Here is a 72089-nt window from a genome sequence, read left to right as displayed (position 1 = left end):
CTACGTGAGGGGTCTCCCCTGGCTCTACGCCACTTCTGGGTGGGTGGTTGGCTTATCTCTTCTCTGTTCTCTGTGGGTTGCATTGATTCCTCAATTAATCCCAGTGCGTCCACCTGGATGATCCAGTTGAAGAGCTAGTGTTTAACCACCACACTTTATTCTCTTCATAAAAGTGGTGCATGCTACCTGCTTCTAGTCATTCAAGATTTTATACTTGGATGGGAAAGCCTGTAGTCTAAGCTAATAGCTGCATTGTAACCAAGTCTACACTCATACCACTTGCTGCATGACAGCCAATAAGTCAAGAGACAAGGTGTTGGAACAAGGAAAGCAACTTTATTCAGAAAGCCAGTAAACTGAGAATATGGCAGTCTACTGTCCTTAAGAACCATCTTAAGTTAGTATAAACTTGGACTCTCTTTTATGTTAAGGGAAGGGGAAGAGGAGGGGATTAAAGTAAAGAAGTGACGATCAACTGCAGAAATGTGAGCACCAGCGAAGTTCTGAGGAAGTTGTGAAACATTTTTTGTTCTTGGTCAGCTGACTTCAGATGACATAGATCAGGTCACAATATTTCTATAAATAAGCTTTAAAAAAGACAGGTGGATCCAAATTATTTCCACAAAGTTGGGTCTTGTTCACATGGCTAAACTTTGTTTTCCCTGATAAGTAAACCAATGAAGGCTGTGTACCAAAGTTTTGAGTAACACATTTTCCATGTCAGTTTCATTTTAAAAAACCTCTTTTTCATCTTTTCTCCTTCAGTTTCAAATGTTTCCAATCTTTACATTTTAGATAGAACAGGCTGAAATGTATAAGAAAAACAAAATCTCAAAGTAGCCTTAAATTAGTTGTACTATAAACAGTGTGTTTTGTCTCAACACCAGTAGCTTAATAGCAGCAGATTCAAAGCAGGCAAAAAAGGAAAGAGAAATAGAGAGCTTTGCTTAACTCTGTAGTTGCAGGTTGACCATTTGGGCTCTGAATTTTCCTTGCTATAATTTACCTATCAGTTTTAAAATGTGCACAAGGACGGACCATAATATGCAACCAGATGGAGTCCTAGAAAACCTGGCAAGCTTTTGAACTTTCCCATGTTTTTACACATGAATGCCACAAAAGTTTCTTTCCTAAGTGGGTCAGTTACCCATTGCAGTGACCTGACGAAGACGTGTCTTGCTGTGTCCTTAATGTGGGTGTTCCCAAGAGTCAGTCATTCTAAGCCTCCTTCCACTGATCCATCATAATTATACATTTTAAGATCATTCTTTAGAGGGATATTTGACCAGAGCCATCTGAAATTGACTTTTTAAAAAATAATTAACTTGATAAATAACAAGATCTCATAAAATAAAAAAGATTAATTTAGATGATGCAGAGGAAAATTGAAGAAGGAAAGGAGGAACAACAATAACAAAAATGGGTGAGTTATAATAGTTTCTACATCCTATACTAAAGTGAGAGAAAATAAAATATTCCTAGACATGAAAAACTAAATTTTTTGTATTTGTCCCAAACTCGATGAAAACGCTGATGTTTTATTGTCAGAAAACAAGCAAAAAATGTTTCTCCCTGCTGGGTGCTGTGACTCACGCCTGTAATCCCAGCACTTTGGGAGGCTGAGGTGGGTGGATCATCTGAGGTCAGGAGTTCAAGACTAGCCTGGCCAAGATGGTGAAACCCCATCTCTACTAAAAATACAAAAATTAGCTGGGCATGGTGGCGTGTGCCTGTAATCCCAGATACTCAGGAGGCTGAGGCAGGAGAATTGCTTGAACCCGGGAGGCAGAGGTTGTAGTGAGCCTAGATCACACCACTACACTCTAGCCTGGGTGACAGAGCGAGACTCTGTCTCCAAAAAAAAAAAAATTTTTTTCTCCCCGCAAAATTTAAAATCCATGTATATACACATGTATCTAAATATATATGTATATATAGCATAGACATAAATATTAAAATATAGCATATATATGCATATACAATTTTATATTCAATGGAATTCTGATTTGTAATAGAGATAATTTAATTTTTAACATTTGCCAAAGTATACACATATCTCTCTTTTTATAGTATGAGCAGACACATCTGTCATCTAATAAAAAGTTCATTTTTATCTCAGAGAACATTGCATCTCAGAGAATATTTTGTAGTGCTGATTGTTAATGCATTCTTGAGTGTTACCTATAAAATTTAAAAAGATAATTGTTTAGGCGTATATGTTTTAATTACCATTAAGAATAAGCTAGAAACTTAGTAACTTTATGCAAGTTTTTCCCCCATGCATGACTAAGTCACGCACCCTGCTCAAGCTTATCTTTAGTTAGTGAGGATATGCATCTTTTGAGAATTTATAAACATAATGAAGGGTAGGCAAGATTTTAGACTGTTATTTTCTTTTTGAAAAACAAACATTTTATTATGGAAATTTCAAATGTATCAGTATAAATGTAATAGTATAACCTAAAAAAAGGTCTCACTCAAATGCCTGATACTTTGGCAAGGATGGCTGGACACCTAGATGACAGAGATTAGGTGAGCAACTTTTTCTACCAATATCGTTGCAGGCTCTCTTCATGTGGCTTCCTTAGCAGGTACGTACTTGGATTACTCATGTGGCAGCTAATGGTTCTAAGAGCTAAATATCTGAGAGAAAAGAAGTGGAATCTATCTGTCTCTGAAAGGTCCAGGGTATTGGTCAAAGCAGTTACAGGTCTCATCAGATCCAAAAGAGATTTGGTCATAGACGCTATCTCTCAATGGCAGGATTGTTAAAGACATTTTGGTCATCTGAATCCACCACAGTCAGTATCTTAGTTATTCTCTGAAGGTCAAGAGCTGTCTTCCCAGTGCCAAATAGTTCATATTACACAATTATGTCTAGAGGTAAGAAGAAACTCATGTCTTCTATTTTTTTTTTTCAGAGATAGAGGAATGTTTTCTAAGAAGTCTTCTCTACTAAGTTGTATGACATTCTCAGATCAACAGTAATCATATAATATTTGGCTCAACAAGGTTGTATTTACATATCATATGTGAATATTATTTAATTCTTATAAAAACAGAATTAGATAGTACTATTTTTCCAATTATTATTTTTTTCCCTTTTTGAGTACACTTATTCCTAAAAGTCCATGATAATCACTAAATTAATCAACTTTTGGCAGTTTTACAGATGTCAATGTCCGAAGTTATACACACACACTATCAGCTCTCATATAACTTACATCTTTGAGTAGGTTATAAATAATTATTATGTAAGTAAATAAGTAAATTATTGAATGTGAGACACCATGGAAAAAACAGGGAGCAGAAGTACACATTAAGGAATAGCTCAAATGTGTTGTTTATGCTTTCCAGAGTCAAAAACAAAACATTTATGAAAAAATGAATTATTTTAAACAATTTCAACTTTTATTATAGATTAAAGTGGTACAAGTTCAGGTTTGTTACCGGGTATATTGTGTGGTGCTGAGGTTTCAGTACAAATAATCTCATTACCCTGGTAGTGAACCTAGAACCCAGTAACCCAATAGGTGGTTTTTCAGCCCATGTTCTCTCTCCCCTCTCCCCCTTCTAGTAATGCTCAGTGCCTATTGTTCCTATCTTTATGTTGATGTGTATTCAATATTTAGCTCCCACTTATAAGTGAGAACATGCATTTTTTTGGCTTTATATTCCTGTGTTAATTCTCTTAGGATAATGGCCTCCAGCTGCATACATATTGTTGCAAAGAACATGATTTCATTCTTTTTCATGATTGTGTAGTATTCCATGGTTCACATGTATCACATTTTTCTATGCCATCCACTGTTGAAGGGTACCTATGTTGATTCCATATCTTTGCTATTGTGAGCAGTGGTGCAATGAACACATCAGTTCATGTGTCTTTTTGATAGAAGGTTATTTTCCTTTTGGTATATACCCAGTAGTGGGATTGCTGGGTTAAATGGAGGTTCTATTACAATTACTTTGAGAAATCTCCAAAGTGTTTTCCACAGTGACTGAATTAGTTTTCATTCCCCTCATCTGTGTATAAGTGCTCTTTATTCTCTGCAACCTCCATAGCATCTGTTATTCTTTGACTTTTAAATAATTGTCATTCTCACTGATGTGAGATGATATCTCATTGTGGTTTTGATGAGCATTTCTCTGATAGTGATGTTAAGTATTTTTTATATGTTTGTTGGCTGCCTTTATGTTTTCTTTTGAGAATTATCTGTTCATGTCCTTTGCCCATTTTCAACTGGATTATTTGTTTTTTGCATGTTGATTTTTTAAAGTTCCTTATACATTCTGGATATGAGACCTTTGTCAGGTGCATGATATGTGAATATATTCTTCCATTCTGGGGACTTATTTGATTGCTCTATTGGTAATTCCTTTTCTATGTGGAAACTCTGTATAGTTTAATGAGATTCCACTTGTCAATTTTTGTTTTTGTTGCAGTTGCTTTTCAGGATTTAGCCATAAATTCTTTGCCAAAGCTAGAATGTTAAGAAGAGTATTTCCTAGGTTTTCTTCTAGGATTATATAGCTTGACATCTTACATTTAAATGTTTAATCCATCTTGAGTTAATTTTTATGTATAAATAGAGGTAGGGGTCCAGTTTTATTCTCCTGCATGTGGCTAGCCAGTTATCCCGGAACCCAGAACCATTTATTGAATGAGATGTTCCTTCCTCATTGCTTATTTTTGTCTGTTTTTTTAAAGATTAGATTGTTGTGTGTATGCAAGTTTATTTCTGGGTTCTCTGTTCTGTTCCATTGTTCCGTATGTCTGTATTTGCAACAGTACCATCCTGTCCTGGTTACCATAGCCTTGCAGTATAGTCTGAGTCTGGGTAATATGATGCCTCTGGCTTTGTGTTCTTTATGTAGGATTGCTTTGGCTATTCACATTCCTTTTTTGGTTCCATATGAATTCTAGAATAGATTTTTTTCTAAGTCTGCGAAAAATGATGTTGGTGGTTTGATAGGAATGGCATTGAATCTGTAAATAGCTTTGGGCAATATGGCCGTATTAACAGTATTGATTCTTACAATCCATGAGCATGGAATAATTTTTAATTTACTTGTGTTGTCTCTGATTTCTTTCAGCAATATTTTTAGTTTTCTTTTAGATATATTTCACTTCTGTGGTTAGATGAATTCCTAAGTATTTCTTTTTTTTTTTTTTTTTGTGGCTATTGTGAATAGAGTTGTGTTCTTAATTTGGTTTTTAGCTAGAACATTGTTGGTGTATAGAAATGCTACTTATTTTTGTACATTAATTTTTGTATCCTGAAACTTTACTGAAACCACTTTTTAGGTCTAGGAGATTTATGGCAGAGTCTTTAGGGTTTTCTGAGTATAAAACGTATACAGTCATCAAAGAGAGATAATTTTACTTCTTCATTTCCTATTTGGATGCCTTTTATTTCTTTCTCTTGCTTGATTGTTCTGGCTAGAACTTCCAGTACCATATTGAATAGAAGGAGTGAGAATAGGCATTCTTGTCTTGCTCTGATTCTCAAGGTGAATGTTTCCAACTTTTGCTCATTCAGTATGATGCTGGCTGTGAGTTTGTTATAGATGCCTCTTATTGTTTTGAGAAATATTCCTTCAATGCTTTATCTCTCAAACGTTTTTGTCATGAAAGGATGTTAGATTTTAATGAAGGTTTTTTCTGCATCTATTGAGATGACCATATGATTTTGTTTTTTGATTCTGTTTATGTGGTGAATCATATTTATTAATTTGTGTATATTGAACCAGACCTTCATCCAGAAATAAAGCCTACTTGATTTTGGTGAACTAATTTTCTGATGTGTTGCTGGATTCAGTTTGCCAGTGTTTTGTTGAGGATTTTTGCATCTGTGTTGATCAAGAATATTGGCCTGAAGTTTTCATTTTCTGTGGTGTCTGTCTGCTAGATTTTCATATCAGGATGATACTGGCTTAATAGAATGAGTTAGGGAGTATTCCCTCCTCCTTAAATTTTTGAAATAGTTTCAGTAGGATTGGTATCAGTTATTCTTTGTATATCTGGTAGAATTTGGATGTGCATTCATCTAGTCCAGTGCTCTGTTTTGTTGGTAGTTTTTTTTATTACCAATTTAATTTTGAAACTTGTTATTGGTCCATTTAGATTTTTGCTTTCTTTCTGGTTCAATCTTGGGAAATTGTGTGTTTTTAGGAATGTATTCATTTTAATCTATATTTTCTAATATGCGTGTATGGAGATGTTCATAAGTTTTGAGGGATCTTTTGTATTTCTCTGACATCTTTATAATTTCTGATTGTGCTTGTTTGAACCTTCTCTTTTTCTGATTTATTAACCTGCTAGTGGTCTATAAATTTTGTTTATTCTTTTGAAAAATCAACTCAGTTTTATTGATCCTCTGTCTGGACCTCTGATCTGAATTTTAATTCTTCTCTAGTGTTAGTCATTTCTTTTCTTCTATTAGCTTTGGTGTTGAATTCTTTTTGCTAGTTCCTCTAGGTGCAATGTTAGATCATGAATTTGAGATCTTTCTAACTTTTTAACAAAGGCATTTAATTTCTCCTTTACTTATGAAGCTTAGTTTGGCAGCATATGTGATTTTTGGTTGGAATATATTTTTTAAGAGTGCTGATAACTTCCCCTCACCAATTTCTGTCTTGTAAGGTTTCTGCTGAGAGGTCTGCTGCTAACCTGATGGGGTTCCCTTTGTAGGTAACCTGACCTTTCTAACTGCCTTTAAGACTTTGTTGTTGTTGTTGTTGTTGTTTTGTTTTGTTTTCATTTACTTTAGTGAGTCTAATAATTCTGTACCTTGGGATGGTCATCTTGTACAGTATCTAGCAGGGGTTCTCTATAGTTCTTCAATTTATATGTCTTCCTTTCTAGCAATATTGAGGAAATTTTCATGACTATATCTTCAAATATGTTTTCCAAGTTGCTTACTCTGTCTCCTCTTTCAGGAATGCCAATAGTCATAGATTTCATATATTTACATCATCTCTTATTTCTCAGAAGTTTTGTTCATTTTTTAAATTTTTTCTTACTTTTGTATGACTGATTTGATTTAAAAAAAGCATATTTTGTTCATTTTTAAGTTCTTTTTTCTTTACTTTTGTATGACTGATTTGATATTAAAAAAAAAAAAAAAGTCTTCAAGCTCTGAGATTGTGTTCTCTGCTATATCTATTCTGCTGTTAATACTTCCAGTTATATGATGAAGTTCCTGAAGTGAATTCTTCAGTTCCAGAAGTTTATCGTGTTTCTTTCTTTTCTTTTTCTTTCTCTTTTTATCTTTTCTTTTTTATTTATTTATTTTTTTGAGGCAGAGTCTCACTCTGTTGCCTAGCGTGGAATGCAATGGCGCAATCTCGGCTCCCTGCAACCTCTGATTCCCAGGTTTAAGCGATTCTCTTGCCTCAGCCTCCTGAGTAACTGGGATTACAGGCACCCCTCACCACGTCCAGCTAGTTTTTATGAATTTTTAGTAAACATAGGGTTTCACCATGTTGGCCACAGTGGTCTCGAACTCCTGACCTCAGGTGATCCACCCACCTCGGCCTCCAAAAGTACTAGGATTACAGGTGTGAGCCACCGTGCCCGGCCATCGTGGTTCTTTCTAAAAAAGGCTACTTTATCTTGCAGCTCTTGAATCATTGTACTGGATTCATGAATTGGGTTTTAACTGTCTCCTGGATCAAGATGAGCTTCCTTGTTATCCAGATTCTCAATTCTGTATCTGTCATTTTACTCAACTCAATGTAGTTACAAATCATTTCTGGGAGACAAGTGTGTTTGTCTGAAGGTAAGCGGACACACTGGCTTTTTGGGTTACCAGAAATTTTGCACTGGTTTTTTCTCTTGTATGAGGGCTGGTGTTCCTTTAACTATTATGTAACTTGAGGATAATTAGTTGGCTTCATTTTAGGTGCTGCTCAAGGGCCAAGACTCTATATGTAATCATTATGTGTGGCTGCATTTTTGCCTGAGTTTTCACAGGCACTGTATACTGGCAAAATATTTTGGTGTTGTAATTTGGCCTATGATCCCGCAGGTGGAACTTAAGTCTGGTGGCCCATGGATAGGCTCTTAGCTGCATGGCTTTTTTGTATTTTGGTACATTGGCGATAGTGTATTATGGACAAAAGACAGACGACCCTCTCACTTGGTCTGGTCCTGAGCTTTGGAGGAGCCCTCTGTGATCACTAGCTCCACGCTCACATTTCCTTTGTTAGGTCCTCTGGGCTGTAGGGCTGCCTCAGGTAGGGGCTGTGGTTGGCAGACAGGCTGTACCCTTCCCAGACCAGCCCTGTGGAGGGAGGTATTTCCCACTTCCCCACTGGCTCACAAACCTGGATGTCACCCTCCTCAGCGTTCTGAGAATGAGGGCTCCCCCCCTGCTTATGTGTCACCTATGCTGGTGAGTCCTATCCAGCTAGGAGCAGTGGTGTGGATAGAGTCACTTGGCCTGCTATCCAAGTGCTTCCCAGGGGAACATAGAGCTGCACTCACCTGCAGAATTCGGGCAGATATGGGGAACTATGCTGGAGGCAACAACTGGTGAGTCTTCCCCAGCTAGGAGCAGTGGGAGTGGATAGAGTCAACATTTTGCTGTCTAGGTACTTCTTGGGGAAACACGGAGCTATGCCTGCCTACAGAGTTCAGACAGAAGTGCATCTGTTGTGCTGGAAGCTTGAGCAGACATGTTTTTCCCAGTTATGTAAGAGCGGGGATGGGTGGAGTCACTCAGTCGAATGACCAGGTGCTTCTTGAGGAACATAGCAGTGTCTTCTGGCAGAGTTCAGGCAGAAGTAGGGCTGCTGTGCTGGAAGCTGTTGCTGACCCTTGTCTGTTGAGGGGGAGTAAAAAAATCTTACAGACTCGAACACCATGTCTGGGGCCCCTACTGGGCTGTGGCAGCTGGTGCTGTGTTGCTCTGGAGAACAAGACCTGCGGGGGTCCTCATGGACTTCAAGGTTGCCTTCACAAAAATGAATGGCAGCTCTCTGTATCAGTCTAGAGGCCCAGTGGGGTCAGGGTATTCTCCTGTTTCCAGAATTTCTCAGGTTCCTGTGAGAAATGTGGATTCCACAGAGGCTGTCACTCATTCATCCCTTCCGTGTGTTGGGGAGTTTCTTTTGGCTTGGTGCTGATCTGCAGTGGGCTGCTGCCAGCTTCATGGTTTTCTGTTTGTACCTTTTTGCCCCCTTGATGGGCCCTGACATGGTTTCTTAGATAGCTTTCAGGGTCAGTGTTTACTCGCCACTTTGTTTCCTCTCCATAGGAGCAGCACACACTAGCTGCTTCTGATATAGGAATTAAGAAGAAAAAAATACGTAGGCAGATAGGGTACATACAGGGATCCTCGGCAAGGTTTTCCTTTTAATGAGAAGCAGCCTGCAAGTCATTTTCTTTTCTAACAAGGAGCAGCCTGTAAAACCGAGCTGCAGACATAGACAAGCAAGCTGGAAGTTTTCAGGGGTGATTGCTGGCAGTTGTGCCAACAGGCAAAAGCTACCTGGGATTAGGCATGTTCAAAATGGTGGCTCCATCCTCCCTTCTTTTTGCCAAATCACGTGTACAGTAAGAAGACAATAGGGCCCTGGTCAAGCAAAGACCCCATTTGCCTAATAAGATTAGGATGATATAACCAGCCTTCCCTGGGTGCTGTGTAAACATCATAGCTGGTCCCAACAATCTGCGGTCCCTACATAAATCAGACACAACCTCCTCAAGTGTGCTTATAAAATCTCACGCAGTCCATGGAGTGCTGGCTTTTCCCTTTCAGACGCCCCTCTCTCTCACAAGAGAGAGCTGCTCTCCTTTTTCTTTTGCCTATTAAACCTCTGCTCCTAAACTCACCCCTTGTGTGTGTCCATGTCCTTAATCTTTTCGGCATGAGATGACGAACCCCGGGTATTTACCCCAGAGAATGATGCCACTTCACTTCTAGTCTACCATCTTGCTTATTGCTACAAATGAATGAATTTTAAAATATCAAATTCTTTTCAGGATGCTTAAGTAATGGCAGGGATGGCATAATCAGGTAAAATAAGATATAGTTTAAAATGTGAATATTTAGAATTATTGAATTTATGACTCAGAAATACTTCTTTAAAAAGCTATCAAGATGACAGACTCATGAAACACAGTTTCAAGATAACTATACACCTATTTATAATTAAAGCACTGAATGATTAAGTGCTAGTGTCCACATTTTTAAAATCATACTACAAAAATTGTATTCTGCAGTGCCCAAAATATTCAACAGTGAGAGAATGCTATTTCCAGCATTTAATGCTAAAATTGTAAATTTTTATTTTCTGTTAAATATTGCTAAATATTGAAACCAAAGTGTTTTTTTTACAGGAGTATTTTAGCATTTTAAATTGGAGTGATGAGAAAGCTTTATCATCACTCTTCTCCAGGCATTAGAACTTTCAGCATCAAAATGACATGCCCTACAATCTGCCTTAAAGCCACATGCTGCATTTATGACATGTCACCTGATGGGGGTTTATATAAGGACATAAGGCAGGCATGAAAAACAATTGTTCAAGCTACTTCTCTAGTAGGCTCATGGAAAACAGCTGTCCACTTCAAACAAATTTCCTCATTTTTACTCTTTCCATAATACAAAGTGTTCTCTTTTCCTTTTCTTCATTCTCACCAGCCCCCTCTTTTGATTGGTTGTGATTGCTATATGGATTCTCATAAGGGATAAAACAAACATGTAAGTTTAAAGATGAAATATATATCACATTTTTCCCTCTCAAGTGAATGGTTTTCTTCTTTGCAGTGTGCCTAAAACATTAATCAACATAACTGTTACAACTTAGACTATTATAGATGTGATACCCAAATTACTCTGAAAGCAGACAAAATCAAATGTCCTTTGAAAGTGGTATCTACTCTTTATTATTTTTATCATACCTCAGTGTTAAGGAAAGATTAGCATTTGTAACTGCTAAAGGTTTCACTCAAGGAAAGCACATATAGTGGAAATAAATAACCTTAAAACAAATATAGATTATTACTTTTACTCTTCATGGTATTTAAATGCAAATCTTAACAAAAAAAAACCCATAAATTTGCTTATACTTGAGTATGAATGACATAAATTTTTGCTATCACCCAAGGTAGCAACATTTAATGAGTCTCAAATTCTATCCAAAATTTGTCTGTAGAACATGAAACATTGATAAAGAGGTTGAGCAGATCTATGATGCTGTTTTGTGGATTCCAAGTAGTCTTTTGGAGGCCTTTGAAATCACATTGTGTACTATACATTCAAAACATTGACAATGTATAAAAATGGAACAATTGCTTTCCTAAAGGGATTGGAATACAGAAATATTTTCAATAACAATAGTTTTCTTTTATGTCAGCATATAATATTCTGCAGGTAACCAGGTTACAATTTTGCATCCCATTTTTGCAAAGTGTATCTTTTTATCATACTTTTTCAAACTATGTAATTGTCAAAGCAGAAATGAATCCTTAGGTGTTAACAAAGTTTATGCTTTGTGCAAATATTGGTATTTGTGGAGTTAGCTTTCCAACCAGTCTAAAATAATGATATGCATCGAGAAATATGACAAACAATATTCCTCCATAAATATTGACCATAATTATATGAGATGGATTGGTGTATATTATGGAAATATTTAAAAATGCTTATTTGCTTTCTTGTTCACTTCTTTTAGTTAACACTTTAGGTGATACAAATACTTACTATCACTTGGTGTGTCTTCCCCAGCTGGGAGCAGCAGGAGTGGATAGAGTCACCATTTTCCTATTAGCAAATGAATGCCTATATTATTTGATTTTTTTTTTCTTTTTGCCTTATACGTAGCTTGAAATAAAAATTTGAAGACATTTCAAACCAATTTATTCTTTTGTTAGTGAATTTTAGGGAAAATTTGATTTTTAACTTTCTTAGAGATTAGAACATACAGTTAAGATTTCATCCACAGGCATCAGTCCTTTAAAAAATTTAATTGTAGAGTACAATTGGTACAGCATGACAGCGTTTTGATCACATAAGGTTATAATGGAGTGGAAAATTCCTATCCCTGAATGACATTGTAGTTGTCATAACATCATAACACAACACATTACCTTTTCTATGTTTAAATAGTTAACACACAATACTTACCATTACACTACAATAGCCTACAGTATTTAGTATGATAATGATTGTACAGTTTCGAGGCCTAGAAGTAATAGGCTGTACTAAATAGCCTAGGTGTGTAGTGGGTTTGTGTAAGTATGCCCTGTAATGTTCATGCAACAATAAAATTGCCAAAAGATACATTTTTCCGAATTTATTCCACTTGTTAAGTGATGTGTGGCTGTAATGAGTCATGCCTTTTATCTCTAAGATGTTATAAATTTTTATATCTCAGATATAACTATCAATTCAATATTCTAGCTTCCAAATCCAAATTTGTAAGAATCCTTATTATTTTAAAATAAGGAATTCTGTTACCTCACAAAAGTAGTTAAGCTAGAATGACCACTGTAGCTGCTGGGAGTTTTTTTTTTGTTTTGTTTTGAGAAAAAAAGGCAGAATTATCAAACTTAGTTGTGACATTAAAATTAAAAGAAAAATGGTCAGTGTGGCAGAAACACGAGAGTTAAGAAATTCTGGGGTCTGAGGTTAGTTACATGTCAAAAAGACTTACAATTTCAGTTTAGTGACATGCATCTTCCTTGACCTCTTTGACCAACTATACAGCCTAAGCCCACATGACATAGAAAATAGAGACTACACTTCATTCATCTCTCTCTTAAAATCACATGTATTTTCTCCTCATTTCTTTTCATCTATCCTAAACACAGATGTCTGATCTGCCTTACTCAATGCATATATAGCAAAGAAAAGATGTCAATTAAAATATTAGTAAAAAGTTGGCCGGGCGCGGTGGCTCAAGCCTGTAATCCCAGCACTTTGGGAGGCCGAGACGGGCGGATCACGAGGTCAGGAGATCGAGACCATCCTGGCTAACATGGTGAAACCCCGTCTCTACTAAAAATACAAAAAACTAGCCGGGCGAGGTGGCGGGCGCCTGTAGTCCCAGCTACTTCGGAGGCTGAGGCAGGAGAATGGCGTAAACCCAGGAGGCGGAGCTTGCAGTGAGCTGAGGTCCGGCCACTGCACTCCAGCCCTGGCGACAGAGCAAGACTCCGTCTCAAAAAAAAAAAAAAAAAAATATTAGTAAAAAGTAATGAAGAAATTCTGTCATCTATAGGCTTATCTAAAGTTTGTTTCTTTTTAATCATGTATTTTTTTTCTGGAATAACTAAGCCTAATTCTTGCCCATGATCATGTCTAGAGTTTTTAGAAATCACTGCAGCCAGATTCTTACTGGCCTGGTTTTCTGTTATCCATTTCAGTGATGTAGTACATTTTTGGCAACATTTTAATTTCAGGATTTTTAAATAAGCATTAACGGAAGAGAAAAAGAGAGCGTGTTTGAACAATAAAAATTATGGTAAATAATATTAAATATTAACAAATAACATAATTTCATTGAGTGTTATATTTAAAGTATAATTTTCTCTTTGGTTTTAATTTTCATAGCAATGATATATATAAAGTATAATGATCAGACTGATAGGAACAAATTGTGGCATTTTAATTAGGATCAATAGCGCACTTTTAAAGGTAATTAATTTGGTTACTTTGTCTACTCTAAAACTTAACTTTTGAAAATAATAAATGAAATGAGTGTATTGAATAGTCCATGTAGTTTTCTTGATACATAATATTTGTACATACTTATATAGTACATGTGATATTTTATTTCATGTATAGACTTTATATGATCAAGTCAGACTATTTGGGACATTTATCACTCGAGTAAAATTCTATGTTTTGGGAACATTTCAATCCTCTATTCTAGCTATTTTGAAATATACAATACATTGTTATTAACTATAGTCACCATATTCAGCTATCAAACATTGGAAATTAGTCCTTCTATCTAACTGTATTTTTACACCCATTAACCAACTTCTCTTTATCACTCCCTCTCTCCACACACACATCCTTCCCAACTTCTGTTGTCTATTATTTTACTCTATACTTTCATGAAATCAACTTTGTAACTTCCATATGTGAGTGAGAATATGCAATATTTGTCTTTCTGGGCCTGGCTATTTTTCTTAACATGATGACCTCTAGTTCCATCCATGTTGTGGCAAATGGAATGATTTTATTTTGTTTGTTCATTGTAATTATCTTTTCTTGAGATGGAGTCTCGCTCTGTTGCCCAGGCTGGAGTGCAGTGGTGCGATCTTGGCTCACTGCAACCTCCACCTCCTGGGTTCAAGAGATTCTCCTGCCTCAGCCTCCAGAGAAGCTGGGATTACAAGTAGCCACCACCACGGCTGGCTAATCTTTTGTATTTTTAGTAGAGGCAGGGTTTCGCCATCTTGGCCAGACTGGTCTGGAACTCCTTACCTGAGGTGATCCACCTGTCTAGGCCTCTCAAAGTGCTAGAATTACAGGCATGAACCACCATGCCTGGCCAATTTTATTTATTTATTTTAATGGTGAAATTGTATTCCATTGTGAATATATACCACCATTTTGTTGTTGTTGCTTGGTTGGTTGGTTGGTTGGTGTTTGAGACAGGATCTGGCTTTGTCACCAAAGCTAGAGTGCAGTGGTGCAATCTTGGCTCACTGCAACCTCCACATCCTAGGCTCAAGCCATCCACTCACCTCAGCCTTCCAAGTAGCTGGGACTACAAGTGTACGCCAGTACGTCCATCTAATTTTTTGTGTTTTCTGTAGAGACTGTGTCTCACCATATTGCCCAGGCTGTTGTCAAACTCCTGGGCTCAAGCTATCCTCCCACTTCGGCAACCTAAACTGCTGGAATTAAAGGCATGAGCCACCCTCCCCTGCCTACCATGTTTTCTTTATCCATTTGTCCACTTATGGACACAGGTTGATTCCATATTATGGCTATTTTGAATAGTGCTGCAATGAACATAGGGGTGAAGATATCCCTTTGATATGCTGATTTTTTTTTGCCCCCTTTGGATAAATACCCACTAGGGGAATTGTTGGATTGTATATTAATTCCATTTTTAGGTTTTATGAGAATCTCCACTCTTATTTTCATCATAGCTGTGCTAATTTACATTTTCACTAACAATGTATAAGAGTCCCCTTTTCTGCTTATCCTCACCAGCATCTGATATTTTTGATCATTTTAATAGTAGCCATTCAAACTAGGGTAAGGTGATAATGAAATTTTATTTTGGTTTTGATTTGTATTTCCCTGATAATTGGTGATCAATTTTTATATACATGTTGGCCATTTTCCGTCATCTATTGAGAATTATCTATTAGTGTCTCACTTTTTAATGGGATTATTATTAATTCTTTAACTGTTGAGTTTCTTTAGTCCCTTGTATATTCTGTATATTAGTTCCTTATTGGATTAATCATTGGCAGATATTTTCGTGAATTTAACTGATTGTCTCTTCAGTCTGTTGATAGTATTCTTTGCTGTGACAAACCTTTTTAGTTTAATTAAGTTCTATCTGTCTATTTTTGCTTTAGTTGCCTATGCTTTTGATATGTTAGCAATAAAATTTTAGCCTAGACCAATGTCCTGAGATGTTTCCCATATGTTTCTTCTAGTAGTTTTATAGTTTCTGGTCTTATATTTAAGCCTCTAATCCATCTTGAGTTGATTTTTGAATCAACTGAGAGATAGGGGTCCAGTTTCATTTTTCTGCACATTGATATTCAGTTTTCCCACACTAATTTAGATGTTCTCAGTAGCTTTGTCAAAAATCAATTTGATGTAAATATGTGAATTTATTTTTGAGTTCTCTATTCTGTTCCATTGGTCTGTGTGTCTATTTTGTACTAGTATCATGCTCTTTTGGTTCCTATAGCCTTATAATATATTTTAAAGTCAAGTGGTATGATGCCCTCTGCTTTGTACCACTTGCTCAAGATCGCTTTGGCTATTTGGGCTTTTTGTGTCTTTGTTTTATACAAATTTTAGAATTATTTTTCTATCTCTATGAAAAATGACACTGTTATTTTGATAGGGATTGCCTCAAATCCGTAGATTGCTTTTGGTAGTATGGTCATTAAATGATATTAATTCTTTTGATTTATGACCATGGAATGACTTTCTATTTATTTTTTTCCTCTTAATTTTATTTTTCCTTAATGTCTCATGGTTTTCCTTGTAAAAGTATGTTACCTCCTTGGTTAAAAGTATTTCTAGGTATTTTGTTTATCTATCTATTTATTTATTTATTTATTTATTTATTTATTTACTTATTTATTATAGCTATTGTAAGTAGGACAGCCACCTTCATTTATTTCTCAACTAATTCTTTATTGGTGAATAGATATGATACTGATATTTGTAGGTCAATTTTGTATTCTAAAACTTCACTAAATTTATTTATCAAATGTAAGAGTTTTTTGTGGGATTCCTTAGGATTTCTTAGAAATGAGATCATATCATTTGCAAAGAAGGACAATTTGACTTCCTCTTTTCCAGTTAAGATGGCTTTTATTTTTTTCTCTTGCCTAATTACTCTGGCTATGACTTCCAGCATTATATTAAATTGGAGTGGTTAAAGTAAGCATCTTTGTCTTGTTCCAGTTCTTACAGGAAAGACTTTTAGCATTTCCCATTCTTATGATTGTTATCTGTGGGCATGTCATATACAGACTTTATTATATTGAGGTATCTTCTTTCCATGCCTTGCTTGTTGAGAGTTTTTTTCATAAAGGTATGTTGAATTTTATCAAATGCTTATTCTGCATTTGTTGAGATGATCATATAGTTTTTGTTCTTCCTTCTGTTGAAATGATGTACCACACTTATTGATTTTCATGTATCAAACCATCTTTGCATCCCTGGTATAAGTCCCACTTGATCATAGGGTGTTAACTTTTTGACATGCTGTTGAATTTTATTTGCCAGTATTTAGTTGCAAATTTTGCATCAATGTTGTTCATCTGGACCCATAGTTTGTTTTGTTGTTGTTGTTGTTGTTGTGATCCTGTCTGGTTTGGTCTAAGAGTAATGCTGGCTTTGTGGCATGAGTTTCAGAGAATTTTCTCCGCTTCAATTTTTGTGAATAGTTTGAGGAGAATTGGTCTTAGTTCCTCTTGAAAGTCTGATATGACTTGACAGCAAAGTCATCTGGTCCTGGACCTTTTGTTTTGGGAAATGTTTTATTACTGATTCAATCTAATTACTGTTCATTGGTCTGTTCAGATTTTCTACTGTTTTTCCTGATTCAAAATCAATAGGCTGTATTTAGAAATCTATTCATTTTCTCTGCATGTTCCAATTTATTCGTGTATACATTTGCATAATAGTCTGTTATGATCTATTATATTTCTGTGGTATCAGTTGTAAAGTCTCCTTTTTATTTTTTATTTTTCTATTTGGGTTATCTCTCTTTTTTTTCTTGGGTAAGCTCAGGTAGAAGTTCAATTTTTAAAAATCTTTTAAACAAAACAGATTTTTTATTTTCTGGATCTTTTGTATTCTTCCTTAGTCTCTCTTTTATTTTTGCTCTGATTTTTGTTGTTTCTTTCTAGAAACTTTGTGTTGAATTTGTTCTTGCTTCTCTAGTTCCTTTATATGTATCATTAGATTGCTTGTTTGAAATCTTCCCATAGTTTTGCTAACTCCCACAGGTTTTAGTATTTTGTGTTTTGATTTTCAATTATTTCAAAAAAAAAAATGTGTTTTTTGCCTCACTTTCTTGACCCAATGGTCAGTTATCAGAATGTTGTTTAATTTTTGTGTATTTGTATGTTTTCCAAATCTCTTGCTATTGACTAGTCTCTAATAGTATTTCATTGTTGTCAAAAATATGCTTGCTATAATTTTAATTTCAAAAATTTTTCTGAGACTTGTTTTGTGTGCTAACATGTAGTCATTTTTTGGAGAGTATTTAATATAATGATAAGAATGTGTATGGGTCAATCTATGTATCCATAAATGTCTGCTAGGTCCATTTGTTCTAATGTGCAGTTTAAATCCAGTATTTTTATTTTTTTATTTTTTGTTAACTTTTTCTTGAGATGGTCTCTCTAATGCTGAGAGTGTGCTGATTAAGTCTCAATGATTATTGTATTAAAATCTATCTCTCCTTTTAGATCTAATAATATGTTCTTGATATGTTTCAGTGCTCTTGTCTGGTGCATGTATGTTTAAAATTATCATATCCTCTGTCTAAATTAATTCCTTCATCCTTATGTAATGACATTCTTTTTCTCTTTTTACTCTTTGTGCCTTAAAGTCTGTCACATCTGACATAAGTATAGCTGCTTCTGCTTGCTTTTTGTTTCTGTTTACATGGAGTATCTGTTTTGCATTCTTTTCTTATCAGTTTACATGTGTTTATAGTTGAAGTTTCTGGTAGGCAGCATATAGTTGGATAATTTAAAAAAATTCATTCTACCAATCTGTATCTTTTAGGAGGAAAGTTTAACCATTTACAGTCAAAGATATTATTACAATATGGGATCTTATTCTTGTTATTCCATTCATTGATACATGGTTGTTTTGTATATTTTTGTTCCTTTCTTTCTCTCTTTTTTTTCTGTCATTGCATTTTGGTAGTTTTCTGTAAGGGTAATGCTATAGTTTGGCTGTGTCCCCACCCAAGTCTCATCTTGAATTGTAGTTCCCATAATCCCCACATGTCATGTGAGAGAGCTGGTGGAAGGTAATTTTATCATGGGGGTGTTTTTTTTTTTTCTTTGCTCTTCTCATAATAGTAAATAAGTCAGTCTCATGAGAACTAATGGTTTTACAAAAGAGCAGTTGCCCTGCACACACTCTCTTGCCTGCCACCATAGAAGATGTGCCTTTGCTTCTCCTTCACCTTCCACCATGATCATGAGGCATCCCCAGCCATGTGGAACTGTTCATTAAACCTCTTTTTCTTTATAAATTACCAGTCTTGCATATGTCTTTATTAGCAGCATAACAACAGAGTAATACAGGTAAGACTTTATTCCATTTTGTTCTGATCTGTTTGTTCCACTATCAGTTTTATAAATTCATTTGTTTCCATGACATCGGATATTATTCTTTTGCTTCCAGGTGTAGGATTCCCTTAAGTAGTTCTTATAGGGTTGATCTATTGTTGATGCATTTCCTTAGCTTTTGCTTGTCTAAGAAAGATTTTCTGCTCATTTATGAAAGATAACTATGTTAGATATAGTATCCTGGGCTGTCAGTTTTTTTCTTTTCCTAGTGGTAGTTTGAATATACCACCCTGTTCTTTCCTTGCCTGTAAGTTTTCTACTATAATGTTAGTTAAATAGAGGTCCCTCATGAGTTAGTAGACACTTTTGCTATTTTTATAACTCTCCCTGAATTAAGTTTTCATATTCTGACTCTAATGTTCTGAGAAGATCTTTTTGAAACGTTCTGTTTATAGATCTCTGAGCTTCCAGTGTTGGATGTTTAAATCTATTGCTAGACTTGGGAAATTTTCAGCTATTATTTCATTATTTTAGTTTTCTATTCTTTTTTGTTTTCTCTTTTTCTTATGTGACATCAACAATTTGAATATCTGATTATATTATGGTGTCCCATATGTGACACAGACCTTGTTAATTATTTTTCATTATCTTTTAAATTTTTGTCAGACTGGCTTATTTCTATAGGGCTGTTCTCAATTTCTATAATTTTTCTCTCCTTTTGATCTAGGTTATTGTTGAAGCTTTCAAGTGTATTTTGTATTTTACTTAGTTGATTCTTCAGTTCTATAATTTCTGTTTGATTACTTTTTATGACGTCTATCTGTGGTAAGTTTCTCACTTACATTCTCAGTTGTTTTTCTGATTTACTTATATTGTTTTTTGGTATTGTCTTATATCTCAGGAAACTTCTTTCATGTCACTATATTACATTATTTTTTAGGATTGCATAAATTGATTTTTGATTGAAATCTGTTGATGGAGAATTATTGTGATCCTTTGGAGGTGTTATACTTCCTTGCTTTTTCATGTTTCATGTGTCCTTATATTAACATCTACACATCTGGCATAACAGTTGCTGCTTCTAATGTTTGGAATTTGCTTTTTTAGGAGAAGCCTTTTTTCTGAAGATTTATCTATAGTGTTGGCTGGATATGGCACTTTGGCTAAGATTCTTGGTGCATGTAGTCATTCTTTGTATGATTTCTTCAGCTGTAAACGGCATCAGTTGTGTCTGTGATTTTCACAGTAGCTTGGGATATGACTGATAGTGGAGGTTTTAGTGAAGTTTTACTGGGGGACAAAGTGACAACTGGCCTGTCTTTTGGCCGTAGTGGTGGTAGCAGTGGGCCAAGCAGACCGGTCTTTGGGCCTCATAGTGGTATATGCTGGCACCAGTGTTAGCTGGTTCAGAAAGTCAAATGCTTTGGCCTCCTGGCAACTTGCTCAATTGCCATTTGTGGCAGTGGTGGGCCAGGTGGACTGCTGAATAGCAGGTATGATGTAGGCAATAGCAGTTGCAGTTTCTGGCAAACCCTCTGGTTCCTGGGTGGCCAATGCTGGTGTTAATGGTGCCTACAATGGAATGTGTGAACCAGTCCTACCTACAGGTGGCATGGGTAGGTGGGTGCCAACTGTTCTATCAGGTTGGGGAACTGACTGCAAGGATCTGGAAGGAGTACTTAAGTTCCAGTGGTGGTGAAGTGGGCTGGGTGATACCCAGGTCCCCAGATCATCTGCTCAAGCACTGGCAGGAGGAGAGTGAGGGTGAGGTCACACAAACCTATCCTTAAGCCCGATGGTGGTGCATGCAGGTAGTGGATTTAATAGGTAGGGATGGGGTGATCCCCAGGCCCTTGGTACAATACTCAGGTGGGTGCAGCAGCAGATGCTCTGTAACCTTGTTACTGGGGAGGGTAAAAATTGCTTTCAGTGGCAGCAGTCATATATAGGCAGCTAGGGAGCATGTACTCCACTCATACTTTGGCCCTAGCAGTGGCAATCAGCTACAGCAATGGCTGTGAGTAGGGAATATCAATGAAGCCCTAGAGATTTGGAGGTACAGAAGGTGTTGGGTCCCCCAGGCAGGACTGAAGTCTGATGAAGGCTAGGGCCTCAGTATAGCACCTTGCTGTGGCTGCTTATGACTCTGGTGATATGTGGGACTCAGCTTGAGTGCCATCTCTGGAGCATTGCCATTGTATGGTCCCCAAGCAGTTAGTTTCAGGGCCTGTAAGGGTCTAGGGGCTCCTCATGGCTAGGATTACAGGAGTCCATGGAGGGAATATAGACTGCTGGGGCTTTATACTTACTTTTTCTTGTCATTGAGGAGACTCTCCAAGCTTCTAGCTGATCCCAAACAGACTGACTCCTTTCCCTCTCCTCCCTTGCTTTAGGTGTTTTCTGTCACTTCCTTATTGAATTCCAGTGTTCTCTTTTAGATGATCTATTCTAAGTGTGATTATCTACTCACTCTTTTGATTCTTCTTCATTGAGCAGTCTAGTACCAAGCATCTCGTGTCAGGCATCTTGAAGACCCTTTAATTTAGTTTTTAATGAAAAAAAAAAAAAAACTTATCATTTTGGCATTTTTCCATATTAATTTGTAAAGTACATTGCAAGGGAAAATATTCTGTAGTTAAAGATTGTATAAAATGGATAAAAAAATAGGTGGTGCAGACAATGAGTTTTGATTTAGAAAGCGATATTTTGTCTATTATGTGAACCCTCCATTCAGGAGGATTTTGCTGTCCTTTGGCTGGCTTAAATAGTTCCTACTTGGTAAGGCTCACTTAGTTTAGCATAGTTTACATTTTTTTAGATGCCATAACAGATCTTTTGCTGCTTTATATTTTTCCCCCATACTGATTCAGTTCTCAATTACTCATCAAATGTTTCCAGACCTAGTCAGTAAATTCGTATTTGTTTTTCTTTGGTTCACCACCTTCCTCACTAATTATTTACTCTTTAAAGCATTCTTACTCTTCTTTGATGAGCATGGCATTATTGCATAGTTTTAATATAAGGATTATTCTATGGGATTTCTATGAATATTGTTTAGTAATGCATTCTATTTTCTACTTTCATTCATCAATGAAGAATTAATTCTTTTCTCTTAAAACCTAAAGACAACATTTCCTTGCTTTCGAGCATGCTAATAGTAAAATAATGTTGATTGACATAATAGGTGATGTCTGTTATTCATTTGAATGTAATATTATGAGTACTATAACTGTAAGTGCTCTGTGTTGTAGTTTGACCCTAGCTGATTATATCTGAGAGTTTTGCAAAATTATTTTTAATGTTATAGCAATAAATAAATATAAGTGTGTCAATATTTCATGGTTCTGAAAAAGACAAGCAGCATGTGTTAATGTTTTAAGCTAAGGTAGTTCACTAGAGAGTTGGCAGTGTAATTCATATTATATCGTTTAAACCAGTGGTCTCCATTTTGGCAGAGGGAGCAATTTTATGGGAGACAATTTTTCCATGGAATGGGGTTGAGAGAGGCGTGGGAAGATGGTTTCTGGATGATTCAAGCATATTACATTTATTGTGCACTTTATTTCTATTAATATTGCTTTGTTATATGTATAAGAAAAATAATTATACAGCTCACCATAATGTAGAATCAGTGGGAGCCCCGAGCTTCTTTTCCTGCAACTAGATGATCCCGTCTGGGGGTGATGGGAGACAGTGACACTCAAAGTGTGTTGCTATGTCCAGAAACTCCATAATCTTTTTTTGCTTACTGTCACTATAGAAAACCCTGCCTTGCAAAAATAGGTTGTTGGAAATGGAAGCAGGCTTTTCAGTGTTTTTGTGGCAATCTCAAGATATTTCGCCTAGACTTTAATCCAGAATGCATGGAGATTCAAAGTTGTCTTAAACATACTTTTATGGCCTCCATCATTTGAGATCTCAAGCAGTTGATCCTCTTCTATCACAAACAAAGTCAGTTCACCTGTCTTATTCACAAATGGGTCATGCATCCTTTCCATGTCAGTACGGGGGCCTTTTCTGGTTGAAAAATAGTGCTCAAACTCTTTGAAAGCTGTGATAGGTGATCATGTACCAGCTGGGAGAAAGAAGGCCCTAGCTCAGTCTCTTTTAAAATCTCTGCTAATGTTTGAAACATGTCAAAATCCCAATGTTCACTCATTGCCCCTATATGTCTAGTTTGGCTTTGAATGCAGCACCCATATCAACTGACTTGGACACATACTCTCCTGAAGTGACAGATTGTGTTCACGGAGCAGGTTGAATACGTCACACAAGTAAGCAAATTTTGCCACCCATTCTGCGTCACTGCAATGTGCTGCCAATGATGACTGTTTTTCTAAAACAAATATCTGGAGCCTCTCTCATAACTCAAGAACTCTGACCGGTGATCTATCTTTACAAAGCATCTCACTTCTGTGTAAAAGAGAAGACGTGTGTGCTGTGCATCAATCTCCTCACAGAGCTGCAACAAACAGACATGAGTTAAGGGCATGTACTTTAATATGGTTGATCATTTTAATCACATCCTGCAAAATATTGTTAAGTTTGGGTAACATTATTTTGGCTAGCCAGTGTTTCTCTATGGATAAAGCAGTGCGTAGATTCACATTCACAAGTGACCTCTTTGACAGGAGTAATGAAACCAGAAACTCATCAAGTCATGACAGCTGTTCCATCTATGCATATAATGACACAACATGACCAATTCAGGTTTTCTGATATGTAATCATTCAAAGTCTTGTATAGTTCTGCAGCTGTGTTGTTGGTTGACAACAAAAGTTCATTAACATATCTTCATGTAAATCCTGCTGAAAATTAATATCTCACAAAACCAAGCATTGTTGCTTTGTTGTCAACACTGGTATACTCATAAATCTGGATTGCATACCGTGGTGACTCGTTGATCCTCTCTAACAATTGTGCCTCAATCTCATCTGCTATTCCTTCAATTCATCTAGTTATGGTGCTAGCCAAAAAATGAACATGTGCCACTTTTTTAAAGACCTATTCTAAAAGTTTGTGACAAATGTCCTTGGCAGTAAGCAGGGTCAACTCTTCACCAATAATAAAGGGTTTCTTAGCTTTAGTGATATAAGAATGATGCTTAAAGTACCATATGACCCAGCCATCCCATTACTGGGTATATACCCAAAGGATTATAAATCATGCTGCTATAAAGACACATGCACATGTATGTTTATGGCGGCACTATTCACAATAGCAAAGACTTGGAATCAACCATCAGTGACAGCCTGGATTAAGAAAATGTGGCACATATACACCATGGAGTACTATGCAGCCATAAAAAAGGATGAGTTTGTGTCCTTTGTAGGGACATGGATGCAGCTGGAAACCATCATTCTCAGCAAACTATCGCAAGAACAGAAAACGAAACACCGCATGTTCTCACTCATAGGTGGGAACTGAACAATGAGATCACTTGGACTCGGGAAGGGGAACATCACACACCGGGGCCTATCATGGGGAGGGGGAGGGGAGAGGAATTGCCCTGGGAGTTATACCTGATGTAAATGACGAGTTGATGGGTGCAGCAAACCAACATCACACAAGTATACATATGTAACAAACCTGCACGTTATGCACATGTACCCTAGAACTTAAAGTATAATAATAATTTAAAAAAATTATTCTATTTAAAAAATATGTTATCTTAATATACATAGTAATACTTTGAAAAATTACTTGACTGTATCAGATATATTCCTATGTATATAGTTTTCTAGGAATACCATAACAAAATATCAAAAGCTGGGTGGCTTATAGAGCAGAAATGTATTTTCCCACAGTCCTGGAGGCTGGAGGGCCACGACCAGGGAGCAGCAGGGTGGCTTCTTCTGTGGCCTCTCTCCTTGACCACCCTTGCAGTGTTTTCACGTGGTTTTTCCCTCTGCACCTGTATCCCTGGCATCTCTCTGTGTATCCAGATGTCCTTTTTTTGTAAGTACACCAGTTATATTGGATTTGGGGTCCACCCTAATGGCCCTATTTTATGTTAATCATCTTTTTAAAGACTCTCCAAATACAGTCAGTCTGAGGTACTGGAAGTTAGAGCTTTAACATATGAATTTCCTGACCTCAGGTGATCCACCCGCCTCAGCCTCCCAAAATGCTGGGATTACAGATGTGAGCCACCATGCCTGGTCGGCTTTGATTTTTAAAAGGTATTTCTGTTTAGAAGTAAATTTAAATATATTACATGACATTAAATGCAGAAAAAAGGACTCAATATTCTGGTTATGTAAATTTTGCTGCTCACACATATGCTATAAATGGCATGTTACCAGGATCTTGAACTTCCTTATTGTGAGCCTTATTAAAAATAATTGAAAGTCATTAAATAAACAATTTATTCTGCTGACAGTCACCTATGAAATTTCACTTTTTACTAGACATTTAAAATCAAAATAATATGCAATTCAAGTGTAGCTTGTTATTTAAAAAATAGCACTTTTGTTTTTTGCATTAATAATGTTAATTAAAAGTCTGTAATCTTTTAAAATGTTTAAGATTTACAAAGTTTAATAAAATGAATAAAAGACAACTGCAAATATGACTAAATAGCAACAACAGCAGTAGGTTAGATATCTGGCATTGGTAAGTAATGCATACATTTTTGTTTTGTGACATGTACCACCATTCTGGGAATTCAAGAAATAATGAAATACACCTGGGATAAAAACATAAAAATTGCATTTATAAGACTAGTTCATTTGCTCACAATTTGATTTTGATTCCTATAATGTAGGACTGTTGCTTGAGATAAATAATGCTTATTGATAAATCGGAAGAAAAATTAATAAGTATTTACTGGCCAGGTACGGTGGCTTACACCTCTAATCCCAGCACTTTGGGAGGCCGAGGATGGCAGATCATGAGGTCAGGAGTTCGAGACCAGCCTGACCAACATGGTGAAACCCCATCTCTACTAAAGACACAAAAATTGACCGGGTGTGGTGGTGCACGCCTGTAATCCCAGCTACTCAGGAGGCTGAGGCAGGAGAATCTCTTGAACCCGGAAGGCAGATGTTGCAGTAAGGTGAGATTGTGCCACTGCACTCTAGCCTGGGTGATGGAGCGAGATTCTGTCTCAAAAAAATAAATAAATGAATAAATAAAGATTAGCTAAATGTAAAGTATAATTAACATATCTTAAAATTATAAATATGTTTTTATTTTTAATTTATGTGTGTATATGTTAGGTGTATATATTTATGGGGTACTTGAGATATTCTGATACAGGCATACAATGTGAAATAATCAGTCATGGAATATTGGCTACCCATTCCTTCAAACATTTACCCTTTTGTTACAAACAATCCAGTTATACTCTTACTTATTTTAAAATGTACAATTAAATTATTATAGACTGTAGCACCCCAGTTGTGCTACCAAATATTAAGTCTTATTTATTCTTTCTAGCTACTTTTTTTGATAATCACTAACCATCCCCACTCCCTACCTCCCTACTACCCATCCCAGTCTCAGGGAACCATCTATCCTTCTATTCTCTACCTCTCTACCTCTGTGAGTTCAATTGTTTTGATTTTTGATCCAACAAATAACTGAGAACATGTGATGATTGTCTTTCTGTGCCTGGCTTATTTCACTTAACATAATGATCTCCAGTTCCATCCATGTTGTTGCAAACAACTGGATTACGTTCTTTTTTTATGGGTGAAGAGTATTCCATTATAAGTAAATGCACCACATTTCCTCTATCCATTCATCTGTTGATGGAAACTTAGGTTACTTCCAAATCTTGTATATTGTGAACAATGGTTTTCACAAACATGGGAGTACAGACACCTTTTCAATATACTGATTTCCTCTTTTTTGGCTATATACCCAGAGTGAGATTGCTGGATTTTATGTTAGTTATATTTTTAATTTTATTTATTTTTTTTTTTTTGAGAAACCTCCAAACTCTTCTCCATGGTGGCTGTACTAATTTACATTCCCACCAACAGTGTGCAAGAGTTGTTTTTCCTCCACATCCTTGCCAGCATTTGCCATTGCCTGACTTTTGGATAAAAACCATCTTAACTGGGATGAAATGATATTTCCTTGTAGTTTCAATTTGCATTTCTCTGATAAACATTGATGCTGAGCACCTTTTAATATGCCTGTTTGCCATCTGTATGTTTTCTTTTGAGATATGTCTATTCAAATCTTTTGCCCGTTTTTAAATCGAATCATTAGATTTTTCTTCCTATAGTATTGTTTGAGCTCCTTATATATTCGAGTTATTAATCTCTTGTCAGATGGGTAATTTGCAAATATTTTGCCCCATTCTGTGGGTTGCCTCTTTGTTGATTGTTTTCTTTGCTGTGCAGAAGCTTTTTAACATGATGTGATACCATTTGTACATTTTTGCTTTGGTTGCCAGTTCCTTTGCGATATTACTCAAAAAATGTTCACCTAGAACAATGTCCTGGAGAGTTTCCCAATGTTTTCTTGTAGTGGTTACAAAGTTTGAGGCCTTAGATTTAAGTCTTTAATCCATTTTGATTTGACTTTTATATACGGAGATAGATAAGGGCCTAATTTCATTCTTCTGCATATGGATATCCAAACCAGCAGCATTTACTGAAGACATGGCCTTTTCCCCAATGTATGTTCTTTGTAGCTTTGTCAAATATGAGTCCACTGTAAGTGTATAAATTTATTTCTGGGTTCCTTATTCTGTTGCACTGGTCTTTGTGTCTGCTTTTATGCCACTACCATGCTATTTTGGTTGCTATAGCTCTGTAGCATAATTTGAAGGCAGGTAACATGATTCCTACAGTTTTGTTCTTTTTGCTCAGGATAGCTTTGGCTATTCTAGATCTTTGCTGATTTCATATATATTTTAGGATTTTTTTTCTTTCTCTGAAGAATGTCTTTTATATTTTGATATCAATTGCATTTCATCTCTATATTGCTTTTGGTAGTATGTTTATTTTAACAATATTGATTATTCCAATCCAGGAACATGGAATATTTTTCCATTTATTTATTGCCTCTTCAGTTTCTCTCAGCAGCATTTTATAGTTTTAATTGTAGAGAGCTTTCAGTTCTTTAATTCAGTTCCTAGGTATTTAATTTTATTGGGGGTTATGGTAAGTGGGATTACTTTTTAAATTTCATTTTCAACTTCTTCACGATTGGCATACAGAAATGCTACTTTGTTTATATTGATTTTATATCTTGGAATTTTACAGAATTCGTCAATTCTAATAGTTTTTTTTGGGGGGGGGTGGAGTCTTTAGGTTTTTACAAATATGAGATCACATCTGCAAAGAAAGCTAATCACTTCCTTTCCAATTTGGATGCTCTTTATATCTTTCTACTCTGTGAAAGCTCCAGCCAGGATTACTGACTCTGTGTTGAATAACAATGCTGAAAGTGGCCATCCTTCTTGTGTCTTAAAGGAAAGGCTTTTAGTTTTTACTGATTCAGTATGATACTAGCTGTGAGTCTGTCACATATGGCTTTTCTTACGTTGAGGTATATTCCTTCTATCCCAAGTTTGTGAGGATTTTTCTCATGAAGGGAGGTTGAATTTTATCAAATGATTTTTCCATATCAGTGGAAATAATCATATAATTTTTATCTTTTATTCTGTTGGTATGATACAGCACATTTATTTATTTGTATATGTTGAACTATCCTTACATTTCTGGAGTATATCCAACTTGGTCATATGGAATGAATTTAGTTCGCTAATATTTTGTTAAGGATTTTTGCATTAACATTCATCAGTGATATTGGCATCAATATTTGTGAGTGATCATTTTCTTTTCTTTATGTTTCATTGTCTGCTTTTGGTATCAGAGTATAGACATCTAGAGTGTGGAAGTAGTCCCTCCTCATATGTTCTTTAGAATAGTTTAAGTAGGATTGGTATTCATTATTCTTGAAAGTTTTGCTAAAATGCAGCCATAAAGCAATTGGGTCCTGGACTTTTTTTGGTAAGAGACTTTTTATTATGGCTTGGATCTTGTTACTTGTAATTTACCTATTCAGGTTTTATATTTATTCCTGATTACATCTTGGTAGGTTGTATTTGTCTAAGAATGTATCCATTTCTTGTACATTTTCTAGTTTATTCACATATGATTCTCCATAGTAGCCACTAATGATTCTTTGGATTTCTCTGGCATCAGTTGTAATGTCTCTTTTGTAATCTCTGATTTTACTTATTTGGATCTTATCTCTCCTTTTTTGGTTATGCTGGCTAAAGTTTTGTAAGTTTTGATTATCTTCTCAAAAAACACAAATTTTTGTTTTATTTATCTTTTGTATTTTTTATTTTAAATTTATTTTTTTCTTCTCTGATCCTTATTATTTATTTTTTTCTCCTAACTTGGGGTTCAGTTTGCTAGTTATTTAAGATCCATCATTATATCATTTAGTTGAAGTTTTTCTTCTTCTTTGATGTGTAGACAGTTATAGCTAAAAAAATTTCCTCTCATTATTGCTTTCACTGTATTCTATAGGTTTCAGAATGTTGTGATTCCATTATCATTTGTTTGAAAAAAATATTTTTTTCTTATTTTTTATTGACCCACTAATTCAAGAACATATTGTTTAATTTTCATGTGTTTGTATAGTTACCAAAATTCCTCTTGCTATTGATTTCTAGTTTTATTCCATTATCAGAGAAGATGCTTGCTAGTATTTAGATCTTTTTGACTATTTTAAAACTTGTTTTGTGATCTAACATATGGTCTATTCTTAAAAATGATCTGCATGTTCAGGGGAAGAATGTATATTCTGCTGCCCTTGGATAAATGTTGTGTAAATATCTGTTAGATGTATTTGTTTTATAGTGCAGATTTTAACTCCAATGTTTCTTTATTGATATTTCTGTCTGGAAGATCTGCCCAATGTTGAAAGTGGGGTGTTGAAGTCTCTAGTTATTCTGTTGGGGTTTCTCTCTCTAGCTCTAATAAAATTTGTTTTATATATCTGGGCCCTCCAGTGTTGGGTACATATATATTTACAATTATTATATATTATCTTCCTGAATTGACTCCTTTATCATTATATAATGACATTGTTTCTTCTTATAGTTTTTATCTTGAAATCTATTTTGTCTGATAAAAGTATATCTACTTCTGGTTGTTTTGGTTTCCATTGTTATAGAATATATTTTACTATTCCTTTATTTTCATTCTATGTATGTCTTTATAGATAAAGTGTGTTTCTTGTACAGAACAAATCAATTGAGTCTTTGTATCTTTCGATTGCAGAGTTTTGTCCATTTACATCCAATGTCATTATTGGTAAGTTGGGACTTACTGCTGCGATTTTGTTATCTGTTTTTCAGTTGTTTTGTGATCTTCTCTTCTTTTTTTTCTTCCTGTCTTCATTTTATTGAAGGTGATTTCCTCTGATCGTATGCTTTAATTTCTTGCTTTATATTTTTTTGTGTATCTATTGTATGTTTTTAAATTTGAGGTTACCATGAGGCTTCCACACACTATCTTATAACCTATTATTTAAAACTGATGACAACTCTAATTGCATTTACAAGTAAACACGCAAAAATAGAACAATAAAAACTCTTCCCTTTAACTTTATCCTTCTAGTACTTAACTTTTTGTTGTTTCTTGTTATGACTTATTGTACTGTCTATGTCTCGAAAAGTTGTAGTTATTATATTTGATTGGTTCATCATTTAGTCTTTCTACTTAGAACAAGAGTATTTTAAACACCACCATTAAAATAGCATACTGTTCTGTGATTTTCTGTGTGTTTACCAGTGAGTTCTGTACCTTTCAATGATTTATTCTTGCACGTTAACATTCTGTTCTTTCCCAGATTGAAGATCTTCCATTACCATCTCTTATAGAACAGGTCTGGTGTGGATGAAATCCCTCAACTTTTGCTTGTCTGGGAAGGTCTTTATTTCTGCTTCATGTTTGAAGGATATTTTGACTGGATATACTATTCTAGGGTAAAAGTTAATTTCTTTCAGCACTGTAAATATGTCGTGCCACTCCTGGCTTGTGAGGTTTCCTCTGTAAAGTCTGCTACCAGATAAATTGGATCTCCAGTGTATGTTATTTGCTTCTTTTCTTTTACTGCTTTTAGAATCTTTTCTTTATCCTTGAGCTTTGGTAATTTATTATTAAATATGTTGAGGTAGTCTTATTTGGGTTAAATCTGTTTATATTCTATAATATTCTTATACTGAATGTTGATATCTTCCTCTGCATTTGGGAAATTCTCTAATATTATCCTTTCAAATCAACTTCTACTACTATGTCTTTGCTCCTTTTCAAAGCCAGTAACTCTCAGATTTGCCCTTTTGCATTTTTCCACTTTAGAATTTCTGATTGGTTCTTTTTATTTCAATATCTTTAGTAAATTTATCTTACAGAATTCTGCATTCCTTCTCTGTGTTAACTTGAATTTCTTTGGGTTTTTCCGGTAGAACTCTTTTGAATTATCTGTCTGAAAGATCTATCTCTTTTTCTCCAGGATTAATCCCAGTTGCCTTATTTAGTTCATTTGGTGAGGTCATGTTTTCCTGGATGGTGTTGTTGCTAGTAGATGTTCTTCAGTGTCTGAGCATTGAAGAGTAAAGTATTTGTTGTAGTCTTCACAGTATGGGCTAGTTTGTGCCTGTCCTTCATTTTATTTATTTATTTATTTATTTATTTATTTATTTATTTATTTATTTAGTGAGACAGCGTGTTGGTCTTTCACCCAGGCTAAAGTGAAGTGGCACGATCTCGGCTCCTTGCAACCTTTGCCTCCCAGGTTCAAGCTATTCTCCTGACTCAGCCTCCCAAGTATCCAGGATTATAGGCATTATAGGCACCCACTACCAGGCCTAATTTTTGTATTTTTAGTAGAGATGGCATTTCACCATGTTGGCCAGACTGATTTAAAACTCCTGACCTCAGGTAATCCACCCACCTCGACCTCCCAAAGGGCTTCAATTACAGCCATGAGCCACCACATCCGGCCCTTGCCTTTTCTTCTTGAGAGGGCTTTTCAGGTATTTGAAGGGACTTAGCGTTCTGATAATGCTGTGGTTTTTCAAGATTTGTACTGGTACTATCTTGGTGGTCTTGGATAAGATCTCTAAATTGCTAGTCAGAGACTATTCTTCTTTTCTCTTACTTTCTTCCAAACAAATAGAGTCTCTCTTTCTCTCTATGCTAAGCCTCCTGGAACCAGGGGTGTGATCCTTCTGTGTGTCCACCACCACTGGTACTGTGCTGGATCACACTTGAAGCCAGTACAGCACTGAGTCTTGCCCAAGGTTCTTTCCTTCAGGGCAGCAAATTCCCTCAGGTCCTGAGCATGCCCAGAGATAATGTCTAGGAGCCAGAGACTGAAGTAAAATGTCTTAGCAGTTTACCTGATGTTCTATTCTACTGTGGCTAAACTGAAACTGAGACCAAAATACAACATCATTTTGCAGTTCCCTCCCCTTTGCACAAGCACAGGAGTCTCTCCCTCTGGCCACCACCACTACCATTTCACAGAGGCTCTGCCAGGGTACTGCTAATGTTCACTTAAAGCGCAAGGGCTCTTCCATCAGTTTGTGGTGAATGCTGGTAGGCCTGGGACTCACTCTTCAGGACAGTAGGCTACTCTCTGGCCCAGAATAGGTACAGAAATGCAATCCAAAAGCATAGGTATGGACTTAGGGACCCCAAGAACCTGCTGTTGCTCTACACTAGTGTGTCTGAGCTGGTACCTAACATGCAAGACAAACTCCCTTTTACTTTTCCCTCTACTTTTCTCAAATAGAAGAAATCATTCACCACAGCCACCACAGCTTAGAATGTGATGGGTCACCTCCAAAGCCAGCGCATTCCATAGCTCGAGGTCCACAGTCTATTGCCTGTATATCGCTGTTGATTACTCATGGGCAAAGGGCTCCTTAGTCAGCAGGGGATAACTCCTGCCAGGACTGACTCCTTCCCTTCTAGGTAATGGATTCCTTTTCGGCCCAGGGTGTGTCTAGAAATGTCATCAAGGAGCGAGGGCCTGAAATTGGGTCCTTGTGACTCTGCCCAGTGCTCCATTCTACTGTGACTGAGCCAGTATCCAAGATGCAAGACAAAGTCCTGCTTACTCTCACCTCTGCTCTCCTTGAGCAAAGCAAGGAGTCACTTTTGTTGCTGTAAGCTGCACTTCCTTGGGTGAGGGATAGTGTAAGCACTCCCTTAGCCACACCAGCTGATGTCTCCCTAGGTAATGAGCCACTCCAGTCCACTAGCACTAAGCCCAGCCTAGCACCAAGAGTTGCTTAGGAATTTCAATCCTTGTGATCTAGACCACCTTTCAAGTTTACCTAGAACCCCAGAGCACTTCCACCTGTGGTGGTGAGGCTTGACTAGAAACTTAATATCGAATGGCTAGAATAAGTGATTCCTCTTTGGGTAGGGCTAGTTCAAATGATCCCTCCCTGCACAGGCACTGGCTGAGCCCAATATGGCTTTATTCTCTCCATTGTGACAGGGCAGCACTGAGTTTAACATACAGTCCCTCCAGTCACTGCAGTCTCACAAAAAAGCACAGGTTTTCTCTCCATGCCATGCAGCCGGTATATAGGAATGTGGTACTTATGTTAGCAATTCAGGGCTGTCTTTCCTGTTCTCCTCCATGCCTCTTTCACCAATATGAAGTTAAATCCAGGTACTATGATTTCTCACCTGATTTTCAATTCTTCTGATGGTGCTTTTCCAATGTGCAGATAATGGTTAAAATTTGGTGTTCCATAGAGGGGAATGAATGGTGTAAGCTTCACTTCCACAATCTTGCTCTGTCCCTTTAAAATTTTGTTCATTAACATCAAGTAAATGCATGTACCTACTAACACATAGAATGTACATTAAAATTGTATTCCAGTAAAGCTATTTTTTTAAACGTAGTCATATTTCGCTTTCTTTCCTAAGTATATGTGACAGTTAATTTCATGTGTCAACTCAACTGGACCACATGATATCCAGACATTTGGCCAAGTGTTATTTTGATTGTGACTGTAAGGGTGTTTCAGGATGAGATTAACATTTGTATTGTTAGACTAACTAAAGCAGGTTGCTCTCTACAATGTGGGTGGGCCTCATCCAAAAAACTGAAGGCCTGAAGTGAACAAAAAGTCTGAATAAAGGAGAATTCCTTCTGCCTGACCACATGAGCTAGGATCTTGGTCTTTCCCAGTTTTCTGGCCAGATGGAAACTTTGGCCCATCTTTGTTTTAAGCCTACCAGCTTTCAGATTGGCACTTACACATCAGCTTCCTGGGTCTCCATAATCACGTAAACTAACTTCTATAACATATCTACATATCTTTCTATCTGAAGAACTGTGACTAATACAGTACTTATAATACAAAAGGGTGATAAATGATATAAACTTTCTTATGTGACATTTACACATTTCTTTATAACAATCATGCTTTAATTTTGAAAGATAAATATTCTAGGAAAATTTTTAATGCCCTTTAAAAAAACCCAGCTATATTTGCTACATACTATCATTAAGTGGAAAAATAGTGACAAAACAAAAATTATAAAAAATACATCAGTTTCTGTCATCTGTCTTGTATTCTGCCTGTTAATTTTCTTTTAAGTAAATCAGAATACAGAAATTACATTTACATGTGGATCAGAAAAGAGACACAAACTTCTGACTTTACAGATGGCTGTTTTTCTTAATTATATGGATAACAGTTTAGAAATAACGAATTGGTCATGCCTGACAAGTAATAGCAGTTTTTCCAAGATAAACAAATGTTCACATTTTTCATAGTTAATCAGAGACTTTATGTGCAAAAATGACCAAATGTATCATCTATTCTAAGCCTCCTGTGTTGTTTTGTAATAAACGGCCATCTGTACTTTGATTTGACTGAGTTTTTCTGTGATGACCAGAGAATCTGATTACATGGCAGATGGTTTTGGAAGAACTTGTCTTTATAGGAGTAAGCAGACAAGCACTTTTCAATATTTTGTCTGTACTCTCCAAACCTATCTCTGCTTCCTTTAATGCAAAGGTAAAATCCAAGATAACAGTGTCTCAATACCATTCTGTTTGATTGATTTTATTTTTATAAATTATACAAACATGAAGGTGAACTAATAAGTAGTACATCCACAGTCAATGTTAGACTTATTAACAAAAAAAGGTAAACTATGCTTTGTGTTAATAGACTTGGTATATTAATATGGAAACTTTTGTCTGAATATGAGGGAGAGCTTAAAGTAGCACATCCATGGCTAATGCTAGGCTTATCAATTTAAAAAAAGTTAAAATATTATTTCGTGTTCATAGGCTTGGTGCATTAATGTAGTAACGTCTGTCTGAATCTCTGCCTCTCAGTAACCAAATAAAACTTTGCATTCTCCTAAATGTCTAAGTGTTTTTGCTGTTTGTTCTCTTAGTTGTCAGACACAATCCAGCGCAAAAGTAGATCTGATTCAGAAAGTTTTAAGTAAAATAAAAACATATTCATTAAAAAATTATATTCACATTTGTATAATATCTTGATATATTTAAAACTGATTTCTGTAATTTTTCTTTTGATCTTTCTAGTTATCTCATGCAGAAAGTACAGCCACCATTACCATATTTACAAGAAAGTAAAGATTTGAGAGTTTCAGCTGAATCTCATCAAATAACTGATGGCCTCTTTTCAAACACTGTCAATTATTAACTAACAGTACTTTAACTAGAACTCAGGATTAAAATAAATATTATTTATTTCTATATGCCTTGCACTCACTAAATTGTCAGCTTCATGCTGAAATCATTGGTGTGTGACTTCTAATTGTTTCAGTTCCTAGCAGATGCTTTCTGAAAGGAAAAATTGAAACTCTGAAGTTTTATTAATTTTAACAATGATATTTTTATATTCCAAAACAATATTTTAACTACTATGAAGGTTTATAAATGATCTCCCCATGGGAATTCTGATGGTCCTTCCAACAATTTTTCTCCCTCTGAGTTGTGTTCTAACTTTTGGGACAATTTCATGGATGATCTGACTTAATTGGTGGACACATTTTCCAACCAGTAACCAGCTTAGATAAATAGAACTGTGTACCCATTGGATTTAAAGCCAAATATTAGAAAAATAAGACTTAAAAAAATCCAAGCTATATAGGCATTAAATATTAGAATAGTTATATATACCTCAGATAATGGTTAAAACATACAGTTTATTTGGGGTATTATGACATAAAAGAGATAACTAAAGAAAGCAAGATTTCTTTGAATGTATAGCATTTTAATATCCATTACAATATTGAATAGTAAAGATAAGATTTCTAAGTCAAGAAATTTGTTTTAAACTAATGTTATCTTTCCTTGAAATATGATCTATAAGTGACTTATCTCATTTTCTGCTGCTATAATAAAATACCACAGACTGGGTAATTTATAAAGGAAAGAGATTTATTTGGCTCACAATTCTGGAGGCTGAAAGTCCAAGAGCATGGTGCAAGCATCATAGTAGAATGTGAAAGTGCAAGAGCACACTAGAGAGAAAAAGAACATTGAGCCAAACTTCATCCTTTTATCAGGAGCCCACTCCTATAATAACTAACCCACTCCCATGATAATGGCATTAACTCATTTGTGAGAGCAGAGTCCTCACGACCTAATCACCTCTTAAAGACTCCATCATTTAATATGTTGCAATGGCGACTAAATGTCAACCTGAGTTTTGGAGGGGACATTCCAGCCATAATGTTCTTTCTCTACTGCCTCAAATTAATGTCCTCCTCAGATATAAAATACCTTTATTTTATATAATTAAACCCAAAATCATAACTCATTTCAGCAACAAGTCAAAAGTTTGAACTCCAGAGTATCATCTAAATCAGATATTGGTGAGGTGCAAGGTCTGATTTATCCTACGGCAAATTCCTCAATCTGTGAACCTGTAAAATTAAACCAAGCTATCTACTTGTAGTTATTGTATTTTGGAAATAAAATAGTGAGATAAGAATGAGACTGGAATTTCCAATCCAAAAGAAAGAAATGGACAAGGAGAAAGTGGTAGTGTAAGTAACAGTCCCAAAGCTAGAGAAAGAAAACAACCTGTCATAGAGCCGAATGATAGTCCCTTTTGATTCTATGTTCAGTATGCTGAACTTAGCTGGGCTTAGCCAGGCAGAAGCTCTCATGGTTTGACATCTTGTGCCTGTAGTTTTCCCATGTTGGCATTGCACACTGGTAGTGTGGGAGTCTCAAAGGTTGCCTCACTGCTGTAGTTACAGTAAATATTACCATAGTGGGGATTTTCTGTGGCAGCTCCATCACTGTGGCAGGTTTCTTTATGTACTTCCAAGAGGTTTACAACATCTTTTGAAATACAGATGAAGAAAGCCATGCTTCCATAGTTCTTGCATTCTGTATTCCTACAGAATTAACACTGTATGGATTCTTATGGCTTGTACTATCCAGAGTGGCACATTGAGTGGCAGCTGGGGTGACTGAAAAGTTCTGTGCCAGAAAACAGGCAGCAGCAGGCCCATGGAGGGCACCCTGGGCCTATCCCCTGAAACCATTCTGTCATCCCAGAGCTCCTGGCTGGTGATGAGAAGAATAATCTCAAAGATCTTTGAGGTGCCTTCAGGGACTTTCACCCAGTGTCTTGATAAATAACATCTGAGTTTCTTGTATACATAATAATTTACTTAACAAAGAGTTGTTTGACCACACATGTAGTATTTTTTTCCTGAAAACACTTCACTCTTCATGTGATCAGGGTGCAAATTTTTTAAATCTTTTTGTTCTGCCTCTCCTTTAATTATAAATTTTATCAAGTCGTTACTATCCTCACACATCTCACAGTATGTAATTAAAAGTAGCTATGCAGCTGTTGGAATGTTTTCTGCCTAGATGTTTCTTCTGCCAGATATCCTAGTTCATCACTCTTAAGTTCTGTAGTCCATAAAAGGACATGGACACAATTTGTCCAGTGATTTGTTACTTTACAACAAAGATGGGGTTTATTCTAGTTTCCAGTACCTTGTTCCTCATTTTCATGAGTCCTCAGCAAAATTGCCTTTACTGTCCATATTTCTACCAATGTTCTAGTCACGACAACTAAAGAAATCTCTAAGAAGTTTCAGGCTTCCCCCTAGTTATTCAATCTTCTGAACGCTTACCAGATGTATCCTCAATGTTCCACTCACAGCAGTACAGGGTATTTTTAGTCTGCTTATCCAAATCTTTGCCTGTGCAAATTACTCTCTTCCAAAGCTGCTTCCACATTTTTCATGGATTTGTTACAGAAACAGTTCCACTTCTGGTACCAATTTTCCATCTTAGTCCTTTTTCTGCTGCCACAGCATATACCACAGATTGAATAATGTATAAAGATAAACTTTTTTTTTTTTTTTGACTCATGATTCTGGAGGCTGGGAAGTTCAAGCATCTGACAAAGATCATCTCATAGTGGTAAGTGAAAGACTGAGAGTATGAGAGACAGAACAAGAAAAAGAGATTAAATTTTATCTTTTTGTTAGGAGCCCATTTCCACAATAATTAACCTACCCTGGCAATAATGACATTAATCCATTCATGAAGACAGAGCCTTCATTATATAATCACCCTTTAAAGGCCCCACCTCTTAGTACTGTTACAATGGTAATTAAATTTCAACATGAGTTTTGGAGGGGACATTTAAGCCAGAGCAACAAGGTAATTAAAGAAATATAAAAATATAAACTAATTCGTATTATTACAAAATTGTAATTATTACAGAAATCTTAAGAAAATGTGCTAGTTTTACAGAAGTCGAAAAATATTGACAAAACAGAAAGGAGAGAGGTAATCTTTTAAAAGTGGCTATTGATTTTCCCCTAAAACCAAGAATAAAATTTGAAAAAATAAAATGAAATGTTAGCATAGCATGGAGTTCTTACTTTATTCATAGAGTGAATAAAATAAGCAAAGAACTAGCCAGTGTTAAAAGAAAAACTTCATCCAAATTAAATTTAAAGGAGTTTAACTGAGCAATGAATGATTTGTGAATCGAGCAGCCCCCAGAATCTCAAAAGATTCAAAGGGACTCCAGCGCAGCTACATGGTGGAAGAAAATTTATAGACAAAAAATGGGAAATGACATACAGATATTGGAAGTTAGGTACAGAAACAACTAGATTAGTTACAGGTTGGTATTTGCCTTATTTGAGCACAGTTCAAACAGTTGGCTATATTTGATTGGCCAAAACTCAGTGATTCGCACAGGTGTAGACTATGGTCATTACCTCCACTTGTTATAGTTCACAGTGTACAGAGAAACGTTTAGGCTGAACTTAGATATGTAAGGAGGCAGCTTTAGGCTAAACATGATTAACAGTTCCCCACTTTTGGCAATTTTTTGAATTTTGAGAGATTTACCAAAACTTTTGCAATTATTGCTATTATCACTATTGATCTTGAAACCCACTGGGGAACGGTAGAACAATGGGTTCTGTAAGGTAGAAACAAGGACTTAGTATAGCATACCTTCTTATGCTGGAAGTTCCTGTTTGCAGGAGAAAAACAAAACCTGGTCTGTTCTAGGATCTATGTATTTCCTTAAAGTCTTAGTTTGATTATGTCACATTTAGCATGAGCAACTCCATTTTTGTTTGGTTTGGTCTGTTGGGGCCTAGTGCGTGAGCTCAGTCCAAAATAATGGGTTAATATATATATATACATATATACACACACACATATATATATTAATTCCCCCTTTTTGGTCAGGTTCTCACTTAAGTGAGAGTGTTACCAAAACCTCAGGCCTTGTAACTCTCAGTTACAATCATTTTGAGTTTTTCATCCCCACATGTCATTCATAGGTTAAGACATCCTCATGGTCATGCATTTCTTTCAGATCTTGTCATTGCAGTTGAAGAGAGACCATTTGACATTCTAGAGTTTGTTGTATGCAACATTCAAAACATTTGAGAGGATACAGGCACACCAGGGAAACTACTATTATGACTATCACAAGGGTAGTACTGAGAGTTTGGAATATGCTCCTTACCCAAGGTTCCTGAAAACCAAACCACCTAAAATCAAATAGACCAAAGAATAAATTAGATAAAGGGTCTACTTACTACAACTTCCCTACAACTAAATCTCTATAATGTCTGATGTTTTCTCCATAGGCTATAACTACCAGCAGCTGCAAAGATCATTTTCTGTTTAGTTAATTCTATTATTTAGCATAATTTTCACAAGAGAATTTAAAGTCTGCTGTGTCACCTTAGACTTTACATGGAATCTGCTATAGAGCCTACCATGAAGGATACATTTCTAATCATTGCTTCTTTTATTCCAAACTATGAGAAAAGGACCTAACAAATGATGCCCTTCTAGAAGAGTAAAGGCCTCCTGGCAATGTTGTCTTTAACCCATGATGTGGGTTATGAGGAGTAAATCAATGTTCTGTTTCTGACTGATTATGAGGCAACATATGTACCATTAAAGTTTCTCACATGCATTGGCCCTTCATCTTTTATCTCTCAAAGTATGAGGTTATCGATGTATAAGGCTGGCTGCAAAATCCTTCACAAATAAAAGTATACCGTGTAAGTGCATATAACAGACCCCCTATTTATTTCTATTGTTCAAAGAGTCATAAACAATAAATTATTCAAAGATAAGAGTCTTATATTAGCAGAGAAGTCTGGATCAGTGATCTTGGAAAAAGCTGTTCACATCAAGGATGCTATCTTCTTCTGGGGAAAATTTTCTCTGGTTAGCTTTTCCTTAAGAGTTCCAGTGGGGATACAGTTCCAAGAGTTTGGAGGGACCCTTCTCAGTTGTGAGATTATAAACTCCAAATTCATGGTTTCGAAGTTTTGCTGAAGTGTGGATAGCAAGGAAAGTCTTTTTCTGATGTCCTCAGAAGATACAATCTTAAGGTTCTAGATTGTAAAGAGGTTGACTGTCCTCAGTGAACCATAAAAAGCTTTTTGTTAACCTGGTGAAAATACACTGTAGAGTAATAATCTACTGTTATAACAACAGCCCTCTTGCATGGGAAAGATTTTATACAACCAGAAAACCTGCATTTAAAATGACAATTGAATGAAATTCCTTTATAAAATTTGCCCATCAGGTAACCAAATATACATGAATCTTTGATTGTTTTCCCAGGAATATGGGTTTGAGAAACCAAACATTGGTTATAAACTATTTTAGCAATGTATAAGTCACCATACCAATATATTTAATTTAGATCATGTAATCTTTTCCACTGTGAGTCATGGAATGCACAACTTTTAATAATGAAAGCTTTAAGGACTCAGTAAAGATAAGGTGGCTGTTGTGGTTCTCCATGAGTTCATGCTTAATTAAAATTAGACATATCCTCTTTAATACCAGTTGTTTCTCAAATTTAAGTACATAGCAGTGATAATTGATTGGTTATCAAAGGTAAGTTGACTTAGACCATGGAATTCATTCAAATTGTATATCTAAACAATTTAAGTATGAGCTGATTTAGCATGAAAATCTTGCAAAGTCTTTCCTTAGCATTCAATTAACTTTTGTTCTACTTGGATTAGCAGTTTTGTAATCCTGTGGGTCTTGTCATTAAAGTTCCAGAAATTTTTAACCAATTCAAATTATGTGATTCTAAAGTTATCAGAAACCTGTATTCAAAAGTTCTTTTCAGGGGCCTTTTCATCCTTTCATGAACCTCCTAAAAGACACCACATTCTAGGGTTTTGCATGCTTGTGAAATTTTCAGAAACTGCATCAACATTAAGCAATTAATGGTGGAAATGACTTTAAATAGTCATAGTTAAAAACACAATTGGCAAGGAAATTTGGTTGTTTCTGTGGTCTACAATAACTTAATAACCATAATTATGATTAGCATATACTCAGACATAGAATTCTAGACATCTCCTACAATTTTGGAACATATATTAATATTATTGACTAAAATATAATCTGAAGAAGAATAAACATTACTTTTATTTTGACACTGCTTCTCATGTAACTGCTTTGTCTTATCTAATTTAAAACAATCCTTTAACCTTTTATACTAGGTAAAAATTTACATTCCCCCGCTTTCTTATAATCTTTTAATAAAAACACATTTACTTCCTTACACAACTTGCATGTAAAACTGGTTTTTTTCCAGTAGTCTCAATTATATGTTATAATGATATCTCTTAGCAACTTTTACTTTTGGTGCATAAATTTTCTTTCATGAATCCTTTCATGACTTACACAGTTCATCTACAGTATGCTTGGACTTTCTGACTTGTCATAAACATCTCTCTTTTTAAACAACCAATTATTTTACTTTAGGACAAGAATTTACCGTACTTACTTATATGAAATGTCTCTTCTTTAAAACTTTCTTTGCATAGCTAGGGGGCATGCCCCAGGCCGTTTCTAGAATCTAACATTTCCAAGGTAGGTAAATTGAACAATTTTCTAAAGTCAAAGCAGTTTATGACCTTAAAGAATTTAGCAAACCTAATATCTGACCTGCCTAATTTAGACTAAATGCCACTATTTTACCAATAATCTTTAAAGCTGTTTTTATTTCCCAAAGAATACTAAAGTTACATGAAATAAAAGACATTACAGTTTTGTTTTCCTTTCAAAGTATATGATTTAAACACTTATTTTTCTTTAAGCCAATTAATTAGAGCTCTTTTATATAAGCATCACATACAAACCATATATGTAACTACACAGACTGACAGAATAATAACTTTAGAATCACATAATTTGAACTGGTTAAAAATTTCTGGAACTTTAATGAAAAGACTGACAGGATTATAAAACTGCTAATCCAAGTAGAACAAAAATTAATTAAATACCAAAGAAATACTTTGCAACTTACCTTTGATAACGAATCAATTATCACTGCTACGTACCTAAATGAGACTAATTTGGGACCTTCTTTTTTTTTAAATTCAGAACATTTCACTATAAGTTACCTTTAGTAAGATTTTGCCATTTCTCTAAGACTTCGCTGCTTCCTGGGCCTAATGTATGAGCTAGAAAGAACTCAGTTTTTCAGAAATTAAGAACTCAGTATTTCAGAATTCTAATATTTTTTATTTTCCAGTTTCTTTTTTTCTTTTCTTTTCTTTTTTCTTTTCTTTTTTTCTTTTTTCTTTTTGAGACAGTCTCGCTCTGTCGTCCAGGCTGGAGTGTGGTGGTGCAGTCTTGGCTCACTGCAACCTCCACCTCCTGGGTTCAAGTGATTCTCCTGCCTCAGCCTCCCCAGTAGCTGAGATTACAGGCACATGTCACAGTGCCTGGCTAATTTTTGTATTTTTAGTAGAGATGGGGGTTTCGCCATGTTGGTCAGACTGGTCTCGAACTCCTGACCTTATGAGCTGCCCGTCTCGGCCTCCCAAAGTGCTGTAATTACAGGCATGAGCCACCATGCTCAGCCTATTTTCCAGTTTGTTAATTAGATTACTGATCTCAGGGTGGAGCCCTTCAAGAAAAAAGCCAAGAAAACATGCAGTTTCTAGGGCCTTATAAGAAGGCACACCTGGAAGACAAAAACAGGTTCCCAAAAATAAGAATCTCATTTTTATACTAGATCTTAGATCCCCCAAAATAAGGAAATACTACAGGAAAAGACAGTGCAATGCTTTCACTGTGCATTTTTTGGATGGCAACCCCAAGCCAGCAGCCCATTTTGCAATTAGCCCATCTCTAAAAGTTACTTCCTACCTGGTTATTATATACTAAAACGCTCTTATAATGCAAAGTAATCTCTGACACCCCCCCCCCCCCAAGTCAAAACATTAGATAACACAGTGCAAAATAGAACAGAGCCTTAGAATTTGAGAGGTATCTATTCACTTTCAATTCCTGTGGTTTCATCAGGAAAACAGAGGTTTTTCCCAAAACGGGGTTTGTGACACCTCCTCTGCTTTTCCCAAAAAGTCCCAGGCCATCAGAAATTATCTTAGCTCCTCCCATGTATGTACTAAGAGTAGCAAGACAAAATGGAGAAAAATAATTTAGTTAACTGAGAAGAAAAAAAAAAAAAAAACATTTTTCCAGAAAAAAAAGATCCTAGAAGAGAAAAACAAAGGCCTTTTAAATATACCTTTAGCTTTGATATCCACTTTTAAGTAAGCTGACTTTTAACCATAGTGCTCTTTAAAAAAATCCTTTTAATGCTCTTGTTACCTGACTCTAGCCACAACAAGTGGTCAATATTTTCTGGCTTTTAAATTTTACCAGAAGTAACCTCACAGGTGAAACTAACAAGCCTCAACTAAGGTTATGACTTTACCATGAGTGTATGAGGCATTTTCCAAGAGGGTGGAAAGCAGTTTTTCCAAAATCTAGAATATTTACAGATAGTTCAGGAAAAATAAGTTTTAATAAATGAAGCTATAAGTTGTTCATGGAGGGGAAGAAAATCAAAAAATGGTAAAGGTCACACAGATATTATTAACCAGAAAGTACTCATTCCTTAAGCCAGGACTGAACCCAGGCATCCATTGTAAAATGGCAAAGACCAAAATAAAGTACTGCCATGTTGTTACAAGGTCAAGCTCCCAAGGACATAAAACAAGATAGAGACCTCACCCAGTTTTTTTTTTTTTAATTGTCTGTTTGTGTTTTCTTCAGAGACCTGTAGCAAAGTTTGTAACTGACTGGTTTGCTGGCTGGCTTATGGGATCCTAAGCCGTGTTTTATCCTAAGGTGTTTCTCCTTATGACAGAACCATACAGAAAGACACACAAAGCACACGAGATTGGGTACAGCTTAAGAGTAGCCTTACAAATACTTTTTCCGTTAATCAAAACTTTGCAGGAAATAAACAGTGATTTTTACCATTCATTCAATCAGTTTGCACAGAGAGAAAGAGAGGCCAGAAGTCTGACTGGTAAGAAATGCTTACACTTTTGCTACCATGTCAAGTTTTTGGATTCCCCTTCCCTGAGTGGCCCTAATGACCCTGGTTACCACACCATAGCTCCTGGGACCAAGCTGCATCACAAAGGAAAATCACGGAACCACAGGCAAAATCCTCTCAATTTGCAAGATGCTCCCCAGCTGGGTTCACGGGGAACCCAAATTCTAATAATTTCCATTACAGCCAGATAAAAATATGTATGCTTTAAATAAAAATATTGAAAATTTTTAGAAGCTTCTGTATATCAATCGACATCCCTAAATGAGACTAATTTGGGACCTTCTTTTTTTTAAATTACCTTTAGTAAGATTTTGTCATTTTTCTAAGACTTCACTGCTTCCTGGGCCTAATGTATAAGCTGGAAAGAACTCAGTTTTTCAGAAATTAAGGATCCCATTTTTACTTAAAATATTGGTTTTTCTCTCAAGTTCCCTTGATTAACTTAGCCAATGATTTTTTTTTTTTTCCTACTTAAGCATGAAAGGAAAGTGAAACAAATGGATAGAACACAAAATTCCCTGTGAATTTTTAAAAGCCAAATTGTACAACCCCTACAATTTTAACATTTAATACCAGTTTCTGACTTAGTCAGATGTAAGAAGCCTCTAACTGGATCCAAACCCGTCAATTACCAAATCAAATCCCATCCTGGACCCAGTCCAGTTTCTGTTTCAACTTCCAAACCCAGTTTGGGTGAGAAATTTGCTCAAATAAACTTGGAGAGCCTAAAACACAAATCTATGGAGCTCTGAAATCCAAGGAAGTACTTACCTACAATCTCCCAGCTGCTATGAAAGATCAATGGATACAAATGGGTCCTGCAGGTATCTTGCTTGTTCACTCACTGCTCCTGGGGATTGTGAAAAGGTCTACTTTGGACCCCGCTTCTGGCACCACCTGTTGAAAGAAAAACTTCAGCCGAATTAAATTTAAAAGGGTTTAATCGAGCAATGAATGATTCACAAATCAGGAAGCCCCCAGAAGCACAGCAGATTCAGAGAGACTGTAGAGCAGCCATGTGTTGGAAGAAGATCGGTAGACAAAAAAAGGGAAATGACATACAAAAATCAGAAGTGAGGTACAGAAACAGTTGGATTAATTACAGGTTGGCCTTTGCCTTATTTGAACAAAGTTCAAACAATTGGCTGCATTTGACTGACCAAAACTCAGTGATTTGCACAGGTGTGGGCTATGGTCAGTTTTTAGTTCCACTTGTTATAGTTCATGATGTATAGAAAAACCTGCAGGCTGAATTTAAATATGTAAGGAGGAAACTTTATGCTAAACTTAATTAACACCAGGAACTAAATGATATAGTCAGAGAATGTGACTGTGATTGTTAATCTAAACTGTTAGTAGTAGTTCCTTCTCTACATTGGTGTCTGCCATATAAGTGTCAAATACAGGTATTTTGGTGGTATAAATACGGGAGCAGCCTCAGGCAGCTCTATCTCATCATAAAATAGCTAAGAGGAGAAAATTACATTCTAGATGCTGGGCATAGTAGAAAATTCCTAAATTTATCTACCATGATAACATAGTTTTTACTATATTAATTTAAACCTATTCCCACTCTAATAGTTTATACCCTACTTGGCCCATTTGCAGAAAAGACCACCTTAGGGCAACCTTCCAGATAGAATAGAGCTCACTAAAAGATGTCTAGGCAATTTCAATTAACACAGAAATTTATTTCTCTCCCTTGGCTGTGTTAAGCAAAGCATATAAAATATAATCCATGAGATAAAACTGAGAAAACTTTTAAGACACATTTCAAAAAAAGAGAACACAAACAAGAACAAAGGAGGTGGTTTATCATGTAAATAAGGGCAGTTTCTCTAAGTTAAAGAAAATTTTAAGTATTTAGAATTAAATGGACCACTGAGTGGCAAGTAAGTTTCTTAAAGGAAAAGGAAGAAAAGGAGCTCAGAGAGATGTAAAATTAAAGTCACTTGAATATACTCTTTTGACAAGTGACCTTAACAAGAATGAGAAAGAAGATTAATATATTAACTTTTTTTCATTTGCCCTGCGAATGCTTTCTGGTAGTGCTTGTGGCTGCAGCATTTACTCTGAGATAACTTTGCCACAAATTATTTAGCTTTTATTATTATTTTCTCATCACTCTAGTATGTCGTTTGGAAACAAAAGATACAATTCTATTTATAACATTCTGTTTTTAGCGATGGTATTTCCATTTACCAAATATAGTAATTCTTGGTCCCTGAAAATGTCATATCCTAGAAAATGTAGCATTCCTATGCATTATGTTAACATCATTCCCAAATGGTTGTTGGGCGAAGATCCATTTGATGAATCCAGTTTTTCCAAAATAGACAATTCTGATGATTCAGACGATTCTGATGTTAGTTTAGCTCTGTTTAGAAATAACTCCAAAAACAGTTTTTATGTTTTATTTCCACATTGAAAATTAGTCGGATTTTCTTCAGCCTCAAAGAGTATATTTATGTAAATTTAAATGAGCACTGGCAGCAAGCTGCACTTTTTTTTTTCTAAATAGGAAAAGGGTTAACGAAAGTATTATGCTCGATTTTGATAGCAGTTACATTAACAAAAAATTGATGAACTATAACATGCGTACGGAATAGTGTCAATGTATCAATGCTCGCTAATCTGAATCAGACTGAAGGATAGTATGCTCAATTGCATACCTATTAATTTTGAATTCTAGATGAATTCTAATTTTGAAGGAATAAATGAATTATGAATATATGTATTAAACTCTCTTAGAAAAGCTAAATTGACCAGTGTATGTATGTACAAAGAGTTTAAGCCCTTGTAAATTTTTAACTTCTGCACACATCTGCCTGAAGATTTTCTGTGAAAATTAAAGAAAAATCAAGAGCAACATAATTTCTTTCCTTTTAAAAATTTCCAACATGGATTAAAAAGTGGACATTTTCTCACTCCATTCTCAGTCTATTATAAACAGAGAGTTTATATGCAGTGGCAAACCCTAAACCAATTTTGTTTACAAACATGGAAAAACAATTACAAATAAAATATTTGTCAGTTATAACCAATATGATGTTATAATAATTAAGACACCATAATCTTAGACTTAGCTAACTGACTTCACTCTGTATTGGTTCTTTTTTTATATAACTACTTGAATTCTTCATTATTCAATTCTTTCTCTCACTTCTTAAGTATAGTATACATCAACATTCAGTCATTAGATTTTTTTCCTTGACTGATCTATATTTTCTGCAAGGAGATAAAATCTAATGTCTTGACTTCCTATATTTATCTGAAAGTTGGTATTACTCTTAAAATTTATTCTCCAGTATCTAATTTGTTTCCATCCCCTTCCCCACTGTAAAATTAATTCTATATATTCCAACAAATTAGTCATTCTAGAACATTTCCTTCCTGTGACACTTCTCTATTTGAAAACAAAAACCAAAAAAATATTCAGGTCTCTTAGCTTGGCACTAAGCACCTTTTTCAGTGTGGACATTATCAGCATATACACTTTTATCTTTCTGTGTGCTTTGATGAAAAAAATGTATTCATTCAAGCTCATTTGTTTATATTTCTCTAATGGATATCACTAATTCACAGCTTTCATCCTTTGCTTACACTTTCATTCTGACTTAATATCTGTCCTTCTTTGCATTTCCATTTTATGACTTCAACTTCAGCAACTATTTCATAGTTGATTTACTGTGAATTCTTTCCAAGTTACAAACTTTCTTATAATACTCTATTCTTATTTCATTTATAATTAATATGTATATGTAGATAAATCCTCCACAATAAAATATATCTAAGAAATTGTTTTTTAACTTATTCATACAAGATTTAGAAGCAGAAAATTAACCTCCATTCATAAAATAATTGAAGTAAAAGTAAAGGAAAACATAAGCAAAGGGAGGTTTTAGATATGTGTTTCTTAAAATGTCATTGTATATTTAGGAAATAGGGACCTATGAAATCATTCCTAGTAGATTTAAGAAATAAAAATGTGGTAAAATAAGGATAGTTTGGAATTATAAAAAATAACAATAGAATCTATTTGGAAAAATATTAATAATACATTCAACTGTATGTTATTTTATTCTTATTGAAGAGTGTTTAATAAGCATTTTTTTCTTCAGTATGATAATAATTCTTCAGTTTTCTAAATATACATCAATTAGCTTTATTTCATTAATTTCAGGAAACTAATCTCAGCATAATTGACATTTGGAACGGATACTTTATTGTTAGTAGAGTACTTTTCTGTGCACTGGTGGAACGTTAGACATCATTCACCTACTACTTCATCTAGTCAGCTTCTGCCTACTAGATTCCAATAGCATCATTTTCTACCTGCTTACTCCAGTTTGCAAACTAAAAATCTCTTCTGACATTGTAAAATGTTCTTTGAAATAAATATTTACCGATTGGAAGAATCAGTAAATTTTAGACTGAAATCATCTTTGTATACCTCACTACGAAAGATTCTTCCACTTTCTGGTTTTGAGTTCTAGTGGAAGAATCTTTTGTAGTGAGATATACAAAGAGGATTTCATTCTAAAATTTCTCTGCTTCATTTGCCTAGATAATAACTATGGTAATAGAAATAGTGCAAGATATTCTTTAATATTTTTCACCCCTTCAAAAGAAAAATAGTTAAGCTTGAACTATGAAAAAATAAATAGCAAAAAAAAAAAAAAATCATATTTTAAGCCCTGTAGTAGATCATGTAATTATTACAGAAATATGAAGAAATATTTTTTAAGTCCTTAGAAGTCATGCTAAGCTCTTCTTTTGATATTGGATATCAATAAACTATTTTTAACTCTTTCTCTTCTTTGCTTTGGATATAAATGCTTTCTTAAATATTTCTGGCTTAAACTCAAAACTAAATTTATGAGAATCAAATTTTATAACAAATGTAGACAATTGCATTGTGTATCATCTCATGGAAGAAAAAAAAAATAGTGCACAAGCTAGAAATAGCTTTTGCATTAGCTGGTCAGGATAAAGCAAATCTGCCTTTGATTCTAAATAGAGAAGAATCTCTTTTCTCTGTTCTTATTTTCAATTCCAAACAACCAATTCAGAAGACATCAAAAAGATATATTGGCTAGTCGGGATGTTTGACCCTTTGGGGGTAATATTGGTTAGATTAAGGTGCATAACTTCCCTTGAGAGTCTCATGTTTTCTTGAAGCAAAAAACAAACAAACAAAACAAACAAAAACAAAAACAAAACAAAACAAAAAACTATAAAGAAATCTTTAAATCTTTTATATTCATACCACAGGCTACTAAGAAGCATAATCTGGTAAAAAGTCTTCTATATTAAGACTTCATTTTAATTCAGTGTACACAATTTCACACTACTACTATATCTAACCTGAGGGTTAACAGTAATAACTTTAACTTTTATGGTATTTTCAATCTAATTGTCTGCAAAAGATTGAGTGATTATAGCATAATTTCCCATTTATGCAAGAGATCTGTATGCTTATAAAGATGTTCCCCTTAAATCAAAATTGTGAAGAAGTTAATCCATGTGTTGCTTTTCCTATGACAACTTTTTTTTTTCTTTTCTTTTTTTTTTTGACTATGCTTTTGACAAAAACTCTGTATTTGTTTCCTACTTTGGGAAACCCAGTTTTTTTCAGTGTGTTATTTTCTACCTTAAAACTCTGTAGAATTCTATGTCTTTGTAAATAACAAACTTAAATTATTTCTTTTTCTGTTTGTTAAAGGTTTCTACATTTTACACCGACTTTCTTCAAAATACTAGCATATAATATAGTAATGAGAAAATAAAGTAACTCAATATATTGAATTGTTACATGCTGTTTTAGGAAAGACTTTCCCCCCACACCAAGCAGTAGACACTGGCTGGGCATCCTCCAAAGAAATTCTGTCACTATCTACCTGAAGATTCCGTCAAATCACGCAGGGTGAGGGCACAGTCCCCAAGACCTGCCCCTGCCCCACCTGTCACAAGTCTAGACCTCTAGAATTTCTGATCAGCTGGCTTCAAGTTGGAGCTCCCATAATGCCCTATTTGGATTTGAATAATTTGCTGAAGCAACTCACAGAATTCAGGGAAACACATGTGCTGGTTTATTAGATAGGATATTACAAAGGATGCAGATGAATGAGGTATGAGGGAAGGGACTTGGAGCTTCCATGACCTCCCTTCCATGCCCATCCTCCAGGAACCTTCCTGTGTTCAGCTTATGGAAAGCTCTCCAAAACCAGTCTTCTTGAATTCTTATGGAAGCTTCATGATGTCAGCATTTCTTCCCCTCAGGATATAGGATGAGATCTTCTGTGGGGAGGGTTTTAAGACCCATAATTAGAAAGGCAGGGGAATATTAAAATCCTGCCTTGGGGCAGGTGAAAGGAGGACAAGAGAAAGTCAGACAGATTCTGTTTCCGGAGGCCTGCCCCTGAGACCTAACACACCCACTAGTCTAATAAAAGACTGTAATAAGTGCTTACGGGAACTAGAAGCCAGGAACTGAAAGAAAAACAATATATGTCCATATCATTCATAACACCACAAGTGCTTTTATGATATTGTAAGCAAGCAAATGAAATAAAATTTGTTGATCATCTGTTAGGAAACTAAGATTCCAATGAGCTAAGAGAGACAGTCAAAATAACACAGACAATACTTTGAAGAGTCAGGTTCGTCCAGAAAGACCCTCAAATAATGACTCAAATAAAGACTCTCACAATAATGTTTAATCAAATGTCTGGGTACCCAGTGGCCCAATCAAGTTGAATCATAAAAATATTTCATAAGTTCACCCACTGTCAATGGGGCACCTACATGGATTTTTTAAACTGTACCCAATTTCCAAATAAAGACAATAACATGACCAACATGATACAACTATCCCATGGACAACTGAAAAGTTACTAACCCTTTTCCTAGAAGAGAATCCAATGTCTTTGAGTAAATTATACTCTCTCAATATTCTGCAACTTAAATATTATGAAGAAAATTAACAATATTTAAATACTACAATGTAAAATTAACACATCTTGTGTTACATAAAAGAATAAGAAAAGGAAACAGAGATATTGGCTTGATATGTGTACAAATACACAAACATATCTATAACAAAATAAGGAGGAAATACTCATGATAATTCCAGTCCTCATTTCTATAACTGGTTGTGCAATGATAACTGGTATTTAGAAGTCCCTTCTTCTGCTACCCATTCAGTATTCGTTTTGCCTCCAGCAAGTAATTCAGCTGATCGTAATTTTTTTTTACTCAGTGAAGTGACCCAAATCTTCATTCCTGAAGGATCTGGGTTATTGGTAGTCCTGTTTGGATTGGGTTGTTTTAGCTTTCTATTCCCTTAATCACAGGGTATGGTAATACTAAGAGGTTCCTTAAGGAATATGCTGTATTTCAGACATATTCCTCTTTACCTTCATTGTGGAGTAGAGTAGTCCAGTTTCCCCTAGTTATTCAGGATCAGTTACGTCAGCCAGCATAGTAGCTGCTAGAGTGTGAGTATCCTCACAAAAACTCATGTTGAAATTTAATTTCCAATTATGGCAATATTGAGAGGTGGGCCCCTTAAGAGTCATGAGGATTCTGCCCTTGTGAATTAATTAATCTATTCATGGATTAATGGATTAATGACTTATCATGAGAGGGTAACTGGTAGATTTATAAAAAAGTGAAAGGAGGCCTGAGCTAACACATTAGCACACTCAGCCTCCTTGCCATGTGATGTCCTGCTCAGCCTTGGGGCTCTGTAGAAAATCCTTACCAGCAAAAAGGCTCTCACCAGATATAGTCCCTCTATCTTGGACTTCTCAACTTTCATAACTGTGTGAAATAAATTTATTTTCTTTGTCATTTACCCAGTTTTAGATATTATATTTTAAGCAACAGAAAATAGAATAACACAGTAGCTTCCATTTCGGCTTGTTGATTCAGAAGAATGAGGAGCTCCAAGTGGCAGAGTGACAGTCTTAACTTCCATTTCAATGAAATTAGTGTTGTGTCTTCCAGTAGAAGCACTTCCCTCTTTGTAACTAAGAGCTTCATGCCAGCAGAGTATAAGACTGTGGCTATAGGAAGCAATCATTACTATAATGGATCCCTGAGGGGTAATAGTGAGCTACTCTACTTTCCACCCATTGGTACGTGGACCCACAAATCCTGGCTATAGGAGCAACATCATATATGGGATTCTGATTTAGGGCATGTACAGCCTTCTGGGGAACCTAGTTCCAGCCCTGTAAAATATTGTCACTTAGTTGACATTGTAACTGGGACTTCAAAAAGTCATTTCACTCTTCTGTCAAGCCAGAAACTTTATGATGTGGAGAATATGGGAAGACTGGCACATTTTATGAACATGGCCCATTATCACACTTCTTTTGCTGAGAAATGAGTTTTTTATTAGAAGCAATGCTGTGTGGAATACCACCACAACGGATAAGGCATTGCATAATTCCACAGAAAATAGAAGCATTGTGTTCAGAAAAGGCAAATTTATATCCAGAGAGTATCTATTTCTCTAAAAACAAAATGGTGCTTCTTCCATGACAAAAGCCATCCAATGCAGTCAACCTGCCACCTATTCAGGGTGATCAACCTTGGGATCACCCTGAATTTTTATCATATTTATCTTTTTCTTCTGAAATGCTAATGACTTACCTTTCAGTCTAGAATAATTGCAACTTCTTGCTCACTAGACCCTATCAGCATTAATGAATTTTATGGGCTAGTGTAGTATTTTATAGAAGAAAAGGTGATGACGATCCCTGTGAATGAAATTACGACATAGGGAAGGAGGGTTACTATTCCCCTGAAGTAGCGTCATGAAGGTATATTGCTGGCCTTGCCAGTTGAAAGAAAACTGCTTCTGGAGATCTTTTATGGCAAGTACAGTCATGCACTGCATAAAAACATATCTGTCTTTAAATCAATATATATAACAATAGACTCGTAAGATTATGACACCATATATATTTACTGTACCTTTTCTATGTTTAGATATGTTTAGGTACACACATATGTATGATTGTCTTACAGTTGCCTACAGTATTTGGTATAGTAATATGCAGAACAGATATGAAGCCTAGGGGCCACAGGGTATACTATATAGCCTAGGTGTGTCATAGGCTATGCCATCTAGGTTTGTGTGAATACATTCTGTGGTGTTTACACAACAAAATTACCTAATGATGCATCTCTCAGAATGTATCCTCCTTCTTTGGTGACACATGACTTTACTAGAGAAAACAACAAAACAAAACAAAACATTTTCCTGATCAATAGCTGCATACCAGATCAACAACTGCAAACTGGGTGCTAGAGGATGTGTTAATTTACTGAAGCAATGGTACGATATTTGGTACAGAGCTGTAATAGTAGACATCATCTGGTTAAGCTTTGATAATCCAATGTCTTTCTCTAAGGTCCATCTGTCTTCTTCTGAGGCCAAACAGAAGATTTGAATGAGAATGTTGTAGAAATTAGCACCCTATGTCTTTCAAATCCTTAACAGTGGCATAAATCTGTAATTTCTCCAGCAATGTGATGCTGCTTTTGGTTTCCTAATATTTTTAGGTAGAGACAGTTTTAATATCTTAAACTTGACCTTTTCCAACATAATAGTCCTCACTGTGCACCTCAGGGAACTAAGGGGCATCCTGCCAGCTGCTAAGTGTGCCTACTCCAATTATGCATGCCAGATCTGGGGAGATAGTTGTAGTATAGGTTCAGGGACCTACTGGGTCCTTCGTGAGATGAACCTAAGCTAAAACTCCATTGATCGTCTGACCTTCTTAAGTCCCTACTCTGGTGGACAACAGTGAAATTTTGGGTTCCCTGGTCAGTTCAGAGACTGTGTCCAGTAGTTTTCAAAAGGTATTATTATTATTTCCTTTTCCCCAGCAAACAGTTACTCAGGTAAAAAGCTGTAATTCTTTTTGGGAAAGGCCATGAGAAAGATTAACAGTAGTATAATTTTTTGGCAGCAAATCAGGATCCTTTGTCATGAAAATCCAGCCTCCTCTTCATTCAAGGGGTTTTGGGTTTATAAACTGGCTCAAGCCAGGAATTGACTGAGGAGCCATGACTCTGTTTTTATGATGCAAGTTAAACTTTTGTTCACTTGACCTATAACTATTTTGTGGATATTAATCAAGAAAGTATTTAGTAGGCTTATTATCATTTTTAATTTAGAAACACCGTGATAAATTAACCAATGCTATAGGTCTGCTTGAGTCGGACTATTCTGATTGCTGCTTTGACTCTGCTGTCTATTATGATAATCACACCCATCTTATCTCTGTCAGTTGAGGGCTGCCACATGGCCCCCATCACTTTCAGATTTAATTACCTCTATTGCATTTAGATGCCTTAATTCAGTGACTGCAGTATGCACTGTGAGGTCTGACTCGTAGAAAAGAGTTATCACATAGTTCCTCAAGGTTGCTAATGCTCCCTCACAAATTTATTTTTCACTTTATTAGTCGTAAGTATGTCTTCTCAATCCTCCTATTGTAGGTAAGTCTTAAATTACAAATTCACTCTAACAATCTTTAGGCCTTTGAATCTTTTCCTCAACATTAAACCAAGGCATGTCTGATATTTCTAATTTGCTCACTGTAGGCTACCTTTTGATCTTGTTGCAGCCAACCAAACAAACACACTGTGAGAGCACTTTCTAACTTCCTTGGCTATAATAATAAATACTGAGTCTCTGGTTGGTGAGCCCATATCAGTAACTTTTCTCTGATCCAGCTTTATCTTTCTTCCATTATTATCCTACACTCTTAATTTCCATTCATGTGCATACTCCCTGGATTTCTGTCTGTATCAATTAGGAAAGTAATTATTTTGGACTCTAATACACCTCCTAATGTATTACACTTGGCATGTCATCTCTGGAATTTGAGTTTAATTATAGGTCTAGAAGACAAGATGGTTGATAGAGGTGATTCTTGAGGAAACTCAGCGTTGTCTTGCCTGGCAACTGCCTCAGGTAAGGTCATTATAGTTTCCTCAGGAAATACAGAGTTAATTCCTTCAGAGGTCAGATTCCACTTCCATGGGGCTCATGCCCAGAGGCCTCTTCCACTGGAAAAGAAGACCTAAAAACCTTAGAAGAAAACCTAGGCAGTACCATGCAGGACATAGTCATGGACAAGGACTTCATGACTAAAACACCAAAAGCAGTGGCAACCAAAGCCAAAATTGACAAATGGGATCTAATTAAACTAAAGAGCTTCTGCACAGCAAAATAAACTACCATCAGAGTGAATAGGCAACCTACAAAATGGGAGAAAATTTTTGCAATCTACCCATCTGACAAAGGGCTAATATCTGTAATCTACAAAGAACTTAAAATTTACAAGAAAAAAAAAAGCATCAAAAAGTGGGCAAAGGGTATGAAAGACTCTTCTCAAAAGAAGGCATTTATTCAGCCAACAATCATGAAAAGGAGCTCATCATCACCGGTCATTAGAGAAACACAAATCAAAACCACAATGAGATACCATCTCATGCCAGTTAGAATAGCAGTCATTAAAAAGCCAGGAAACAACAGATGCTAGAGAGGATTTGGAGAAATAGGAACGCCTTTACACTGTTTGTGGGAGTGTAAATTAGTTCAACCATTGTGGAAGACAGTGTGGCGATTCCTCCAGGATCTAGAACTAGAAATACCATGTGACCCAGCAATCCCATTACTGGTTATATACCCAAAGTATTATAAATCATGCTGCTATAAAGACACATGCACACGTATATTTATTGCAGCACTATCCACAATAGCAAAGACTTGGAACCAACCCAAATATCCATCCATGATAGACTGGATTAAGAAAATGTGGCACATATACACCATGGAATACTATGCAAGCACAAAAAAAGGATGAGTGCATGTCCTTTTCAGGGACATGGATGAAGCTGGAAACCATCATTCTGAGCAAACTATCGCAAGGACAGAAAACCAGTCCACCACATGTTCTCGCTCATAGGTGGGAATTGAACAATGAGAACACTTGGACATAGGGTGGGGAACATCACACACCAGGGCCTGTCGTGTGGTGGGGGGATGGAGGAGGGATAGCATTAGGAGAAATACCTAATGTAAATGACATGTAAATGACGAGTTAATGGGTGCAGCACACCAGCATGGCACATGTATACATATGTAACAAACCTGCAGGTTGTGCACATGTACCCTAGAACTTAAAGTATATATATAAAAAAAGAAGACTAATCAAAATTTAGGGGCTCCATTTTTCTAAACAATGTTTTTCCACACATATTCATTTCAACTTTCAATGTTTCATTCTTTCCTGATCAAAGCCCTCGCTTACCAGTAAAAACACTAAGAAGTTGTAAAAGTTCAACTTTCATTGTAATTCGGAAAGTTTCAGGATAAGACCCTGAATTTGATGTTTAGCATTCTCAGTCCAGTGGTTATAGGAGAACTGTTTCCTTAAGGGCACACATATTAGATTCAGGTCATTTATTGAGTGCTTGAGCTGGAATTGGAATTTCCAAGCTCATTATTTATTTCCTCAATGTCTAGCAACTTTAGGTGCAACTAGCCAATCTCATTACATTTCTTAGTTTGACAACATGTTTGAAAGTATCATATACACAATCATTGAAATATTTGCTTTTTATAAGATGCCGAGTAGGAGCATCCAGTTCTAATATGTTGCTTATCTCTATTTTCGAATTTCATTATGGACTATTAGTATACTCTTTACTACTGCAAATAGAGTCATGATGATCTTTCAATCTAATCGGAGTTTCAATTTCAAAAACCCCAGAATCAATTAGAAAACTCATCCTTAAAATTATGTTTCCCTAGAACCACTCTTGGTACCAAAATCTGTGTTAGTTGTGGTTGTTCAGAAAAACAGAGCCAGTAGGATGAATAAATATTCATATAGTTTTATAAGGAATTGACTCGCCTAATTATGAAGGATGAGACATCCCAATATCTGCATTCATAATTATGCATATCCAGAAAAGCACATGGTGTAGTTCCAGTCAAAAGGCTGGCAGGCTCAAGACCGAGGTAGAGCTGATGTTTCAGCTCAAACCTCCAGGCTGGGGAAAAAAAAAAATATATATATATATGTAAATGTCCAGCTAAAAGGCCATCAGTCAGGAAGAACTCTTCCTTATCCACGGGAGGGTCAGCCTTTTGGTTTTACTCAGGTCTTTAACTAATTGAGTGAGAATCATTCATATTGGGATAGGCAATATGTTACCCAGTATACTGATTCAAATGTTAATCTCATCTAAAAACACCCTAACAGCTGCACCAAAAATAATGTTTTATCAAATGTCTGGGCACCCTATGGCCCAGATAAATGAACATTAATATATAACATTAACATATAACATTGATAATCACAACTATAAACCCAATATAGTGTGCTTGTATCTGCTTAATTTAATTACATTACAAAAAAGGTAGGTATTGTTATTTTACTAATTAAAAAAGAAGAGGTATATCTTGACTTGTTTAAAATAATAAACTTTTAAAATATAATCGTAAATTAAAACTCATTTGATTTGAATTAATATTTTTGTGTTTTTAAATTTCAGGTATTTTAGCTGTATTTTTGTCTGTTTCTTTATTTGTTTTTGAGACGGGGTCTCACTCTGTCGCCCAGGCTGGAGTGCACTGGCACAGTCTCAACTCACCACAAGCTCTGCCTCCTGGGTTCGCACCAGTCTCCTGCCTCAGCCTTCCGAGTAGCTGGGACTACAGGCGCCCACCACAACGCCTGGCAATTTTTTTTTTTTTTTTTTTTTTTTTTGTATTTTTGGTAGAGATAGGGTTTCACCATGTTAGCCAGGATGGTCTCGATCTCCTGACTCGTGATACGCCTGCCTCGGCCTCCCAAAGTGCTGGGATTACAGACGTGAGCCACTGCGACTGACATTTAGCTGGTTTTTAAATGAGCATGAGATTAATCGATGGAAAATAGTTTTCATAGTTATTATTTCACAAGGACAACTAGACTGGGAAAGAGGTTGCTCTGATGAAACTGAGATACAAACTTTAGTGAGCAATATTGGAAAGATCAGCTGTAGAAAATTGTGGCATGCCTTCTATGAGATATGAAAAAGCATGGATTTTATTTTTCACATAAGCAAGTGTTATAAATTGGAGAATGCCTAACGTTTAATAAGAAAACTCTAGATTTCTAAAATATGAGTTTCAAAAGGATGATTAATTTTGGAATTTTTAAATAAATCACATTAAGTGAAGACAATCTGGAAAAGGGATCTAGCAGGAGAATGCAATTTAAGAGCAATTGTGAAGTAATTTTGGAAGCATAAGACTCAGTATGTAAAGAATATGAAATTAAATAAGAATACTTGGAGTTTTTAACCTGAAATCCTGATTTATGATGATGTCAGTAATTATCAGAAAGTTTTAAAATTTATTATCAAGTATAAATTAAATAAAGTTATATCTTGTTGCTTTGTTTTCTGAAATTTATTAACATTCTGCTGATATTAATAATAAATTTAGTAATTTAAAGGTTTTGTACATACAATCGCTTATAATTCTATTGGCAATACTACGAGACAGGAAATACATATATTTTTTATGTTGTATTCATGTGGTGATGAAACTAAGTTAAAAAATTTACTTTGGGGTCGGGCGCGGTGGCTCAAGCCTGTAATCCCAGCACTTTGGGAGGCCGAGGCGGGCAGATCACGAGGTCAGGAGATCGAGACCATCCTGGCTAACACGGTGAAACCCCGTCTCTACTAAAAAATACAAAAAACTAACCGGGCGAGGTGGCGGGCGCCTGTAGTCCCAGCTACTCGGGAGGCTGAGGCAGGAGAATGGCGTAAACCCGGGAGGCGGAGCTTGCAGTGAGCTGAGATCCGGCCACTGCACTCCAGCCCGGGCGACAGAGCGAGACTCCACCTCAAAAAAAAAAAAAAAAAAAAAAAAAACAAAATTTACTTTGGATAATATAATTAATAAGAGGCAAAATTAGGTTTTAAATTAAAGTACTCTTTCCTCACAGCCTGCAGTCTTCAGTATTATTTTTTGCTACCTCTGAAATAAGAGTATCTTACATATATTCAGCATTTTAAATGGAACAGATACTGCCCTAAGCATTTAAAATATTAATTAGTTTAATAATCATATTATTGCTAGGAAAAAATAATTCCTTTGAGAGAAATATTAATATATTTTTTTTTACACATTATCCTAAGTTCTCTAGTATTTTATTAAATAGAACTTCCACGGTTTTCTGGGAAACTAGAGGAGCTAAATGTTTATCACATTAGGTAAATGAGTAATAAAATGCTATAAATCTCCTTTAGATCAGGCACAGTGACTCATACCTGTAATCCCAGCATTTTGGGAGGCCCGGGTGGGCAGATCACTTGAGACCAGAATTTTGAGACCAACCTGGCCAACACGGCAATAAAGATAAAAGAGATTATCCTAGATAAGCTGGGAGGTCATTATTTAACCAATGGAAGTGCCTCATAAATAAAGCTGAGAATTTACTGAAGAAGAAATTCTACTTGCCAACTGCAGCTTCAACTCATACTCAGTTTCATCCTGCCCTTCCTTATGGACTACCTATGGTTTATGAACTTCCTAGCCAGCCTTCAAAATCACGTATGCCAATTCTTTCTAATAAGTCCCTTAATCTATATATCTCCTACTGATTCTCTTTCTGTGTATGAAGCCTTGTCGATACAGATTTTGATATCAGAAGTGATTCTAGATAAACAGAATCTTAAGTTTCTTGAATTCTTGGTTTCTGTTATTGTTATTCTATTCTGACTAGATTTAAAGAAATAATGACTCTATTTCCAGTAGTAAGGAGAGCACTGAAAGTCCATGGCATGATGTGATAATACAGATGGGCAAAATATCACCATTGGATACTCCTAATCAAATACTTATAAAAGGTTCTGGGTGACCATATATTTGACAACATTTTTGTCAAACTAACAAGTATAATGAGATTGATTAGTTGCTCATAACTGCACTGGAGAAAGTAGAAAAGGAATAAACTCAGGGTTTCAAATTCCCATCTCAAGTTCTGCATAAATGAATTAAAAGTTTTTATGTCTGTCATAAATAAAACCCTTATCTCCTATAGCCACAGGGCTGAAATTATTGAAGACCAAACCCACAGCCTCATCCTGAGAGTGGCTAAATTGCATCAGACATTGAATTCCCAACCTGGCAGTGCGTCTTCAGTTAAATGCAGGCATTAAATGAAAAGGAATGGTAGCCTGATAATTGGAATGGGAATACATGAGCAGAAATGAGCCCACTACAAGAGATTCTGTATTCTGTATTTTAGCTTGAGAATGTAAAAGGTCTTTAACAGTTTGTTTGGTTATCTGAAACATGGAGCAAAAAGTAGCCTACAGTAAATCAAGATTAAATGCCAGAACTGCCTTTCTATACTGCAAAGAAGATGTCTAAAGGTTTAGGGATATTGGAATGTTATAGAAGATTTATAACATAAGATCTGCTCACCCATACCAAGAGCATCCAGAGAATAAATCTTTCATTATGACCATTAGAACTTAAGTTGTGAGAGGAGTCTCGGTATCCTTGAAGAACTCGGTGGTAGCTCTTCTCTATAGGTCAAAGATAACAGTGGAAATTGCTACTAATGAGCTGAGATCCTTAAATGTAACAGGGTTAATAGCATCCCAGGGTGACACAGGCCAAGTGGGAGTACCTAATTACTGAAGAGAGTGTGGTTATGGTTACCATGATGGACAGGAAAGTCAAAGCAGCAATCAGAATAGTCTGACTCACTAAACCTATAATGCTTGCTTCTGGATATTGATGTAACTAGAAAACAGACAGATAAGCAATATGCTAATTTTACTTTATTTATTTATTTATTTATTTATTTATTTATTTATTTATGGACAGACTCTATTGCCCAGGCTGGAGTGCAGTAGTGTAATCTCAGCTTACTGAGACCTCTGCCCCCCAGGCTCAAGTCATCCTCCCACCTAAACCTCTCAGGTAGCTGGGACTACAGGTGTGCACCACTGTGCCTCACTACTGTTTTTGTATTTTTTGTAGAGATGGGAGGTGTCTCACCTTGTTGTCCAGGCTGGTCTTGAACTCCTGAGCTCAAGCAATTCACCTGTCTCAGCCTCCTAAAGTGCTGGGATTACAAGTGTGAGCCACCACTCCTGGCCAGTATACTAAATTCTTAATTGATGTGTATAAGTGAAAATGTCCAGGTCAAGAGGAGAGAACATGGCTAAGAGCCTATCTGCTGGCTCTTACCTGCATGTGCCATCTACTGTACTAGAGCCTGAATTACACCAAACAAAAATTTAATGCTTCAGTACACACCTGTGAAACCCACCTCCGGAAACTGTCTACAACCAAGAAACCTACACAAAACCTTGGTCCTCTAAAAACCCCCTGAAGTCAACTGAGCAGAAGTTTCACTTAAATCACCAAAAGAGAGAATGATGGGTCCTCAATCTATTTCCAGATATGAGTCAATTTACAGACCCAGAGCCTCTTGATTAAAGGGGAGGTTGGGGCCTGTTGAGGGAGAACTCTGCTACATTGCTAAATATTTATACTTTAATCTTTCTCTCAGTCTTCCCAAAAGGGAACTATGGACATTTATCAAGGTGACTGTGCAATGAGGAAAGGGAAGTAATCTGAATTCTGGGGAATTATTTGATACTGGGTGTGAACTGACATTAATTACAAGAGACACAAAATGTTAGCAGAGTTCACCAGTCAGAACAGGAGTTTACAGAGACCAGGTAGGCATTAAAGCTGTTGCTCAGGTGTGTCTTACACAGAGTTCAGTATGTCCCCACACCAATCCTGTAGCTATTGCACCTGCTCTTACAGATGTGGGTTCATCGCTTGAGCAAATTAACACATTTCCTGCTGCTTTGTATGTAGCTATTAATCTGGCAAAGGCTTTTTTTCTCACTACTTGTTGGTCGACCACAAGAAGTATACTTTCAGTACCCTGTCTCAAAGGTATATCAACTTTCTACTCCTATATCATAATTTATTTTACAGGAGCATTCATGATGTTTTTTTTTTTTTTTTCACAAGTCATTATGCTGATCCATTATTACCTTGATGGTATTATGCAAATTTGACCTGTTGAGCAAGAAATGACAGTTATTTTAGACTTATGAATAAGAAATTTGTGTTACAGAAAGTGGAAAATCATTCTGACAAAAATACAAAGACCTTTCACTTCAGTGAAATTTCTAGGAGATCAGTGATGTGTATATAGCATGTCAAGATATACTTTTTAATAAAAGTTTAAATTCTTGCATCTAGCTGAACCAAAAAAGAGGCACAATGCCAAGTAAGTCTTTTTGGATTTTGAAGGCAACATGTATGCCATTTCAGTGTGCTATGCCAGCTCATTATTGAGAGATCTAAAAAACTGCTGAATTTGAGTGGGGTCAACAACAAAATAAGGCTTCTCAACAGTTCCAAGTTGCCATGCAAGTTGATTCTATACTTGAGCCATGTAATCCAGCAGATCCAATGATGCTTTAAATGTCAGTGGCAGATCAAGATGCTGGTTGGATCCTTTGGCAGGTGCTTACTGATTAATCACGGAAATGATCCTTAGGATTTTGAAGCAAAGCTCAGTTATCCTCTGTAGATAACTATTAGACCTTTTTGAGATACGTCTTTGACTTCCTATTAGGCCTTAATAGAGACTAGAGACTGTATGTTTACCCATGAGCCACTAAGTTAGCAAACAACCAGAGTTGCCCATCATGAATTGGATATTTTCTGACCAAGCCATAATTTGCTCAGCAGCTCTCTATTTTCACATACAGAAGTGATATATATATAATATGAGCCTATACCTATTGCTCCCTGGGAAGTTTCTTATGATCAATTGACCGAGCAACATAAAACTCTGGCCTAGTTTACAACATATGCAGACAACATCTGAAAGTGGACAGCTGAGCATGATGGGTCATTCCTGGTGCATCCCTGAAGGAAAGTAATAAAGTTGTTAGAACTTGCTTATACATTTTGCTTGGAAGAAACAATTGCCAGAGGTATTAGTAGATATTGATTCATGAGATCTAGCCAATTGTTTGGCTGGATGGTCAAGGACTTGGAAGGTATTTAATTGAAAAAGTGGTGACAGGTCTAGGGAGGAAATATGTAGATCAACCTCACTTAGTAGGCAAATACTGTGAAATATTTTGTATCCATGTGAACATTTATGAAAAGGTGACCTTAACAGTGGGATTTTAATAATTTTAGTAATTTTCAAATTAGTTTTAAAAATTACATGGATAAGATACCTTTCATAGCTACCTGTCATCCTCTTTTCTTAGCCATAACTGCCACTGGTCAATAGGTTCTTAAAGTGGCTACAGTGGCAAAGTTGGAAGTTATGCAACATGAACTTCCTTTCACCAAGGAGAACCAGCTCCAGCCACTTCTGAGTGCCCAGTCTTCTAATAGCAAAGACCAACACTAAGTTCCTGATATGGTACCATTCCCCAGGATGATCAGTTATCTACCTGGCAAGCTGATTATATTGAGCCACTTCTGCCATGAAAGGGGGTAGCATATTGTTCTTACTGAAATAGACACTTAACTCTATTAGGTTGTCACAAACCGTAACTTCAAAAACCGCAATTGTTTTTTCACCAACCTGATAGATACGGATTTTCCTTTCCTGCATTCAATGCTTCTGACAAAACTACCATTTGTGGACTTACAGAATGCCTTATCCACTGTCGTGATATTACACAAGGCATTGATTCTGACTGAGAAACTCACTTCAGAGCAAAAGAAATGTAACAGTGAGCCCAAACTCATGGAAATCACTGGTTTTACCAGATGAATGGAGCTGACTTGATAGAGCAGAGAAATGGCCTTTTGGAGGCTCAGTTATAGAACAAGGTAGTCAGAAATTTTGCAATGCTGGGACAAGTTTCTTTAGAAAGCTCTTATGTGCTCTGAGTCAGCATCAATATATGGTGCTGTTTCTCACATAGCCAGAATTCACAGGTTTAGGAATCAAATAGTCAAACTGAGTATGGCAACATTCACTATTACCCCTAGAAAGTTTTTACTTTATTTCCTTATGGGTTTATGTTTTGTTGGTTTAGATATCTTAGTCTAAACAAAGAAATGCTTCCACAAGGAGGCACAATAATGAGATTGTCACCTGTCACTTTGGTCTCCTCATGTCTCTGAATCAATAGATAAAAGGGACTTTGTATAATGACTACGGTGATTGATCCTGACTTCTGAGGAAACATTGGTTTGTTATTGCTACACAGTGAAAGTAAGGAAAAATATGTCTGAAATACAGGAGATCTCTTAACTCATTTCCTAGCATTGTTGTGTCCTATGATGAAAGTCAGTGGAAAACTATAACAACCCAACTCCAGCAGTACTGCTGATGTCTCACACCCTTTAGTAATAAAGATTCAGATTAGCTTACCAGGCAATGACCCACAATCAGCTGAGATACTGGAATGATAGTAGCAGTAGTGGTTATAAATATTAGCTATGAACCCGCAATCAGTTGTAGCCAGGAGGACTGTAATATTTATGAACATTTATTCCTTGTTTTTAATGAATATTTATATATATGTGCATATATATTTCGTGTATATATATATATATGAAAAATTTATTTTCCTTTCAAATCTCTTTCCATCTAACATGAGATATAATACTAACAGTTAACCCCAACAAATACAACAGTATTTAAGTTACAGGATATCAGGGAGAAAAGTAAATATTGCATAAGGACTATGATCCTTCTCTGGGGAAATGACCTTCTTCACCTGTTGTTTCAGAGACATTAGGAAACCAAATAGGCTGGTGACAATCTCAATTTTTAGTTCAATGGGATCATTATTGTGCTCCTGGTGGAAGCATTTCTCTCTTTGGACTAAGATGTCTAAACCAACAAAACACAAAGCCATAGTTATAGTGCACTTTTGGTTATACCCAGATAGTTATATTATGTTAGCTTGAAAGTATGACTTTGTTACTGTCTTTTATTGGAGATTAAGCTTGGTGTTAAAAGATGTATATGGATGTCAAGTTGACAAGTGTTGGACTTTAATGGTCATTTTGATGAGTCAACTTGGCTGTCTTACCATACCAAGTTATTCAATCAAACACTTATGTAGATTAGTATAATTAGCATTCACAGTCAGTGGACTAAAAGATTTTCTTAGATAATCTGGTGGGTCTGATTCAGTCAGTGAAAGTCCTTAGAATGGTACTGAATTTTCCTGCAAGAAAGACAATTTTACTGTTAGAGTGAAACTTTTACTTATGATTGAGAATTTCAATCTTTTCTTCCTGATGTACTACTCTATAGATCTTTGACTGCCTAGGGGGCTCCAGAATCATTTAAGCCAGCACTTTACAATAAATCCCTTAGTTTTTGTCTTTCTACTGTTTCCATTTATCTGGCTGAACTATGACTGAAAATGTTAGTTATATATTTGGTGGCACATCTAAGATTAAACAACAACAGAAACATACAATAAAATTACCCCCCCAAAAAAATTTCGTAGTCTTAGACTGAGTTATATAGATAGACATATCTGTGCATTGGCCCATTTAAACTCATTGTGTAATTATTTTATACCAGAAAAAAACCCCGACACATTTATAGATCAACACGAATTCGAATAAACCTGACATCATTAATTTGCTTTAAAAAATTGTTCTAGAGAAATATTATCTGAACCCAATTAAGGCAACTGAGGGATATATGGACAAGGTTTAAACAAGTTAAGTGAAAATTGGTCTTAATCTTTAGCGATTAGAAACAATGAACCACATCAATGTGGCACACACAACACAAATGTCCATCTGTGACAGACTGGATTAAGAAAATGTGGCACATATACACCATGGAATACTATGCAGCCATAAAAAAGGATGAGTTTGCGTCCTTTGTAGGGACATGGATGCAGCTGGAAACCATCATTCTTAGCAAACTATCACAAGAAGAGAAAACCAAACACCGCATGTTCTCACTCATAGGTGGGAACTGAACAATGAGATCACTTGGACTCGGGAAGGGGAACATCACGCACTGGGGCCTATTATGGGGAGGGGGGAGGGGGGAGGAGGGAGGGATTGCATTGGGGAGTTATACATGATATAAATGATGAATTGATGGGTGCTGACGAGTTGATGGGTGCAGCACACCAACATGGCATAAGTATACATATGTAACAAACCTGCACGTTATGCACATGTACCCTAGAATTTAAAGTATAATAAAAAAAAAAAAGAATGATAATTTTATGATACCATTCATGAGATTAAAAAGACATAGCAGGAGAGTAAAAATTAGAGCTGAAAAGAAGAATGACACAACATCGTGAATAACTATGGTTCTTACATTAACAAAAGAAGTGATGGGCTATAATATGCATGTTCATGAGCTCTTAGCTATCCATACCCACGAATCTCACTCGGTTTGAAGGATATCAAACCAACAACTTCTTAAGAAAGGAACACCAATCTCATAATAGTCTCTACAGTTTCTGAAATTTATATAGGAATCAACAGAGAACTTAGCAAAATGAAATTCCATTTGCTCTTCTGATCACAATTCAATATGAAAATAAAAGAGAAAAAGAAAAGAATATAAGGAAATTAAGCTAGAATAATACTTGAAAAAGAAAAGCAGGTATCATCCCCAGAAACAATAAATACATCTTGAGAAGCAACATGGTGATCCTCTCTGTAAATGTACCTTCCTTTTTCTTAAAAACTGTGAAAGCAAAATCAAATGATTTGCTTTGTGCACCTGGCACCAGATACAATTAGTAATTTCTGAGTATCCTCAGGAAGCACAGCTCTTTTGGAGAATGTGAATGCTTTCAGCTCATTTCAATAAAAGACACTCTGTCCCTTTTTGAGACAACGGATTTGGAGCACTTAGATAAAACCAGGCTCCCTGTGCTCAGAATGTGATTACAGCTGCTGTGTGGGCAGAGCACAGAGAGCACAGGGGCCTTAGACATCAACCTGAGCCCTGTGATACGCTCTGGGTTAACAAGGGGAAACTCAAGTGATGCTTCCAGATTTCACAAGGCAGTTAGTGGAAATAGGAATCACTGAACAAAGTGAGGGCTGCCTTCATTCTCAAAGTCAGTTGCAACAATGGCATCAGGCAGCAGTCTCAGGTACACCGAATTGCTAATTAAGGTCTTAGCATATGGAACTTGCAGCAGTCTCACTTGTGTATACTAAAATAGGAGAAAAATCTTATGAAACTACAGGAAGGTTTTTGCTTAGCTTTCTCGCAAAATGACAAAATAAGTTGTTGATGCTTTTTGTCTCTGCCTGCCTCTGAGTTATGAAAATAGCATTTTCGATTTCGCACATTATCTCTTCAGCTATCATGAACAATGCGGTCCATTTTCCTCAAGTTCCTTGTCATCAGCAACACCTTGAAGCAAGTGGAAATATAGATTGTTTTGCTTTATTTATGTTTACTTAGAATGTTACACTTTTCTGACAAATAATTCTTTAAAATCTAAGATCATGTTCAAATAGGTAAGCTATTTCTACTTCTTTTAAAGTTAAGTGTAACATCAAAATTAATAGAAAAACAGGTGGTTTGTGTCTCATCACCATAGAAAAAGTGAAATATCAGCTGTGCATATATTAAAAAATAAATCTCATAATAATTAATCTAAGGAAAAATGAATGATGGCAGAAGATTTATTAGGTAAAATAGTTTTAGAAAATGTGTAAAACGAAAAAGGAATACCCTTAAATGTTTGAAATTCAGACGTGTTAGGGCAGATTCTCCCAAGCTGTATTCTCTAAACTAATTTAGATTTTATAGTCTTTCTCCCAGCCTTCCTGAAAGGGACGTAGTAGACAGTTACCTATGTTGGTTTTGCATTGGAGAAAGGGAAATAGTCTGAGTGTGATGGCTCATGCCTGTAATCCCAAAACTTTGGGAAGCTGAGGCAGGTGGATCACCTGAGGTCAGGAGTTCGAGACCAGCTTGGCCAAAATGGTGAAACCCCGTCTCTACTTATAATACAAAAAAAAAAGAAATTGCCAGGCATGGTGGCGGGCACCTATAGTTCCAGCTATTCAGGAGGCTGAGGCAGGAGAATTGCATGAACCCAGGAGGTGGAGGTTGCAATGACCCAAGATCATGCCATTGCACCCCAGCCTGGGCAACAACAGCAAAACCCCATCTCAACAACAAAAAAAGTGGGGGAAATAACAGACTTTCGAGTGATCACCATCTCCCACAATACAACATTCTGAATCACTCTTTCGGAGTTTCACAATGCTTAGTTGTGTAGAGGCCCTAAGAAGTCCTGCAATTTCAAATTTTTGAACAAACAAAATAAACCATTATCCAGTCTCTGCCAAACTGTTTTTTTTTTTTTTTCTTGTTTTAAATTCTTAAAGCTGCCTTTGATAAATAATGAATTATGAGGTCAAATAAGATTATCACTGAAGTCATACTTGGTGGCCAGGCATGGTGGCTTATACTTGTAATCCCAGCACTTTGGCAGGCTGAGACGGGTGGATCACTTGAGGTCAGGAGTTCAAGACCAGCCTGGCCAGCATGGTGAAACCTCATCTCTACTAAAAATACAAGAATTAGCTGGGTGTGGTGGTACGTGCCTGTAGTCCCAGTTACTTGGGAGACTAAGGCAGGAAAATCACTTGAACCCAGGAGGTGGAGGTTGCAGTGAACCGAGATCATGCCACTGCACTCCAGCCTTTGCAACAGAGTGAGACTCCATCTCAAAAAAAAAAAAAAAAAAAAAAAAAAAAAAAAAAAAAAAAGTCATATTTGGTTATTACAATATAATTATAATTATATTAAATTTAGTTTTTCAGTACACAAAATTTCAGATCCATTTCTGTCTCCAGATCTCTGTGTCACACTGTTATGAAAATACTGGAAAGATACTCATGGTTTTATGAAGAAAATAGCCAATTAAAATATTTGCATAAATAAGGAGACTTCTCAAAGAACTAAAAATATAACTACCCTTTCATCCAGCAATCTCACTTCTGGGTATCTGTCCAAAGGAAAGGAAACCGTTATATAAAAAAGGCATCTGCTCTCATATGTTTATTGCAGTACTATTCACAATAGCAAAGTCATTAAATGAACCTGTGTGTTCTTCAACAGATGATTGGATAAATAAAATATGGTGTATATACACTATGAAATACTACTCAACCATAAAAAGAATTAAATCATATCTTTTGCAACAACATGGGCAGAACTGGAGGCCATTTTCTTAAGTAATAGAACACAGAAACAGAAATTCAAATACTTCATATTCTCACTTATAAGTGCAAACTAAACAATAGATATGCATGGACATAAAAAAATGGAATAATGGACATTGGAGACTTCAAAAGCTGGGAGGATCAGAGGCTAGTAAGGCATGAAAAATTACCTATTGCGTACAAGTTCACTATTCAGGTGATGGGTACACTAAAAGCCCAGACTTACCCAAGATGCAATATATGCATGTAAGAAACCTGTACTTGTCCCTCTTAAATATATAAAAATAATAATAGAAAAAAACATACTTGCACAAAGTAATAAATTCTATACTACATTTTTGGTCCAATATGATATAAAATAATAAGGCAAATAATGAAATTCTGCCTGTGAAAAATAGAGTTGAGTGTTACAGAGTAGACAGTGGACTCTGAAAAGATGGTAAGAGTGTTACAGGCAGGGCTGACTGTGTCCCGATAAATGTGCTTTCAGTACCCATGTAGTACTTGTTGCATGTACTTCAAATATCTCACCTAGTTATAGGGAATGGACAAATATGTCTAAATACACTTAGATATAAGAAAACATGGTGTATTTATATAGGTCCGAACTTATCTATATCTGATTAATCTAGAGAGATACATTAAATTATAAAATCAGATATTAAAATCTGCAACTTTGTAGCAGCTGGTGAGACAACTCTGTTTTGGGACCTCTATTGACTCCCTTGGTGATCTCCAACCTCAATTTAAATTTAAAAGATACTTAGATGCTCACATTTATTACTTTTTGTGTCCTGTGCAGACCTCTGCCTTGTAGGTATTAGCTTGTATGTTCAATGGCTTATTTGTGCTCTCCACTTAAATGTCTAATACTTAAATTATGTACATCTAAGTTCTACAAAATTCTGCTTAACCTTCAGTCTCCTTGATATAAATCATGGCCACTCCTTCTTTTCAGTTGTTTATCCTCAAAACCCATCATTCCTCCGTCCTCCCTTAATCTCAACCCAATATCCTATTTGTCAGGAAACACTGCTGGCTATACATTCCAAAAATATCCATAATCCAATCACTACTCACCACCTCCACCATTCACCCTAGTCCAAGACACCACTTGCTGGAGTTTCTGAAAAATTTTCTGTGACATTTTCCTCTTCCAGGTTACTGTGAGGATTGCTCTTCTTTATTTTCTTTGAAGTTAGATGTGACAATGTGGCTTGCATTGGATAATAAAATGTAAATGGTAGTGATATGAGAAACTTCCCTGTGGAAGCTTTGAGAGCAGGTTCACATTTCACTACATCCCCTTTTCCTTTCTTATGTGTTGAAGAAGCCACCAAGACAGAGATTCTGCCAGTTAGAGCGCCTTAGTGACCATGGTGAGCAAAGGACCCCTGAAATCTATGTTGGATATATATGTGTTAGAAGTAACTTTTGTTCTGGTAGTTTGCTGAGCCTAAGAAATTGGGAGTCCGAGGCAGGCGGATCACAAGGTCAGGAGATGGAGACCATCCTGGATAACACAGTGAAACCTTGTCCCTACTGAAAAAAACAAAAAAATTAGCCGGGCGTGGTGGCGGGCGCCTATAGTCCCAGCCTACTCTGGAGGCTGAAGCAGGAGAATGGCGTGAACCCAGGAGGCGGAGCTTGCAGTGAGCCGAGATGGTGTCACTGCACTCCAGCCTGGGCGACAGAGCGAGACTCCGTCTCAAAAAAAAAAAAAAAAAGAGAGAGAGAGAGAGAGAAATTGTTTGGTCCATTAGCACACTATTGTGACTGACGTTATAGATTCCTAACTGGGGCCCATGCCTCCACCCAGTGTATTCTTAAAAGAACAGTCAGAGCAAATTTGATATAATGGAAGACTTTGTTTTTCTGCTCAAAATCCACCAGGGCACATTACTCCTCTCTGAGTAAAGGACACGTTTCTAAAT

The sequence above is a fragment of the Rhinopithecus roxellana genome, chromosome 2 (genome assembly GCF_007565055.1).
Source record: "Rhinopithecus roxellana isolate Shanxi Qingling chromosome 2, ASM756505v1, whole genome shotgun sequence".
NCBI lineage: Eukaryota > Metazoa > Chordata > Mammalia > Primates > Cercopithecidae > Rhinopithecus > Rhinopithecus roxellana.
This window is presented reverse-complemented; position numbering follows the sequence as displayed.